The sequence below is a fragment of the Sapajus apella genome, unplaced genomic scaffold (assembly GCF_009761245.1).
Source record: "Sapajus apella isolate SASKATOON/1434 unplaced genomic scaffold, GSC_monkey_1.0 scaffold21, whole genome shotgun sequence".
NCBI lineage: Eukaryota > Metazoa > Chordata > Mammalia > Primates > Cebidae > Sapajus > Sapajus apella.
Window position 1 is genome coordinate 8,779,964 of NW_022436961.1, and position 72,089 is coordinate 8,852,052.

Consider the following 72,089-nt stretch of genomic DNA (forward strand, 5'->3'; position numbering starts at 1 on the left):
ATTTTTCAAAGCAAAGTCCACGCAGCCATTAAAATAAATAAGGAGACCATTACTGACTTCCAGTCTCTTCACAGAAAAGTAAGTTAAGAACACCCACACCCGCACGCACACACACATATACATATACACACACTCCAAGACCAGTGACAGTGAAGATTTCATCAGCTGTCTGACAAGAAAATATTTAATTAACTTTCCTGCCTGTCTCTCCCTGCATGAGACAAACAAATCAAGGAGCTTTGGAAGAATAATTAATTCAAGGTGTAAAAGCAGCATCAGATTAAAAAAACAACAACAACAAGAGACGGAAGCAGTAGGAGTCTGGAGTGTTTAATTTTCATGAAACAGCCCTTTGCTAAGAATTTCGCCATCAAGCATGCCTCTGAGGTCAGGACCCAGCAGGTCCTAATCCACCAAAATACATACAATAAACTCCAGGGTCCTAACAGAGGGCCACATCAGAAGGTGAAAATATGCCTTTGGAAATGAATGCATCCAGAGTGTTAAAGCAGCTCTCCAATCTCATCTTCGGAAGTATGTAGATTGGGAGTTATTTTCTCAATGGTGAGGATGGATTCAAAATATTAAAAATAGACTATATCCTGGCCTGGTACAGTGACTCACTCCTGTAATGCCAGTGCTTTGGAAGGCTGAGGTGGGAGCATTGCTTGAGGCCAGGAGTTCCAGGCTGCAGTGAGCTATGACTGTGCCCCTGTACTCCAGCCTGGGTGACAGAGCAAGACCCCATCCTTACATAAAATAAAATAAAGAAAGAAAGAAAAAGAAAACAATTATTTCTCCTCAGCCAATTTATGTGCACAGAGGTGCTCTAGCCCCTCCTCCTCTCTATAAATACCCCTACCCAATGGGAAGAGATGTAACTTTCTTAATTGATGAATTTGGAAGAAGTACTTGAGCATGCTTAATTCTGCTCCTGCTCTCTACTTTTGGCCTTATCTTGTAAGCAAGAAACTTCTATTTTCTGATAGACAGTTCCTCGCCAGAGAACGCTCGATTTTCCTGTTTTTCCTGTCATAGGGATGAAGCATTAACAAGACCAATGCATCACATTCCCCAGATTTGCACTGTTTTGTAGTAATAAAGCTACTATTTTGTTCTTTGTCTCTCTGGTGTCTACATCTTTCTCTCAGTGATTTTGGAATTTGAAAAAGGATGTATTTATTGGTATCACAATACCTCTTTCATCTGGTAGAAGGAATGTTTAGATACCAGCTATGGTTTAAATGTGTCCTCCAGAGTTCAGGTGCTGGAAACTTAATCACCAGTGTTGGGAGGTGGGGCCCAATGGAGGCATTTAGGCCATGAGGGATCCACCCCCATGTACAGATTAATGCTGATTATGAAAGAACAACGTCTGTGGTATTCTTTTACAGCAACACAAAATGAGTCGAGGCAATACCATAAAGATAATTTCAATGATTTTGTTTTCTTTTGCTACATTAATAGACTCTTAATAACTTTTTGACTTCAGGCAAACAAGGATAAAATTAAAAGGAACAGTCACACAATCAGAAATCGTTCTTTTTAATATGTGTCGATTTGAAGTCATAAAAATTAGAAAATTGTCTTAGGGAAGAATTCTCAAATGGAGGGATGTGGTTTAAGAAATCCTACACGCATTTACAAGAAATGTCAGACTGAGAACAAACTACCATTTACTTCCTGTATCCTCTGTCTATTATATTTTCATTAATAGCAGTTTGAAGAAATTTGCATATTTTAGAAAAGAAGCCATACTTGCCAAGCTTTCTGCGAGAAGAGTCGTTTGATTCCCTGGTGACATCTTTAATAATAGTTTGTTCTCCATGCACTGAAAACAATCCTGCTCCTGGTGGCCTCAGGGCTTCTCTTCTGACTCTGATTTTCCTCTCCCAAAACCTCTAGATTAGCTGGCTTTGCAGATCCCTTACGCCAGGTCAAGTCTAGTCAACCTCTTTCTTCCCGCTACATGTGGTGCTCTTAACCATCTCCTTATTTTCAAGCTTTATTAATCAGAGACAATTCTTTTTCTTCCTCTTTATATACCAGACATGTATAGACAATAACAACCTCCTCCTAACATTAATACCTCACACACTTCTGGGTATGAGTCTAGGCCGTCTACAAGTGACTACTTTTGCTATGTACCCAACACTTCAAAAATGTTATGATACTTATAACAATACAAAAGTACATAGGCACAAGGTTATTCACTGCAGCATTCTTTGTAAATGCAAACTATTAGAAACAGCCCAAGTGCCATACGTAGAAGAGGGTTTGGGTAAACTAAGGTGTAGCCACACAATAGAGAACTATGCAGCAATAAAAAAGAATAAGAAGATACCTTATTAATTAAGATGGACAAATTTCTTGGATGTATTTTTAAGTGAAAAAATTCAAAACACATATGAATATCTGTTATATGCTAAGAAAATATGTGTGTAGCTAATAACATATGCAAAATAAATACAAGAAAGATAAACCAGAGAGAGTGAGATAAGTTACTTAGGTGGGGAAGATGACATTAAGGTAAAAAGAATGAGTAAATGAAAATGGGATAAAAGGATTGAAGTTATAAAAATCAGAAAATTGTCTTAAGGCCGGGCGCGGTGGCTCAAGCCTGTAATCCCAGCACTGTGGGAGGCCGAGGCGGGTGGATCACGAGGTCAAGAGATGGAGACCATCCTGGTCAACATGGTGAAACCCCGTCTCTACTAAAAACTACAAAAAATTAGCTGGGCATGGTGGTGCGTGCCTGTAATCCCAGCTACTCAGGAGGCTGAGGCAGGAGAATTGCCTGAACCCGGGAGACGGAGGTTGCGGTGAGCCGAGATGGCGCCATTGCACTCCAGCCTGGGTAACAAGAGCGAAACTCCGTCTCAAAAAAAAAAAAAAAAAAAAAAAAAAGAAAATTGTCTTAGGGAAGAATTCTCAAATGGAGGGATGTGGGTCAGGAAATCCTATATGCATTTACAAGAAATGTCAGACTGGAGTCATACTTCTCTGAGTACAACTTTTGTTATGGTTCTGACCTGTAGAACATACATGTATATGTACACATATAGTTATGTGCATATGTGCATGTGCATATGTGTGTGTTTGTATTATATACACATTTTCTAACCATATTTATTGCAAGCGCCTAGAAGCAATAATATCTTTGTAGGCATAAGCACACCTACCATCTGGATCTTGATATCTAAATGCAATTTCCCAAATATAAAAACCAAGACTCTTTGGAGAAATAGCTGATTTCAGGGTTGAGTAGAAAAAGTACAAGTTGAGCAGAGAATTTTTGTCATTCCAGAAAGTAAACACTCAAAAAATGATGGGATCAGTTTCAAACAACTCAGAGTCTAATTTGACATAACTCTCAATGGCCAAATCTAGGAAAATTCAAGGAAAGAGGTTATAACCCATAAAATACAATAGATATACATGAGTCCATGCTGATATAAGTAAATAAGTGAATGAATAAATAAGGAAGAAGAGATAACTCTTCCTTGCAGTAAAATTCCAATTAACATGCAAGAATAATGAATAATAATTCATCTTTAGGTGGTCAGTACATAAGGGCTACAGACAGGCATTGTGGGTAGATAATAAAATTAGTGGACAGAAGTATGAGAAACGGGACATTTTTATGGTCTCGAAATATCTCACCATAAGACATTCATTACAAAGAAAAAAATGGTCACCGTACAGTGATAAAATCTGGCAGACCCATCTTTATCAAGTGATCAAAATTAATGTCAGTAATAACAAACCACAACATAATGTTCTCCCTGTTATGTTGCACTGAGGAAGACTCATCACGCACTCATCACAATGCTACACATTAGGTTGCATTCTTTCCAAAAATGTGTAATCTCATTCTAATCATTTATAAAAATCAGCCAAGTCCAAATGGAAGGAGAGTCTAAAAAGTAAATTGCCAGTACTACAAGATTCAAAAGTATCAAGGTCGTGAACAATGAAGAAAGACTGAGAAACTACCACAGACTGGAAGTCACTAAACAAACTTGAAAACTAAACGCCCTACCAAATTCTGAATTGGATCCCAGACCACAAAAAAAAAAAAAAAAAAGGACATTAATGGGAAATTTGATGAAATTTGAATAATACATATACATTAGTTTGCAATCTCTAAATTTGAATGATATTAATGTTAGTTTCCTGCTTTTGATAATTGTAGTATGGCTAGGAAGGTTGTTAACATCGAAAGAAGCTGGATGAAGAAACATCAAGGGAAGCTGGATGTGTTACTTTTACAACTCACTGAGTCTAACATTATTTCAAAATAAAATTCTATACTTTATTCTCTCATTAACACTATTCTGTAGTTATTACTACCCCTACTCCATAAATGAAGAAACTGTGACCCAAAGAGAATGCACCGATTAAGATTACTAAACAAATGAGATGCTAAATCTGAGTTTATTTGAGTACTATGAACAAGTACTTTTAATATACTACACTGCTAAATCTTTCTTTGATAAATAATTCTAAAATTAGATGAGATCACTGTCATCTCTTTTCCTTGTGATACAGACAATAGTAATAAAATATTCCTGCTTTAGATAGAAAACAGAGGCCAAGAATAATTGTGTGATATTACAACAAATTGAAGAGTGATTGGTGACTTCCAAACAGACCTGGAATTAAAACCAATTTACCAAATTTATCAAAGAAAACAGTAATATCTCTGGAATCTTTATGGTCTACATTAGATGATATACTCTTTTAGTGCAAGGGTAGTCATTTAATGTAGAGCATAAAGATGCTGTTGTCTACCTTATCTTAAACTGCTAACATTTTTCAGGGATCTACTATATGGCAGACCTTTATATACAGTGTTGAATTTCATCTTCACAATCTTCCATGAGTTAGGAGCCAACATAATCTCCATTATCTCAGGAAGATAGGTGATGGGCTAGGTAACTTGTCTGATGGGAAATTTAGATCCAGACTTTTCATCTGATTACAGAGCCCATGCTCTTCCCAACTGCACAAAATAGTCAGTGTAAATGGAGGATAAGTACATTTAACTGTAGTATGTTGTTCTCATCTCTTTTTCCTTTGGTATCTTTGAAAACTCAATGCGCTTCTAGGACACAATTGTGAATGCTGGTTTCTTGAAAAGGTCAGGCAGTGCCCCTGAAGGTGCATTTTTCCATCACACACCATGCAAGCATATCTCTTCCAGCTCTATCCTTTATTGTTATGGATTTCCTATAATTTCAATTATGTTCTTTTTTTTTTTTTTTTGCAGCAGGTTAAATCAGATTTGAGGACAATAAAGGGTTAATGAAATGATTTGGTGTAATTACTCATTATACAACACCTCCCTTTTGGTTGAGGCCTTCTTTGGAATAGAAAAATAATTCTCCTTGGGCAGCAGCAACAAAGGAAGCTGATAAAGGAAGGGAGAGCTGCCTATTCTTTAGTGATTTTTATCGCAAATGGAAAAAGCATGTTATTTGTCAAAAATGCTGTTAGGAAACTCACTGAAAGATGAAAAGTGGGACCCAAAAAAAAAGACTCCCCTCCCAAAAAAAACACAACAGCCTGCTTTGCTCTTTCTCATTGCTGGGGAATGTTTGTATTTGCTTGTTTAAAATGACAGTTTGAAATGTAAGACAGAAAATGCCTGGTTGACAGGAGTCTTTGTTTCCTACTCTGCCTATTGTATTTGCATGCACTGTATATGTATAAATCTTGCTAACCCTCCCTCCTCCCCTCTGCGAAGCGTCTTGATAATGATGCGATTGGAACGCTTAAAACTCAAAGTTGTATCTTAATTGAAAGAGAGAGAAAAGGAAAACATTTAAAAAGACAGCAATAATAAAAATCTGGGCTTGTCTTTTACCTAAAGCAAAATGGATTCACTCTATACTTAATCTTTATTACACAGTCATTTTTGGAAGGTGTTTTGGTTGATGCCTGTCTCCTTTTTCTACAGCAAAAAGCATTTCTATAACTCAAGCTGTTAAAATCATGGATAGAAATGCCAAGGTTTTGGGGTTTTTCTTGCTTCCAGTGTGGAAGCATGGTACATCGCCTCCCACAAACCCTAAGTCATCACATCCCCTTTTCCACTGATAAATTGGTGATCATTGAAGCTGCATAAGAAAGCGAAGATTAAAGCAGGAAATCTCAAAAGATCTGTGTGCTTCATATTTTAGACAGCTTTCTGCATGAAACTGCTAAGGCGTAGATGGCAAGAAAACACTGGGCTCTAGTTGTATTTCAGCCCTTATCTGGTTTGAACACTAGAAAAGCTTCTTGCTAACAACTTTACCATGAGTCCCATTGCATTTCAGTCTTTAATTTAATAGGTGCCTTCCAAAAAAGCAAAGCTAATCATGACATTTCCCCATACAAAAGCATCTTTTAATTACCTCAATACAAAGAATAAAATTAAAATTGTTCAGATAGACATTTAAGGCCCTTCACAACTGTAGCCTTTTCTAGAACCTTACCACCTGTTTGTTTGTCACCTTTGACAGCCTTTGAAAAGTAGAATAGGATGATCAGTATCCTCTGACATGACTTGGTAGATTACTAGGTGAGTCAATATGATTATTTTCCTGGAGTTTGTGTTAGGAAATCTGGAGGGAAATCATTAAATTGTTAACAGAAAAATAAGTGGACAGATATAGAGGTAGATCTGAATTAATACTAAGGAGTTAGAATAGAATTTGAGAAGCTTTGCTGCAGAGATTTCTAGGGTTACTTAGGATTCAAATGACTGACTTGTTCAAGCTCAGAGACCTTGGTTTTGCTGCTGTTTCTGCTCCTTCTCAGCCTGGATGCTTTGTTTTGCTTGGTTTCCCTTCAAATCTATGCATATGGCTGAAATCCTTGTTTACTTATTTCCATGTCTATCCTTAAAATAAACTCTACATAGTTCAAGGTAGCCACAGTTGATTATTGAAGAACATGGGAGACAGGGTTGCTGAACTCCCAATCCTGTGCAGGCAAAAATCTGCATACAACTTTTGACTCCCCAAACGCTTAACTGCCAATAGTCTACTGTTGACTAGAAACCTTATTGATTACATGGAGTCAATTGTCAGATGTTTTATGTGTTCTATATATGATATACTATATTCTTACAGTAAAGTAAGCTAGAGAAAAGAAAAATGTTAAGAAATTCAGAAAGTAGGTTGGACATGGTGGCTCATGCCTGTAATCCCAACTCTTTTGGAGGCCAAAGTGCATGGATCAAAGTTCGAGAACAGCCTGGCCAGCATGGTGAAACCCTGTCTCTACTAAAAATACAAAAATTAGCTGTGCCATGGTGGTGTGTGCCTGTAATTCCAGCTACTCAGGAGGCTGAGGCAGGAGAATCGCTTGAACCCGGGAAGCGGAGGTTGCAGTGAGCCAAGATTGCACCACTGCATTCCAGCCTGGGTGACAGAGAAAGACTCTATCTAAAAATAAATAAATAAATTAGAAAGTAGAGAGAATATATTTACTATTTATTAACTGGAAATGGATCATCATAAAGGTCTTCATCCTCTTGATGAAGGCTGAGTAGGCTGAGGAAGAGGAGGCAGAGGAGGAGATGGTCTTGCTCTTTCAGAAGTGGCAGAGGTAGAAGAAAATCTGTGTGAGTGAACACTTGTAGTTAGTTCAAATCCTTTTTGTTCAAATGTCAACTGCATAGTGAGCTTATCATTACCCAAACATCGCCAGCACTACCAACTTAAGCTCTGCCAACAGGAATGAAATGGTAGATTGACCCTAAACTAACTTCCCTGGAAAATACTTTTCTAAAAGTTCTGGGTCCTGTCCAGAGCTTTTAAATCCTGTCCATTGGAAAACCACATTGTCCCCCAGACAGAGCTTGGTTCTACTCTATTTCACCATGTATTTTGCTTCTCTCTGTTACAGCATGTAGGGAATTCTTTGGGCTGCTACAACTACAAACCACCACTTAGTGACTGGAGACAGAGGACATTTCTGCTCTCACACCTTTTAGGCCTGAATTCAAAAATCAGTGTTGGTAGGACCACACTCCCTCTGAAGGCTCTAAGGAAGAATACTTCATTATTCCTTTTGGCTTCCAGGGGTCCTGGCACTCCTTAGATTGGGAAGCATAGCCCCAGCCTCTGCCTCTGTCTTCATCTGGCCTTCTTCCCTGTGTCTTTATGTGTCCCGTCTTCTGTCTTTTTAAAGGACATTAATCATCGGATTAAGGGACCACCAAAATCAAGATGATCTCATATGGAGATCCTGAACTTAAGTACATTTGCAAACGTTCTGACTCCAAATAAAGTCACATTCTGCTGATATACATGATCATATCTTTGGGGGACCACAATCCAACCTAATACAGAGCAGTTACCACATTATTTTATAGTTCACTTGGCTTTTCTTTGAGACTACAGACCCTCAACTGCAAGACTCATACCTTATTTTTTTATATCCTGGTATTTAGCAGTATCTGGCACATAGTTGAAATTCAATGAATAACACATTGAATAGATACATGAATAAAAATATTAAGCACTTGTATCTATATTTCTAGGCTTTAATTTCCTAATACTTAAAATGAAATCCTTACTTGGTTTTTCTGTCCACTTTTGGCATTTGATTAGTAGAATAAACAGCCAGAACACTAAAATTTGGGCCTCTCAACCTTCCGGTAAATCTTTCTGAAAAGATCATCCCTTATAGTTTTTGATAATTTAAGAGAACTATCTCTAAAAATAAGTCTTTTTTTTTTTTCTTTAAGTTGTTCTACGCAATGCTTCCTTTGGAGGTAAACCTGCATACAGGATTAGCAATATACATTCAATGCCCTTATGGTGATACATGTATCTTATAAGTCAAAAAACTGGGACTATAATCAGATAGGTAAGAACATTTTTATGGCAATAAAGCAAAAGAATATTTTGAATCAAGTGTAGTTGATACTATGCTCTACAGCCCAGATTTCTCCTTCAGAACTGAGACAAATATTCTGCCCACAGATGGGAGTAGCTGTGCACATGGCAGATGAGTCACTGTTAATGCCCTCCATGAAGGAGAACATTCTTACCTAAATCATGATATTCACTGGGGGCAAAGCTCAACCAGTGACAGGCCACTTGTGGGGAATGGTACAGGGTCTAAAGGCCCAGCCTCCATTCCTTAGGACAGGACACTTCTGAAGGGCCACCTTGCCACCAGGGAATCTTATGGGATCAAAGTTTCAGTGAAAATTCTCCTTTGGCTTAATTGTATTTCCAGTCAAGCATCAGTCCTGACGGCATCCTCCAATATTTTTGGGTGCATGTCCCCGCCCTACAGTTGCTTTATTTTGGGCCTAAACCTAAGATACCAAGCCTGTTCCAGAAGATCATTTAGCATATATTCTGTTTAGCTTTAGACTTTTTTAACTTAGTTGTTAATTTTATTTAACTGAGACATTGTAAGTGTACATATCGAGGGGGTAAAATTTGATGTTTCATTGCATATCTATGTTTTACAATGATCTTTCAGGGTCATTAGTGTATCTATCACCTCATACATTTATCATTTCTTTGTGGTGAGAACAGTCAAAAACCTCTCTTAGCTATTTGGTAATACACACTAGTTTACGGTTAACCGTAGTCACCCCACTGTGCAACACAACACCGGGAATTTATTTGTTCTATCTACTTGTAACTTTGTACCCACTGACCAACTTCTTTCCATCCTCTCCTTAGCTTCTCCCCTTGCCAGTCTCTGGTAACCACTCTTGAACTCTCTGCTTCTACGAAATCAAGTTTCGTTTTGTTTAATTCTACATATGAGTGAGATCAAGAACTATTATCTTTCTGTGGCTAGCTTATTTAGCTTAATATAATGTCCTCCAAGTTCGTCATGTAGTCACAAATGACAAGACTTCATCCATTTTTATGGCTGAATAGTATTCCATTATATGTGTGTGTACATATATAGATACCACATTTTAGTTATCTATTCATCTGTTGTTGCACACTTAGGTTGATTCTATATCTTGGCTATTGTAAATTATGCTGCAATAAACGTGGGAGTGCAGATAATCTCTCAACTTCTAATTTTATACTCTTTGAAAATATATGCAGTAATGGAATTGCTGGATCATAGGTAGGTTTTTAATTTTCTTTTTAATTTTCTGAGCAACCTCCATACTATTTTCCATATGGTTGTACTATTTACAGTTCCCCCCAAGTGTGCAAGTAACCCCTTTTCTCCACATCCTTGACAACATCTATTTTCTTTTATGTTTTTGATAATAGCCATTCTACTTAAAGGGAGGTGGTACTTCATGGTGAATTTGATTTGCAGTTCCCTGATGATTGATTAGTGATGGTAAGCATTTTAAAAAGATTCCTGTGGGTGATTTGTATGTTCCTTTTTCTTTTTTCTTTCTCTTTTTTTAATTAATTTTTATTAAGGTCTTTTGCTCATTTTAAAATCAAGTTACTTGTCTTTTTGCTATCTAATTGAGTTTCTTATGTAGTCTGGATGTTAAAGCCTTGTTAGATGTGTAATTTGTAAACATTTTCTTTCATTTTGTATATTTTCTCTTCTCTCTGTTAATAGTTTCATTTGTTGTACTTTTTAGATTGATGTAATCTCATTTGTCTATTTTTGTGCTTTTGAGGTCTTGTTTAAAATATCCTTGCTCAGCCCAATGTCATGCAATCTTTCCCCTGTGTGTTTTCTTTCATAATTTTCATAATTTTCCATCTTACATTTAAGTCTTTATTCCACTTGAGTGGTTTTTTCTATATGGTGACAGGTAGAGGTCTCATTCTTCTATATGTAGATATCCAATTTTTCCAGCACTGTTTATTGAAAATATTGTCTTTTCTACAATCTGTGTTCTTAGCAACTTTGTTGAAAATCAATTTGCTGAAGATCTATGAATTTAATTCTGGGCTCTCTGCTCTGTTCCACTGATCCGTGTCTGTTTTTATGTCATGGTTACTATATGTCGGTAATATATTTTGAAGTCAGGTAGTTTGATGCTTCCAGCTTTTTTTTTTTTTTTTTTTTTTTTTTTTTTTTTTTTGCTGAGGATTGCTTTGGCTACTCAGAGTCTTTTGTGGTTTTATATTAATTTTAGATTTTTTTTCCTATTTTTTGAAGAGTGTTCTTAGAATTTTGATAGGGATTGCATTACATCTGTAGATCTGTTTGAGTAGTTTTAACTACCATCACTTTAGCTATTTTAACAATACTAATTGCTTCAATCCATTCCTGTGGGGCATCTTTCCATATTTTTCTGTCTTTTTAAATGTCTTGCGTCACTGTTTAATAGTTCTCAGTGTAGAGATCTTTAGCCTCTTTGGTTAAATTTATTCCTAGGAAGCTTAATTTTTGTGGCCATTGTAAGTGAAATTATTATTATTTATTTTTCAGATAGTTCACTACTGGCATATCATGAATTTTGTATGTGAATTTTATATCCTGCAATTTATCTGAATTTGTTTGTTAGTTCTAACAGGTTTGTTGTTGTTTTTTAAATCTTTAGGGTTTTCTCTATATCATGTCTTTTGCAAACAGGACAATTTGACTTCCTCTTCCCAATTTGGATGACTTTTTTTTCTCTCTTGGCTAATTTCTCTGGCCAGCACTTCCAGTACTATGTTGAATAGGAGTGGTAAAAGTGGGAGTTCTTATTTGTTCTTGATCTCAGAGGAAATGAGTTAAGCTTTTTTCTCTGTTCAGCATGATGTTAGCTGTGACCCTGGCATCTATAGCCTTTATTGTGTTGAAGTACATACTTTCTATGCCTAATTTGTTATAATTTTTATTATGATGGGAGATTGAGTTTTGTCAAAGGACTTTGTTGCATCTGTTGAAATGACCATATATTTTTTGTCTTTCTGTCTACTAATGTGGAGTATCACATTTATAGATTTCTGTAAATTGTCCTTGCATGCCTGGGATGACCTCCGTTGATCATAGTGAATGATCTTTGTAATGTACTGATGGCTTTGGTTTGCTAGTGTCTTGTTGGGAATTTTTGAATCTATGGTCATCAGACCTACTAAACTGTAGATTGTTGTTTTGTTTTGTATGTGTGTGTGTGTGCGTGTGTGTGTGTGTGTCCTTTTCTGATTCTGCAATCAGGGTAATGCCAGCCTCATAGAATGAGTTTGGAAGTATTCCTTCCTTCTCAGTTTTTGAAATAGTTTAGAAATATTTGGTATTATTATTATTTGAATGTTTAATGCAGCTCAACAGTGAAGTCATCAGATCTGAGTTTCGTGTGTAGTTTGAGCTTGTTTCTCTGGTACCTTGAGTTGAACCATTAGCTTATTTATTAGAAGTCTTTCTTTTTTTTGAGGTAGGCATTTATTATTATATATTTTCTACTTAGAATTGTTTTTGTTGTGTCTTCTATATTTGGTATGATGTGTTTTCATTCTCGTTTGTCTCAAAATTTTTAATTCTTAAAAATTTTATTAACTGCTTGATCTTTTAAAAGCATGTTGTTTAATTTTTATGTATTCAAAAAGTTTAGAAAGTTTTTCTTGTTGTCAATTTATATGGTTTAACATCATTGTGGTTGGAAAAGATACCTGATATTATCCCTGTCTTTGATGAATCTCATACAGGCAGCATATAGTTAGCTTTTCTGCTTTCTATTTGTTTTTGTTGTTGTTTATATCCATACAGCCCCTCTGTGTATTTTTATTTGAAAATTTAATCCACATACATTCAAAGTCATTATTGATAGATAAGAACTTAAGAATTTACTCCTTTTTTGTTAAATTTTTTTTCTGAATATTTTGTAGATTCTCTTTCTTCCTCTCTTTGTTGTTTACTCTGTGGTTTGGTGGTTTTCTGCAATGCTGAGCCTTGTTTTCTTTCCTCGTATTATTTGTATACCTGCTACAATTTCTTCCTCTGTGGTTACCATAAAGCTAACATAAAAAGGCTTGTGGTTATAATAACCTACTTTAAGCTGAGAGCAATTTAACTTTGGGGGCATAAAAATACTCTAGACATTTTCTCTCCTCTCCACAATTTATATTTTTGTTGTCTCAATTTACTTTGTTAAAAATCTATTATGCGTTCCTTAGCTGCTAATGATACCTTATCATTTTTAAACTATTTTGACTTTAAACTTCCATACTAAAGGATTGAGAGATTTACGTTACACTGTTACATTGCTGGTGTATTCTGAGTTCAATTTATGAATTTTCCTCTACTGGCAAGTTTCCTATTTTATTGTATTTTCATGATAGTAATTATTCTTGTTTTGTTTCAAGATGCAGCACGCCCTGAAGCATTTCTCATAAGGTTGATTTAGTGTCATAAATTTTCTTAGATTTTGTTTGTCCGGGGAAATATTTACTGCTATATTTCTGAAGTATAGCTTTGTTGAAAGCAGTATTCTAAGCTGACAGGTTTTTTATTCTTTCAAAACTTTGAATGTATCATTTTATTCTCTGCTGGCCTGAAAGGTTTCTGTTGAGAAGTCTGAAGGTAGTCTAATAGAGATTGCCTCATGTGTAACTTGATGCTATTCTCTTTTATCTTTTAGAATTATCTCTGTTTTGAATTTGATAATTTGAGTATAACATGCCTTGGAGCAGATCTTTTTGGATTAAATTTAATTGGAGATATCTGAGCTTTCTGAATCTGGAGATCATATCTCTCTCCCATACTTGGGAAGATGTAGGCTACTATTTTGTTAAATAGGTTTTCTGTGCCATTCCCCCTCTCTTATCCCACTGTAACTCCTATAATACAAATAGCTGTTTGTTTAATGGTGTCCCATGAGTCCTCTAGGCATCCTTTAGCTTTTATTTCTTTTATTTATTTTTAATATTATGACTGGGTTATTTCAAAAATACCTGTTTTCACATTTAAGCACTCTTTTCTTCTGTTTAATATATTCCATTGTTGAAGTACTCAGTTGTGTTTTTAAATTTTATTTATTGATTTATTTAGCCCCACGTTTTCTGTTTAATTCTTTTGCATAATAATGACTGTTGATTTTCACTCAGATCATGAATTATTTTTGTTTTATTGAATTATTTGTGTGTATTTCCTTGTATTTCAATGAGTTTTCTTGAGGTAATTATTTTAAATTTATTTTCAGGCATTTGTTACTGTTCTTTTCTTTGAGGTGTATTACTGGAGACTTATTGTATTCTTTGGAGGGTGGCGTGTTTTCTTGATTTTTTATTTCTTGTGTCCTTACATTGATATCTACATATCTGTTGGCATAAAAAGTGCCTTTTAAAAATTACTTATTTAATTTAGAAATGAGATTTTACTCTGTCTAGGCTGTAGTGCAATGGTATGATCTTTGTGAAGTAACTTTTATGAGAAGGCTCTTTCCTATAGATGAGTTCTTGGGTTTTATTTGGTTATGTTGCATTCAGTTTGGTTCTGAGTAGACTCAGTAGCACAGTGCAGTCTCTTTAGCTGTAATCCCTGTTAGCATCTTTTGTGACAGCAATGTCTGCAATTACCTCAGTGGCTTAGGCTGTGAGAATCTGTGATGACAGTGTTATAGTTTATATTATGCTAAGGACCAGTCTGGCATGTATGGGCACAGATAGTCAGGCATCTGACTCTCTGGGGAGATGAGGCTGCTTTTGGGCCACCTGTCATGCTGAATGGCTCTTCAGCGGCCTGTCAGTGGAGCATGGCCACTGCAGGACCAGCTGTTGGGGCAGATGTGAATATCTATGGGCATGATGGGGCCAGGCAGCTATACTGCATTCTTCCTTGGGGAACAAGTTGCAACAAGACTGTGTTTAGCCTTATGTTGTACAGCTGCACTGTCCAATATGATAAGCACTCACCAAATACAACTAGATGAATTTTAATTAAATACAATTGAATAAATTAACAGTTCAGTTCTTCATCTACATTACCCAAATGTGGTGAGTGACAATAATATTGAATATCAAAAATATGTAACATTTTCATCATCACTGCGAAAATTTCTACTGGGTGGTGTCTTAGTCTCCTTGGGTTACTGTAACAAAACACCATACACTGGCAACTTAAACAGCAGAAATTTATTTCTCACAGTTCCACAGGCAAAATCCCTCTTGTTGGCTTGAAGACTGCTGCCTTCTTGTGTCTTCACATAGAAGAGAAACAGAGAGAAAGTAAGCTCTCTGATATGCCTTTTCTTATAAAGGCACTACTCTCATCATGAGAGCCCCAATCTTATAGCCTCATCTAAAGCTAATTACCTCCCAAAAGACTAATCTCCAAGTACCTTCACTTTGGAGGTTAGGGCTTTAATATATCAATGTTATGGTAACACAATTTAGTTCATAGCAGTCAGTGATATGTTAGGGTACAGAGTCATTTCACTTACACTTCTCAGCCTTTCTTCCACTCCTAACTTAACAATGAACCATTTCTATAGTCTTTGATAGATGGGAGAACATAAACGTAGGAACCAGGGTACCTCATTTCCTTATATAATAGTGTTCTGTTGGTCCTCTGCAATTGGCTTTTGGAAAGGAAATCAGATGCCTAGCCTATGGCCTGATGGAACACATACAGCCACTGCCTTGAATGCTGGGCATCTTTCCCTACATGTGTGGACATTCCCCCACAGTTCTTCAGAATGTGGCATCTGTGAAAAGCCACTGGTGGTATTTTAGAAGTCTCTTAAAAAAAAAAACAGAAAGTGAAGGAGGTCATTGGCAGGGCTAAAATTATGAATACTATAGATATATGTATGGAAAATGAGATAAAGATAAGAAAGAAAGAAAGGAAGAATGCAGTAAGTTGCTTGTAGTGACGAATTTCTCCTCTATTTCAGGGGAATTGGAAAGTATAAGACATAAAACACTAGATTTGAATCTTGCCTCTGTCACGTATACTCTATACAATCCTGAGTGATTTTCTTTGCCTTGTTGAGCCTCAATGCTTGCCTGGACAATAGACCTAAATTATATTTTGAGAATTAAATAAGAAGATATGTAAATTCGATTTAACCTATTACCTAATACAGTGTAAGCTGGCACCAAATATTTGTTCTTTCTGCATCCTATTCCATAAGTCTCCACAGAAAATAATTTACTCAGCCATTTGTTTTAGATGTTGCATCATTTACTTTTGTTTACTTTTATTCAAAAGTATAAATAATGAATGACATATTATCATGGACTGAATTAGACTGATATAATGCAGTATGAGAACGTGGATTGAACTTGGGCTCTGAAATCAGGTAAATTCAGCTTTGAATCCCAGTTCCATAACTTATTTTATTTACAACCTTTGGCAGGTTTGACTCTCTGAGCCTCAGTTTCTTCATTTATAACATAAAGATAATAATAGTAGTAATTATCCTTTGACTATTGCTAGAATAAAATAAAATAATGTGTGTATAGTGTTTATCTCCATGTCTGACAAATAAATTGAAAGATAGAAAGGGAAAAAGAAGAGAGAAGATGAACATTTGGAAGTTGTAGAAAACTTTAGAGGAAAATCATTTTCATTGCTTCAAAATTCCTTTGTTCCCACTCTATTTCTAAAAAGTTGAGGCAGTGTGCCACAGGAGAAGGAACACTGGTTCAGGGTGTCTATTCGCTTTCCAGAGCTGCAATAACAAAGCGTCATAGGCTGAGTGGATGAAAACAATGGACATTTTAAAATCTCACTAATTGTTTTGTCCTCGTGTGCCTGTCTCTGTGTCCCTTGTTGTCTTCTTATAAAGATACCAGTCATATTGGATTAATGGCCAATCCCACTCCAGTATGACCTCATCTTAATTAATTAATCTGACTGATTTGCAACCAACCTGTTTCTATATAAGTTTACATTCTCAGGTACTGGGGATTAGAATATCAACACATAGTTTGGGGAAACACAATTTAACCCATAACAGGGGCCAAAATTCCTGGGTACAAATTGTGCATCATCTTCTAGTTAGCTGTGTTCATTGAGCCTAGTTATTTTTTATTTTTTTTCTTTAGAATAACAAAAAATATTTTTCTAAAACATAAGATTTACAGAAGTTTCCAGACAAGCCATACAGAACGATCACAAGCTTTCTCTGAAGGGGGGAATCTACGCTTGACAGCAAAGTCACAATGCTATTAGTGAGGGCTGTGATGTTTGTTTAATGTTCACATTTTGGTTCAAACAACCAAGCTTGTCCATCTACAGCATCTAAATAAAGTTAGACTTGGCTAGAGAGCATATTCTAAATAACTGCTTAGCTGCTTTTAACCAATGCAATTAGATCACCATAAAAGGGGGAAAGGAGCCCATAAAATTAAAATAAAACTACCTCCCCCCTCAAAAAAATAAAGGAAAACACCCACACCCCTGCAGCTAACCTGACAACCACCTTCATTCACAGTGCTTTATACTTTAACCTCATCTCCTTTTCTTCTTCTCTAAATTAGTAATTATAATGCCCATTTAACAGATTTATTGTAAAGAGTAAATGAAATGTTTGATATTTCATATCTGTTGTATAGCAGGCATCCCAAAACTTTGGTGAACACATACACACATAATCATTCAAACACAGAAATCTACATGTATATGTTTAGCAATATATTCTGATTACATAAAATATAATTGGAACTACCAGAATAAAAGAAATGTTTGTTCTGGTTCAGATAATTTTTTCATATTCTAGTTTTGTTCCAAGTGAATTGTTATAGAAACTATATAAACTCTGTTCTGATCATATTGTTTCATGATTCTCAGTAGAAAAAAAATCCAAAATAAAGCAAAATTAAAAATTCTACAAGCTCTATTTTGGAGTCATAATATTCATACTGCCTGTTATCATTTTTAGTTGACGATTTAGCCCTATTCAAGTCCCTAGTAATTATTACAGTCCTCCTGGCTTTTGTAAAGGATGAGTGGTTTTCCTGCTATAGAGTGATTATTTATTTGCTCTATTACTTAGAGAGACTTGTGGGTGTAGCAGTAAATTGAAATCAAAACGATAATTTAAAATGTCCTTTTTGTTGTTGATTCATCTTCGCCTTCCAATGAACTGTGACAAGCACAGCAAACCCGTTCAAACCTACTATATTTGTGTATGTGCTCACAAGACATGAATGACTGCATTCAATTGGATGCTTATAAATTGGATCTCCATGTCACCTTTAAGTGAGAAGGTAGGAACACAAAATAGCTTAACATAAGAGCAGACTTGTACTAGATGCCTGAGTGAAACTAAAATAGTGAAAGCTCTGCCCTGTTTTCAACAAGATGTGTGTGCATTGTACATACAGCATTTTATTTTTAACAAAAGATAATTGATAAACGTCATTGCATTGTAGAAAGTAAATAGCATAATCGAAGGAAAATAAACCTGCCTGAAGTACTACCGTCTATTTTGTCCCTTTGAGACACAACAAGAATGTTCATATGGCTGAGTCTTGGACCGATGAGAACTTGGAATCAATGCTAATTTTATAACAAGTCAAAATTTTAGGAATTGTGACTTTTTTCCAAGATTCAAAATTAACTTTTTTCTCATGCTCTTATTTTTATATCATGCAAGTCAATTCAAAATATTAAAAAATGTTTCATACTGGGCTTTCTCATTCATTTGCTTGCATTCCCTGTCTCTCTTATGTATATTTATATTATGTTTAGTAATTCCTCTTTGACTTTGTAGGTCCATTGGTACTTTAATTTTGGAATTTTATATTCATTACTTCCTTAGGTTTCTCCTGCTATAGATAACAATCTCTTTCCTTTGCTTTTTAAAATGTATTATTTCTAAATGGATTTGTTCTCATTTTTCATACTCATCATTACACTTATAATAGCTGGTTTTCCATCTGTCTCCTTTCTTTCTTGCCTCTTGGGGCTTCTTAAAATCTCATCAGAAGCTCATCAATGAACAACACTATTAGGAATCAAAGTGGGGCGCTCCTAGGTAACTATTTACAAACTATTTTATCAAATAAAGGAAATATGGGAGACTCTCAGGGTTTCTGGCTAATTCTGCTCTTCTCCAGGACAAAAACCCGTAAATCATCTGCTAAGAAAGATGGTCTCATAGCTTCTCAGATACTAGGGAGGGCTCTTAACAGAAAGGCAGGAAAGGGAGATTGAGAGGAAAAGTTCCCCACTTAAAGTAGTGCTTAGTGCATTGAGAATCACAAACTAGGGGGAGTAGTATGAGCTAAGGCTATGGGGGAAGAGTATCTCACAGGCCATTTCGGGCCCATTAGCACAATCCTGGAATCAAATTGAAGTATAATTGAAAGTTATAGAAATGATTCAGAAAGGACAATACTATTATCCAATTCATTATATGTTAGAAAGATTTTTCTGAGCCCTATGAGGATAATGGATGGAGAGGGATGGTAAGGATAGATGCTAGAAGACATATAATCAAAGAAAGTTAAGGGTTGCTTCAGCAAGATGTTAGAAGAAAGTGTTTGTATTTTGTAGGCAGTTGTAACACAGTTCAATAACTTCTACAAATCAGAAAGCAAAAGTATGAGTTTGGTGTTTCCAGATTTTTTTTTGGAAGGTCTGGTATTTTGAAGAGAGAAATCCCCCCAAATAAAAGAAAGTTACATTGGTTATGATATAATTATGACCTTTTAATATTAATATTCCCCAAGGCTTACTGTCCTGTAGTAATTTGGGTTGTAGGGATATACTATCCACCAGACTTCATCTGCATACACAGTTCCAGGACCTTGCCACTTTACTAACTGCTGCTTCTTATGTGTTTTAGATTTGGTCACATAGTCTTGCTGTCATAGTGTTTTGATCAAATTAAATTGTGGTATAATATTAAATCATAATTGTCAGGAAGAGTTGTATTGAGTGTGCTTTACTGCTGGGTAGCTCTCTCCCATGGATGGTTAAGCAGGTTGTGCACTGTACACGCCTACTTAATGATCTTGCATACACACTGATGACCTCTTGTTGTGCCAATGAGGTCTCCACCCCAACCTCCATCTCTCTGTGCTGCAACTCCTCATGCTCCATTGCAAGTGCTCCCCTGTCTTCCCCTGTCAGTACTATCCTTAGTTTAACTCATCCCATCTTGATTCTAACAATGTGTAATGAGCTTTCCCTCTGTACTACTGCAATTTTGTTCTCCTGGAAATATCGGTCCAAAGCATCCACTACAGGTTTTTGAAATGAACCAAAGAGAAAAATGAGAATGCCCATCACAAAGCAGCCAGCATCTGAGATATGGGATGCATGCACATAGCTGTATTGACATGGACTGCACCAGAAGGTAAATCCTTTTCATTGTTCATTCATACAAGCCATTAGTTCCTTTACGGTTGCTCACTCATTTTTTAATCACTTATGTTTAGTATGCCTCCTGCTATAATTTGCCTTTTTTTATTACTATCCTTTGGTTGGACACAAACCATAGTTCTTCATGAAAACCAAAGACTACCATTTATAAAGGCCTTTCAGGTGGAATTATTTCATTCTTTGAACATTCCTATAAGGTACCAGTTTTTATCCCGCTTGTGTCCTTGATTTTATTTCCATGTCTTTCCTATTGTTTGTTAGATCTTAATAACTTAATAAAACATTAGTGAAAAAGGTTTAGATATATCTGTTTTACTTGACTTCCTGACCTAGGATATTTCTGACTTATTTTCAAAGCCCTTTCTAAGGTGTTTCTAAAAGATTTCAAATTCAATATAATGCAATTAGCTATTTCTCTGGCTTTATTTTTTTTAAAAGAATGGCAGGTATCAATCTTGAGATCTATCACCATCAATGCTGCCATTTCTCTTCATTTGTCTAATTGTTATTGATCATGGAAAAGTAGTTTTTGATTGAGGTACAATGCAAAGTAATATGGATTATAGTAAATGAACTTTTCTACAGTTGCTGAATCAATTAGGGAAAAATATCTAGAGTTGCTCCTAATGCAATAAAGTCCAATTTTCATGTCACTGACTCGTAGCCCTAGTTTCTTGCTTGGTCTAGGCCTAGATGTTTAAAATAAATCCCTTCTTTTGTTTATATATCAAAATCCCATTGCCCTGAGCAGAAGGATAGTCAAAATAAGTCTGTACTCCTGCTGTTCAAAGAGAACAGAATGAAATTAGAACAAAACCAGATTTTACTTTTAATCCTTCAAATAAGAAGCTTTTCTGCATGCATTTATATCAAAGCAATATACATTGTATTCTAGGTTAACAATCAAGAAATCCATATCAAGAGGATATCAGCAGTCTGCAGCTGCTATCACAGAGGAAGGAGGCTCAGCTCTGATTTTTCTGAGATGACTGATAATGATAGCATTGTAGATAGATGAAGCACCTTTCACCCTGAAATGCTTTATAGAAATCACTCATGATAGCTGCGACTACTGATGCTTAGTCCTCTAGGGACTTATACGCAGCAACAGAAATGTCACATGGAGGAAAAATGGAGAGAGAAAAAAGAAACGGCTACAGGACAGGTATAACCTTATGGCTAAAGACCCATTCAAGAGCAGGGAGGAACTCTTAAGGTATACAGTACTCTCAAGATCTGAACATGGGGTCTGAAGGTTTACAATCTTCGGATCTGTTCTTTTAATCTAACTATTGAAATTCATGCTAGCCTTAGATCTCAGGGCCTCAGTGCTCCTTTGGTATAAAAGTTAGTAGGTTCATATGTAATGCTAGAATAGCTGTTAATCCATGTAATTTTTATTGAATTTGCATAACGATCTCTGCTGTAACATAAGTGAGGTGGATTATTTCTGTGCATTTGGGTGTTCAATGTCTATCAAATCTGTATATCATTATTAGTGAAAATTCATAGCTCACTTTCAATAAAGCATTGCAACTTACAATATTACATCATATGCTTTTTCATTTGAGCCCCCACCTTTCATATGTGATATGAAGGAATGCTTTTGCAGTTGTTTTGTCTCTGTGTTATAGAAGCAGATATTAAGCCTTTTAGAATTAATAGACTCATACAAATCTGTGAAGGCATCAATGGATTATCTAACACCAGATCCACTGATGTCTTCCTCTAGACAATATTACTAAATGATGCTTGAGGTTACATTTTTTTACATGTGTCACCAAAATATTCCCTAATAAACTCTTCTACTCATATGCCAATAATTCTGGAACTCCTAATTCATGTAATAGCCCTTCTTTATAAATACAAATTTTCTTGGTAATCTATATAGCTATGACTATAGTTATTTCATTTGTTTTAGAGTTTAGAGGTTGTTTTTAGAGTTAAAATTCATTTTGTATAATTTGAATGATTCACACTGGTGTTAATGACCTGCTTTTTCTTGTGCCAACATTAGCTATGTATGCTTTTAGAAAAAAATACTGAATATGTCTGTTTTATAGATTACTCAATGAATTTCAGGTCTCTGGTTCCCAGACTAAAAGGACTGAACATCTTCATTACAAAACTTGATTGCTACTAATTTATTATAAGACAATAATTAGTGTAATTATATTATCCTCCTGAATAAATCAACTACTCATCTTCCACCCTGCCTTTCTGCAAATATAATACTTGCTACGGTTCTAATATGAGAGTAATCAAGACTTTTGCCAAGGTAATAAATAATGTAATCTTCAGCATATGGGGAAAATGAATTAAAATGAAAATTTTCCACTCACCTTTTATATATGGCTCTATAACATTCTTAAGAATGTTAAATCATGATTATAAGGAAGGGTTTTATTTAGTGTGCTTTACTTCTGGGTGGCTGCTTCCTGTGAATGGTTGAACAGGTTCTGCGCTGTGCTGCCATATGTAATTACCTTGTATCCACACTGATGACAATAATTATTTCATTCAAACATTAAAAGCTAATTTTGTGTCTTTTTCTAAAAGATAGGGACATCATTAAACCAGATGGCCTAGGTGTCTGTTTCATAGAATAAGTATTTCAGCATATATATGTGTGTGTTGTGCACGTGGGCCAGAGGATTGTAAATAAACAAACAAGAAAATGTATCAATTATTTACGTGGTATGAATAAAATGAAATGATATGATTTGTAAGTGATTCAAGGGCTCTTTTAGACTAAGTGGTCAGAAATTATATTCCTGAAAATGCGACATTTAAGCTAAGACCTGAATGATAAGAAGGATCCAACCCAGCAATGATGTGGAAAGGAGTATTTTAGGCAGAAAAAACAGGAAGTCCCAAGGACGTGTAAAGAGAATACATGTAAGCAAAGAGAAAATGATACTAGATAAAGTCATAGCAGTAAAGGGATGAGGAGCAGATTGTGTAGTAACTAACTAACTAACAAGAGTAAAGACTTAGGGTTTCATTTTAAACTCTGTATAGGAGTGTTTTGAGCAGTGGAATGACATGATCTGACAGATGTTTTTAAAAGGTGCTCTGGTTATAGAGTGTCAAACAGAGGATACCCAGCAGTTACTAGTTGCTTCTGTTTTCCAAGTAAGAAATAAAGATGGCATGGTTGAGGATGCTCTTCATGGCTGTGGTCAGGAAAGATTTTGATGGTGGAGCCAATAGAATATGCTAATATCCTACATATAGGATAGATATTTTATATGTAAGAAAGTAAGGCATTAAAACCATCCCCTGTGTTTTGATCTCAAGCAACTAAAAAGCTTTGTTGTCACTTAATGACTGGAAAAGTCCAGTGTAAAAGCAGGTTTGTGGTGTTGAGTGGGTGGAAGAGTTATTTTCTAGATATATTAAGCTTAAGATGCTTTTTTAGATAAATATTCAAGTGAGTTGCTGAGTAAGTTGTTTGATAAACATATATTTGAGGTTCAAGAGGTGATTGAGGCTACAATTAATTTTTTTCAATATTTGATTTATATGTATTAAAAATAAAATTAAAACATTGAACATCTATTGAGGTCAGGTACTGTATTAGTAATTAAAACCCAGAGGCAGAAATAACTGTTATTAATCTGATTGTAGTAACAACTAATAGAAATCCGAACACAATATTTTGTGTTATGATATGGACATGTAAAGGATACTATGGGTATCATGAAGTTTGGTATCACAGAAGAAGTCTTAGAAGAGGCCATGAGTGAATTGAGTCTTCAGAAAAAAGTGAGAGTTAGCCAGTTGGGGCAAGCAGGATAAAGTTATTTTATGTGCAGTCACATGGAGGTTAATGCGATTACCTTACCATGTGTTAACTTTACCATGTGATTTTAGCACAGATGACATATGGTGAGGACTCGAACATTACACTGCTTAAATTTTCTTTTAAAGCTAATAGGAAACAAGGAAGGATTACGATCAGATTTTGTTTTTAGAAAGAATTGTCTAAAAGCAGCTTGGAGAACAGAATAGAGGATAGTACTGAAGACTGGTTGATCATTGCATTTGTTTTCTGTTAACACATGAGAAATAATAACGCACAAGGGACTTAAGCAAAACTCATGTATTAGCTCACAGTTCTGCACGTAAGAAATTGCAGTGGGGTGGCGGGTGTATTAGTCCATTTGCATGCTGCTGATAAAGACCTACCCAAAACTGGGCAATTTACAAAAGTTTAATTGAACTCACAGCTCCACATAGCTGGGGAGACCTCACAATGCTGGAGGAAGGCAAAGAGGAGCAAGTCACATCTTGGATGGATGGCAGCAGGCTAAAAAAAAGCTTGTGCAGGAAAACTCCCACTTATAAAACCATAAGGTCTCATGAGACTTATTCACTCTCATGAGAACGGAACAGGAAAGACCTGCCTCCATGATTCAATTACCTCCCACAACAAGTTTATCTGTGTCCCCACAAGATAAGACTTGAGTGGGGACACAGACGAACCATACCAGCTGGGTTCAATGTTTAATGCCCCACAAGGTTGACAGCAAGTCTTGGCTTGGATATACTTTTATCTTGAAGCTATGGTATCTATCCTAAGCTGCACCTCCCTCAGGAGAATCATCAGAAGCTTAACACTGTGGAATGAAAATCTATGTCACTAAAATAATCTAACCAGCCATGAAAGAAAGAAATAAGCAAACAACAATAATAAGCCTCAGGGGAGAAGGTGATACTCAGAGTTGTCAAAATATTATATTTTAAGCTGGATGCGGTGGCTCACTCCTATAATCTCAGCACTTTGGAAGTTCGAGGCAGGTGGATCATTTGAGGTCAGGAGTTTGAGAACAGCTTGGCCAACATGGTGAAACCCCATCTCTACTAAAAATACAAAAGTTAGCCAGCCACGGTGGCGGAAGCCTGTAATCTCAGCTACTAGGGAGGTGGAAGTGGGAGAATTGCTTGAACTCAGGTTGTGGCAGAGGTTGCAGTGAGCCAAGATCTGCCACTGCACACTAGCCTGGGCAACAGAGTGAGACTCTCTCTCAAGAAAAACAAAAAACAAAAACAAAACCTATATATACATATATATATAGTACCAATATATATAATAAACAGAAGCTGCCTGTGAGAGTGACGAGAAGTTGAATTTAAGAGAAAAAAGACATCAAAAGTAGCCATTATAAATATGTTTAAATAACTAAAATAAATCATTATTGAACAAGTCAAGGAAGATATAATAAGCGGGAGTAAAGTTCTATTAGGCTGAGAAAATGACTCCAGATGGCAACTTTACTCCACAAGAAGTAATGAAGATAATTAGAAATCTTAAATGAGGATGTTAACATATTAGAATCTCTAACTATGAGTAAGAGATTTTTATATGTTAACATACTTATTTAAGATTTGTTTTTACTTTCTTTTCTACTCTCAGCTTCTTTGAGACATAAAATTATACACAGTAATAATTATAAAAATATACTGTTGGATCTGTACCATTACTAGATATAATGTGTATAACAATCATACACCAGAAATAAGAAAAAATAAATAGAAAATATATAGGAGTAATGTTTATAGGTCTTAATGGAACTAAGGTAGTATAAACCTGAAGCTGATTCTGATAAGTTATGGTGCATATGGGAAACTGTAGAACAGCTACAAATAAGCTACATTAAAAAAAAAAAGAGGATAAATTTTTTAAGCTACTAAATAAATTTAGTGCCTTATTAGAAAATATTTACTTAAGGGAAAGGAAACCAATAGGGGGAAGAGGAACAAAATAGATATAAGACACATGCAAAACAATAACAAAAATGACAGATGTAAATCTAACTATGTAAAAAATAGTGTAAATGGATTAAACAAATCCAATTAAAAGTCAGAGTTCATCAGATTTAATTTAAAAAGTGTATGCTATTTACAGAAGACATGCTTTATATATAAAGATAAAAGTAGATTACATGTAAAAGGATAGAAAAAATTTTATCAGGCAAAAAGTAATTACAGATAGCTATAGTGACTATATTTGTATAAATCAAAATAGACTTTAAAACAAAAAAGTCACTAAAGAGGGAACTTTTATAGTGATGAAAGTATAAATTGATCAGGAAGGTATAACAATTGAAAATATGTATGTATCTAAGAACAAAGAATCAAAATACATAAAGCAAATACCTTACCAAAGTGAAGGGAAAAATGAGAAAATTTCCATAACATTTAGAGACTTCAACATATTACTTTTGTTAATGGATAGAACAACTAGGCTAAGTATCAACAGGGAAACTGAAGATTTCAACATCAATATAAATTTATTAGAATTAATGGTATCTGTTGAACACACTACCTAATAAAAATCAGAGTATACATTCAGCTCAAGTGTACATGAAAAACTCTGCAGTACAGACTGTATGCAAGGCAAGAAAGAAAGAAAAGAGAGAAAAAAAAAAGGAAAGACACAAAGAAAAAATTCAATAAATTCAGAAGAATGGTAATACTATAAAGCATGTTCTCTACAACATAATGAAATTAGAAATCAATAACAGAAAAAGATTTGGGAAACTCACAAATATGTGGACATTAAACAACAGACTCCTAAATTACCAGTGGGTCAAAGAAAAAAGTAAAAAGGAAAATCAAAATACTTTGAATGAAAATAAACATGCAACACACCAAAATGTGGAGAGTGCCGCTGAAGCAGTGCTTAGAGGCAAATTTACTGTCCTGCATGCCTTTCCTAAGAAAGAAGAAAGAAGAAAGATTTCAGATTAATAACCCAACCTTCAACTTCACGACACTGGAAAGAGAGGAGCAAACAAAACCTACAGCAAGCACAAAGAAGGAAATAATAAGAACTAATGTGGAAATGAAGTGGAGAATACTAAAAATAAAATAGATAAAATCAGTGAATCCATACTGTGGTTCTTTGAAAACAAGAGCAAAATGGACAAACCTTAAAAAGGGGGAGGTGAGGAGATAAAAACATGTAAAACTAATTGAATCACGAATTCATAAATAAAAGATGAAACATTACCACAAACTATACAGAAATAAAAGGAATAATAAAGCAATACTTTGAACAACTGTATGCCAACAAATTAGATAAATTAGATGAAATGGACAAGAACCACAAAATCAACTATTCAAAGTGAGTTTTGAAGAAGTAGACTTATGGAATATAGCTGATATAGAATGTAGGATAGACCAAGAACAAGTAATCAAAACTGTCAACAAAGAAAAGCCCTGCACTTAGATGGCCTCACTCGTGAACTCTAGCAAACATTTGAAGAATTAAAATGAATTCTTCACAAGCTTTTCCAAGAATGTAAGAGGAGAAACACTTCTCTACTCATTCTATGAAGTATTACTCTGATACCAAAACCAGAGAAAACCAAACATCTGAAGAAAAAACACCTACAGACCACCATTGCTTATAAATATGAACACAAAATTGCTAAAAAAAATACGATCAAACTAATTCCAGAAACATATAAAACAATTATTCACCCTGACAACGTGAGATTTAACCTGGAATGCAAAGTAGATTTAATATTCAAAAATCAATTAGTGTAATACACTATAACAACAGAATAAAGAACAGACACCATATGATCATTTTAATAGACATAATAATACATTTGATAATATGTCATACAACTTTATAATAAAAACACTCAACATACTATAAATTAAAGGGAATTTCCTCAACCTGATAAAAGTCATCTAAGAAAAACTCATAGACAACATCATACTTAATGGTGAAAGACTGAAGCCTTTTTTCCCGAAAATCAGATGACATAATCTTGTATGCAAAAAATCTTAAAGAATGCACTACAAATATATTAGGACTAATACACAAGTTGGCCAAGATGATAGTGTACAAAATCAGTGTGTGAAAATCAATTGGATATTTATACACATGCAATGAACAACCTGGAAATGAAGTTAAGAAAACAATAGGATAAAATGCTTAGGGATACATTTAATGAAAAAAGCACAAACCTACTCTGAAAACTACAAAAAATTTTTGAAGGAAATTAAAGAAGACCTAAGACAGAGAAAATATTCCGTGTTCATGGATGGAAAGACTTCATATTGTCAAAATTGAATACTTCATATTATCAAATTGACAGTACTTCTCATGTTGACCTACTTACTCAATAAGATCTCTGTCAAAAGAAGAGATACATGATTAAAATGTTCTAAATTTTATTGCAATAATGGTGACATAACTCTGTGAGGACACTAAAAAAAATGAATTATCTGCTTTACATAAGTAAACTATATGGCATGTCAATTATATCTGAATGAAACTGTCAAAAATGAAAAGAAAACTTAGAAAGGAGAAAAAGGGTTAACACTGATTTCCATAAATATTTAGTTCTAATATTTAAAATTATATAGAAATTTACATTTAAAAAAATAATAGCCTGTAAAAAATAGCAAAATAGCAACATTTTGATTAAGCTATTCCTTCTCTTACAATGTTTCTTTGAGCATGTTCACTATTTTGATATTCTATTTTGAATGACCTTCCAGATTATCACACTAAAGAGATGGTGTCCCAAAGTGAATTTATGGCCCAGGATGGAGTGTGTCTCTTTCTTTCCTTGTCCTAGATAATCTTCTTCTACAGATACAGTCAAATAGCTCAGGAAATCCTGCTTCCCTCTCTAAATGCTCACACTCTCATTGGTGAGTTCTAAACTGTGGACTGGAATGAGTATCAAACTCACTTTTAATAATTTCAACAACTTACCTTTTTCTACTCCTTGAAATTGCGTTATCTCAATTTCATTCTCTCCTAATCATAAAGATGCATTTTCAAAGTTTCCTGCTCATATTTTAGGGATTTCAGCACTTCAAACTCAATTTCTTACTTCTCTTAAACTCCAGTTTCCTCTTAACAATGTTTCTTCCCTATCTTTCTTCTTTCCTTCTTTTTCTTTCTCTTTCTCTTTCTTTCCTTTTCTTTCTTCATTTTCTTTTTCTTTCTCTCTCTTTTCTTTTTTTCTTTCTTTTTTTCTTTTTCTTTCTCTCTTTTCTTCCCTCCCCTCCCCTCCCCTCCCCCCTCCTCCCCTTCCCTTCCCTTCTTCCCTTCCTTCCCTTCCCTTCCCTTCCCTTCCTTTCCTTTTTTTCTTTCTCTATGTGTCTTGCAGTTTATCCTGTTTTAAAGCCAAAGAGAAGTTGACCAATTGCAACTTTCATCCGTTATCACCGTGTTATCGATACCAAGCTAAAGGTCTATCTTTTATCTTTCCCTTTAGAAAACGAATTTGAGGCCGGGCGCGGTGGCTCACGCCTGTAATCCCAGCACTTTGGGAGGCTGAGGCGGGTGTATCACGAGGTCAAGAGATCGAGACCATCCTGGTCAACATGGTGAAACCCCGTCTCTACTAAAACTACAAAAAATTAGCTGGGCATGGTGGCGCATGCCTGTAATCCCAGCTACTCAGGAGACTGAGGCGGGAGAATTGCCTAAACACGGGAGGCGGAGGCTGCGGTGAGCCGAGATCGCGCCATTGCACTCCAGCCAGGGTAACAAGAGCGAAACTCCGTCTCAAAAAACAAACAAACAAACAAACAAACAAAAACAAAAAAAAAAGAATTTGAAAACCTCCTTTTTTTTCGAAGTTGAATTTATCTTCATTTTTAATTTATTTTATTTCATTTTTTGGGATAGGATCTTGTACTGTTGTCCAGACTGGAATGTAGTCGCTTGATCCTAGCTCACAGCAGCCTCAAACTCCTGGGCTGAAGCTATCCTCCTGTCTCAGCCTCCTGAGTAGCTGGGACAACAGGTGTGTGTCTCTAGTCCTGGCTAACATTTTCAAAAATTTTTAAATTTCTAATTTTGGTGGGTACACAGTAGGTGTGTATATTTACCAGGTACATGAGATGTTTTGATACAGGCATGCGAGGTGAAATAATCAGATTATGGAGAATGAGGCAACCATCACCTCAAGCATTTATCCTTTTGTTACAAACTGGCTAATTATTTTCTTTTTTGTAGAGACAAGGTCTCACTTTGTCACCTAGGCTGGTCTTGAACTCCTTCGCTCGAGCAATCCCCCTGCCTTGGTCTTCCAAAGTGCTGGGATTACAGGCATGAGCCACTGCAACTGGTGTTAGCTTTTTTATTTTTAATATTAATTCATGGGGTGTCTTTTCCATCATATACAATTTCACAATAATATATTACTTCCAGCATATTATTTTGAAAACTCTATTTCTCCAAAAAGTTTCCGTGTGATTTTCTCCTTTTATTGTCATCTAAGATCTGAGTTTTATCAGACTTGTTTGTTCCACAGCAAGTCATCCTTTTACTCATCTTTGGCTATGTAATGAGGAGTGAAAATACTAGCTGATACTTATTTAAAGTTGACTAAGTGTCAACTTCTTTCCATCAGTTTGATATGGATTGCCATATTTAATCATTACAACAACCGTATGCAGGAGGTGTCCTTTTTAGATGAAGAAACCAAAGCAAAGAGGGTTGCATAACCCGCCTCATCTTATCTGGCAGGAGAGTGGTGGAGTTAGAATTGAATTCTGAAAGTTTGACCATAGAGATTGTTATCTTGATCATTATCATAGGTGCTGTTTCCCTTCAGTCCCCTGATCTCTGTCCTTGGTTCCCAGGTGTCCCAGGGGTTTTGCGATTTTTTTTTTTCGTCTGCATAATTTTTGTATATGCTCATAGGATCAAGTACATTCTTTTCTTAGTATTCATCGTGCCAGATGACCTTTTGCATCTGCTCTATCCGCATCACACACGCTTACTCTAGGATATGTTAAAACAAATATGGATGAGGTTTACAGGTAGAAAGATTTGGTGTGTATATGTTTTATACCACCTGTTATGTTATGTAGGCATCAGTTAAGTTTAGAAAGGTAAGCTGAATACCATGGGAAATGATATTTCTACTAAAAGGAGCAGCCCATGTAAAGGTATTGTTAGTGGTTCGGTATGTAAGAGTACAGGACACCTGGTGGGTGGGCAGAAGTGAGGCTAAAGAGGAGGAAGCAGAGAGGAGAAAGACCATAAGGTGATAAGTTATGTGAAAGAGTTTGTGATGTTATCTTTAAGTTTTTGGCAGGCGAATAATCAAATCATATTAACATTAGAATTCAAATTTTAACATCAAATAATAAAAACTATGCTACTTTGATTTTTGTGTAAAAATGATATGCAGCCAATGTGGCTATATGTTAGTATTTTCATATTTGTTTTCTAGCAAAAATAATCATTTGTAATTAAATATATGAATTAATATTACGTATAAAATGTTAATAGTTTATAATGAAAATAGTAGTAATAATAATAAGCATCGCTATGGTGGAACTGAAGGGGAAAATTGTGAGTCTGAAGCAGAGAAGAGACTAGAAGAGAGAGGGGTTTTCATAATAAGAGGGAAAGGAAGAAAGGAAGGAGAAAAAGAGAGAGGAAGAAAGAGAGAGAGGGCAAGAGGAAGAAAGGAAAGAGAAAGGAAGACATTGAAGAAGAAAGGGAGGGAGGGAGGGAGGGAGGGAAAAGAAGGAAGGGAAAAGGGAAGAAAGAAGGGAGGAAGAAGGGAGGGAGGAAGGGAGGGAAGGAGGGAGGGAGGGAGGGAGGGAAGGAGGGAGGGAGGGAGGGAGGAAGGAGTTCAAAGAGAAAAAAATAAAATGAGATGTCAAATATGCAGATCAGTATGTATGGGTTAAAGGCCAAAGTTGGCATCTTTCTCATTTAGAATCTAAATTTTGGGTAGTAGCTAAAGACTTGGGTTTGTGATAGGGCCAAGGAAGACAATGTAGACTAAAAGGAGGAAAGGGAAAACAAAGTTTCTATCTGTGGGAAATATCACATTTAAGGGGCAAGAAGAAGCAGATATGCTTAGCTTAGATTATCTGAGAAGGCTTTTTTTGTTTGTTTGTTTGTTTACCATGACTCTATTGTCGACCTAATGCTGGGGGTGAAGACCTCATACCTGTACCTTAAACCATTTAGCCTCTTGGTGGTGAGTATACCTGGGTTAGGTGCTGTCTCCTTCCCACTTGGAGGCTAACCCAGATTGTGTCTAAATGTGACCCTGCACTTGTTTATGTCTGTTCTACGTTACTCATCCCTGATCTTTAGGATGTAATATTCTTGCTAAGTTTGGTTGAAATAAGGTACAATTCCTGGGTTTTTAAAACTCATTATTCCAATATATTTGTCCATTTCCATGCCCCTATTTTAGTTATATTAAATAAATGCTGAAGGTATTTTTAGTAGATTACTGGGAAGAATTCACCTAATTGATTCTATTTGCTTAGTGTTAGAACTTCTTGATTGCAATATGAAGATTGATAAAGTGACAAGCAACTTTGCTGACTATACTATATTGTTGTTGACTTCAACAATATAAAAATTGAAATTAAAAACCATGCTCTTCAGCTTTATTTCAGTCCTTATAGTTATTCCAGATATAAATTAGGCAAGTGAACTTGGAATGTCCTTGGGATTCTTTACTGGTGACCTTAGTACTAAGCATAAAACTCGGTACTGCAGGAGGACTGCAGCCGCATTGATCTCTCTGTGGTTTAACTCACTATGTGTTTATCGTCAGCACTGTACAACTGCCAGGCTATTGCATTCTTTAATTCTTCTATAATGTTATTGTCTCCTATCGCTTTCTATAAACTTATTAATTGTTGAATGTATATAGACCATCTTTCAACAGTTAGTATAAGGTCTTCTTTAGGGGAGAATCCATGTTTCATACTTCCCTTGAATGCTGCAGTTTTTGGCATAATGCCGCAAAAGTACTCAATAAAACCTTTTGATTTATCAATTAATGTACCGATTACTTACAATCATTCTTATAAAACCATGGTAGGTAAAACAGAAATGTTAATGATGTCTTTGTCTTTCATATGATTGTTGTGAGGATCAAATCAGGCATGAGATGGGAAATTACTCCACTGCTGTTAGGAAGCCCTACTAGGCCATTAAGAGGAATTCGGTTGAAATTGTTCTTTATTTTATAGGATACGCTTTTTTGCTGCCTGCTTTGGAATTTCAGTAAAACAAAGAAACCAAACAACTCCTGAATATACACTGAATGGTTTGGTTCTAGTGAGATATTTTTAAAGTTTTGCTCCAGAGCTGGGCTGACTCCAATCCCAAAGACAATTGTGCAGGCTAGTTAGGAAATTCTTATACAACATATCAAATAGAGACCACAAAGGGATTTTTGGCAGAACAGAATATAATAGAATAGAAAAATAGTTTGATGTGTTTTGAAGATTTAATCCCTTCCACTTGGTTACCATTAATGAAGACAAATGCTCCTCTAAGATCAAAGCGAAGATTTTGACCTGTTTCCCAAATGGTGCGGCAAGGTGCTCCATACCACGTCATGGGTCCTCCCTTTCAATGACATCTTTGTGAAGTTAAGCTTGTAGCAGGTTTGATAAAAAGCAAATATGGGGTAAAAACTGAGGTGGAACAGAAAATGAAGATGGCTATATGCAATCTGATTCTAAGGTCTGGGAAGTCGTGGAGTGCCTAACAGTGCACACATCCCAACTCCAAAAGCAGTAGGCACCCCACTGCCGATTCATAGGAAATATATTTCAAGACCCCTGATGGATGCCTGAAACAGGAGACAGTATAAAACCATACGCACACTGTATTTTTTCCTATACATACATATCCCTAATAAAGTTTAATTTATAAGTTAGGCACAGTAAGAGACTAGAAACAGTAATGATAAGATAGAACAATTATAACAGCGTACTGTAATGCAAATTACCTGAATGTTTTCTCCCCCTTCTTCTTTCTCTCAAAATACTGTAACATTTTCAGATCAGAGTAGATGGAAATTAACTGAAACTATAGAAAGTTGTAACTGTGAATAAGGGAGATTACAGTTTTGGAGATAAGAATGAAATAAAAATACATTTTTATTTTATGTGTATTATATTTTCAGAGTGCTAATAAGTTAAGACATAAATACTTTCTAAGGTGTTTGGATCTACTTTCTTAATAAACTGAACTCTTAGGTCTTTGTTTTTGCCCAAGTGTGCTCTAAAAAATTCCTGAGACATTGTGAGCACTGAGGACAAAGAAAGATTGAGAGCTACTAGCTCAGTGCAATGAAATACACATTCGGTTTTGGTGAAATACAAATATTTGACACGTGCTTAGTTTTTTTATATCAATTCCTTTACCCACCTATGACTGTTTTAAGAGATTTTTTTTGTGTGTGTGTGCAATTTATCTAAATAAAATACATTTTTCTCATAGGGCACCCAGGGGAGGTTCTGATACATGAGTGTCACCTTTTGGATTAAGAAAGTCACTTCACCACTGTTGGCCTTGATCTCTTCACATCTATGAAATAAGTGTAGATTATGTGACATTCCTAGTCTCTTTCTAATCTAGAATTCCAAAATACTATAAATTTAGAAAATTCTTAAAATACATGAGATGACCATCAGATGGCAGAATCAAGAGAGTTCTCCGCCCATTGTTAATTGAAGAGAGAATTAGCATTCTCTCTGGAAGCAATGGCCTAAAATTTTGACGTCTGATATGTTGCACTGATGTGGGCATTGTCCAATGTAAAGGGTACCAGAGAAAGACCCTGGATAAATAGGTGTCAACACTTGTGGTAAATTGGAAAGGGATGTCTGAGCATTGTGGAGCAGGCAGTTCTTCAGACTTTATCATTTTGCTTGGGTTTTGCTGTCGGAAAAAGGATGATGTTGAAGAGAACGTGCTATCACGTTTTTGATAGCAATGTACTTAGAACGCAGTCTTGTTCTTTCAAGTGTCCTAAAACTCATGTCATACGTGTAAAAAAAAAAGTTCACAATCATTTTCTTTTGCTCCTCCTCAGGGTGGTTGATAATGTAGCTAAACTGTGAATGCAGGTAGAGTCATCTCTCTGGATATTTATGGTGATATAAGGGTTCCTAACATAACTTTTTTGATATTTCAATAGCTGCTTTTATGTAAGAATAAACTCTTAATTGCACTTTAAAAATACCTCTATCACCCTGTTGATACTCTTTAAAGCAATATCGAATGCTTTTCCAGTAGATTTAAAAACAAAAACAAAACTCAGCCTATTTGCAGTTTACCTTTTCCTTACACCTGTTACCCACTTTTGCTCTTCTATGTTGTGAGTAGTTCTCTCATGCCTTCTGTGTAGTCTTAATACCTGTCACTTCCTCAATACTTTTATCCTTTTCATCTTCATCTTCGTGGTTCCTCTGTGGCTGAACTTTATTTTTTTTATAATTCACTATACAGTTTCTCTCTGATGTTTTTCTCGCAGTACTTTTATAATCTGTATGCATTTATTGTTCTTTGCAGAACCTTCTCCTTGCCATGTTCATTTATTTTCTGATAATCTTTATTAGATCTTTTACTTTGTATTTTTCAAGTCTTTTAAGTACCCTCTTATGCAAATTCTATTTTTTATTTAACTCTCTTAGCTTGCCTTGTCTCTGATCTTCCTTTGACAATTTTATTACAATTTCTTTCATCATCTTTACTTTCTTTTTTTAAAATGTCTTTGAAATACAATCTTCCCACTTTCCTTTTACTGTTTCTATGATTCCACTCCTCTGTTCCCTCTCATATTCTTGGCCTTATAATTTAGAACAATTCTATCTCAGCTCATCTTTTTGCCTCTCCCCCTTCCTTTGTTTGAAACTGGTCCTTTGCAAAAGGCTTGGCTACCCAGAATGGCTTTCTTAGTTGTTTAAAGGAGGACCAAACTGATATTTCCAAATACCTAAAGCTTTACAAAAATCAAGCTCAAAGAGATGACAAATTGAGGGTCAGGGCTGAAGGGCAACAATATGGCTTGAAAGAAGATGTTCAAGTCAGGTGACGTTATTTCATTTTGTAGGTTATATGTGCCATATACATTCCACAGTTTTCTAAATAAGCCAGTTTTCTAAAAAGCACAGTGGTTGGTAGGTTCTTGGCAATTTTAAAATTTTTATCTTTTGGAGAAAGGGTCTTGCTCTGCCTCTGACTGAAATACAGTGGTGCAATGATAGCTCACTGTAGCCTCTAACTCCTGGGCTCAAACTTCGAGTAGCTGGATTACAGGCCTCACTATGTTTTCTGCTTTGTAGATAAGAGATTACCATATTGCCCAAGCTGGTAACTCTTGGTCTCAAGCCATCCTACCACCTCTGCCTCCCACCCTCCCACCTCAACCTCCCAAATAGCTGGGATTACAAACACATGCCACAGACGCAGTAGGTTCCTGGCATCTTTTATTTTCTTTTTCACCATTAGAAACTAAAGCCCAAATTTCTAAGTTAACATAAGGCCTATAATTAGAGAGTAGACAGTCTTCTTCAACCTCTGAGCTGACTTGGGATGGGGAAAAATATAGTAGACAACTTGTTACATTTCTTCTTTCCTTTTTCAAAATCTTTGCTTTTAAAGCTAGCCTGCTTCTTCAGAATGGGGTAAAATAAAACTAAAGCTGGGCGGGTGTGGTGGCTCCCACCTATAATCCCAGCAATTTGGGAGGCCAAGGTGGGGGATCACCTGAGGTAGGAGTTTGAGATTAGCCTGGCCAGCATGGCAAAACCCCGTCTCTACTAAAAGTACAAATATCAGCTGAGCATGGTGGCATGTGCCTGTAGTCCCAGCCACTCAGGAGGCTGAGGCAGGAGAATCACTTGAACCAGGCAGACAATGAGCTGAGATCATGCCACTGCACCCCAGCCTGGGAGACAGAGCAAGATTCCATTTCAAAAATAAAATAAAACCAAGCCCATTCATCCATTCCTGCAATAGGATGGTCCCAGAAGAAGGCATAATTGTCTGATAGTAGTTAATTAGTGAGTATTCTCCTACTAAGGCATTGCAGGGTCTTTGCTATTTCTAGGTGCTAAATATCTATTTAGTATACTGCTCTCTAGGATGAAAGGCTCAGCAGAGTGCTGGGCTCAGGAACTGATCTAGCTGCTATTGGATATGAGCATTGGATAGAAAGGACAGGCAATCTTCGCTGCTGGTAGTAAGGTAGCTACTGCTGAGTCTTCCCTCAAAGCAAATGGCACGTTAGGCAGCACATCTTGTTATGAGTCTGATAACCTGAATCCCTGCCTGAGTTACTGACCTGGGGCTGTTGTGTGACACCTGTCATTTCTCTCTCTCCTTCTACTTTTGCTCCTGCAGAAGATGAATTGGTTGCACTCAGTGAAATCTAAAAATTCCTTTCAGCTCCTTCTCCTTTGTCATAATATTTCAAGTTCCATCATTAAACATTGATTTCTTTTGGTTTCTAGGGCTTTTAGGTTTTCAAGGATTGCCATTAAAATGCGTAGCTGAAGGGAGGAATAACATTTTAGAGTGTTTTTAGCCCATATATTTGAGGAGGTTTTGACTGACCCCTTAAGGAGCAGGCCATTTGGGAGTAAGGCATGGATGATCTGCTAGGACAAAGGGGACTAGAGGATCAGGGAGGGACACACATGGGGAGACAGAGGAGACAACAGACACGAAGAATAACTAAATGCTAGTTTCTTTGACACATATTTTATCGATTCCTGCAGAAAACCTGGGATGTAGTCATTACCACACCCATATTTAATATGAAAAACTGAACATCAGAGACCAAACACAACACAGCTACGCTTACTTAGAGAAGCAGAGATAGCATGGGAACCAAGGTTGTAGGATGCCAGGGTCTCTGCCCATAGCCTTCACACTGCAGCCCGTTTTTTGTTTTTTTTTTTTTTTTTTTTTTGAGATGGAGTTTCGCTCTTGTTACCCAGGCTGGAGTGCAATGGCGTGATCTCGGCTCACCGCAACCTCCGCCTCCCGGGTTCAGGCAATTCTCCTGACCCAGCCTCCTGAGTAGCTGGGGTTACAGGCACGCGCCACCATGCCCAGCTAATTTTTTGTATTTTTAGTAGAGACGGGTTTTCACCATGTTGGCCAGGATGGTCTTGATCTCTTGACCTCGTGATCCACCCGCCTCAGCCTCCTACAGTGCTGGGATTACAGGCTTGAGCCACCGCGCCCGGTGCCAGTTATTTTTTGCTTATTATTATTGTTTACAGTGTTACTTAGAGTTAGTTCTGCAGAAATAATGTACTTCACCTTGATTATCACATTCAGTCCTCACCAGTGGATATCATTATTTTTTTCCAGGTTTCCAGAGGAAGACCTGAAGTTTAAAAGTCTAATAATCTGAAAACAACACATAGCTCACATCTCAGGGACTGATATAACAGGTATACACATATATGGGAAAAAATCTGGAACTTTTGACAAAGGCCTTAGCTCACACTGCATTGAATCACAACTGCCAACAAACAAACAGAAACAAGCACCTTTTCTTTCCCTCTATCTCTTTGGCTTGTCCATCATATTGCTCATTTCTTATAATTCAAAGTTGTAAGAAATTGATCCCCTTCCCTATCCTTCTTTTTTTTTTTTTAATCAGAAAACTGTTTCCTGTGAGCCTCTTTCAATGCAAAGTGCCTCACTCTTTGATCTAAAAGTCAGGTTACACAACCTGGTTTATTCTTTTTATCAATTCAAAATTTTAGGAGACACTTTTTCAAGTGTCAGATATCATAATTAAATGCCATAAATACTTGTTGTTGAATAGCTAAGCCATTTCTGGAGTCAAATTTCATAAAGTTTGTCTTCTTTCAATATTACTAGATGGCATTGCACAAATTATGTTATCTCTCTAAGATCAGTTTTCTCTCACTATAAAAGAAAGGAGTTGTACTAGATCGTCTGTAAGAGGCCATGCAGCTCCCAAATGGTGTGCTTCTTACCATGCCAAAGCCTTCACTAATTTATTTGAAAAACATGGAGAGCATAGAGTGTGCCAAGTACCGTATAAGGCACTGTAAATACAATCATTAGGTAGCCCTGTGTCAGGGAAGTGAGAATCCTCTGGAGAGCTCACTCTAGTAGAATTACAACATTGATTTATGTTTGCATGCTGCTTACATATATTTAACCCACCTTTTCTATGTAACTTCCCTGTGTCTCACACTACCCATCCCATAACAACATGCATTTCATTTTTTTGTTTGTTTGTTTGAGACAGAGTCTCACACTGTCGCCTGGGCTGGAGTGCAGTGGTGCAGTCTCAGCTCACTGCAACCCCTGCCTCCTGGGCTCAAGTGATTCTCCTGCCTCAGCCTTCTGAGTAGCTGGAATTACAGGCACCCACCACCAAGCCCAGCTAATTTTCATATTTTTTAGTAGAGACAGGGTTTCACTATAACAACATGCATTTCTTCTCTTCTTCCCTACCACCATCAATGAGTCCATTTTCAATCTGCCCAGATTTCAGGCCTCCTCAGCTTTCTCTTCCATGCGTAAAAACATAGATAGAGGTAGAGTTAATAAGAAATTGAGTAAATACCTGATTTCCTCATAGGGCTTAAGGGAATCTTCTGCTTGAATGTATATGTATACATATTTATATGTATACGTATATATATATGAATTTATAAATATAGATATAGATACATATTTTCTTTCTTCTGAGACAGGGTCTCACTCTGCTGCCCAGGCTGGAGTGCAGTGGTGTGATCATAGCTTACTACAGGCTTGATTTCCTGGGCTTAAGTGATCCTCCCACCTCAATCACCTGAGTAGCTAGGACTGCATGTGCACATCACCACACCTGGCTAATTTTTAAATTTTTTTGTAGAAATGAGGGTCTTGCTGTGTTGCCCAAACTAATCTCAAACTCCTGGGTTTAAGCAATCCTCCAGTGGCCTTTCAAAGTGCTAGGATTACAGGCATGAGCCACAGCAACTAGTTGAATTTTATTTCTTTTTATTTTTATAGTGTTTAAAGAAGTATGGAGATAACAGATGTATTAGGCTGGGAGAAGACAAGCTAGGGAAAAGTAACGGACAATGGACATACTGATGAAGGGGATGTTTTGGTGTGATGGATATGCCCATTCAAGGTCTTCAGCCTACCCCAATTTTTTTTCAGCCTATCACAGTTTTGAGCTGTTTTTGTCTGAGTGATCAATTGGGATAGAGTTGTCAGCTGGTTTAGAGCTCTATTAATGCCTTGGTATTTGTATAGTTTGTTATTCCTTCATGGACCATTCCTCCACTTAGCTTCCTGGACACATACTCTCCTGGCTCTTCTCCCTCCTTCTCCCTCCTTCTCCGTTCTTTAGCAGTCTCCTTTGCTAGGTTCTCCTCTCCTCTCGGAGGGTCTCACGTCTTAGAATTTACTGATAATCCTGAATTCACCTCCCACCACCCTTCCTAAACTTCATATTTGTATATCAAACTACATACTTAACCTCACTAGCTGGGTGCTTAAAAGGCATCTCAAATTAGTATATCGAAAGCTCAGCCTCTGATGTCCCACATACTCATCCTTCACTAGTCTTTCCCATATTGGTTATTATCTGTCTCTTCATTCTAATTATTTGTGCCCCAAATCTGCACATCATTCTTGCTTCTTTATTTTTTCCCTTTACCTAGCACACCAAATCTATCAGTAAATCTTGTTGTCTCTACCTTCAAATTATACCCTGGACATAATATACTCCTTCCTCCACCTCTACCACCCTAACCCAAACCACCCATATTTGAACCATAGACCAGAGCAATAGTCTTCTAAGTAGTTTGTCTGTCTAGAAGCTATTTTTCTTATTACAGCCACAGTAACCTTTTAGAAATCTACCTCTTTTTCTTGTCTTATTTATTAATTTATTTTCTTCTGAAATGAAGTCTTACTCTGTTGCCCAGGCTGGAGTGCAGTGATACAATCTTGACTAACTGCAGCCTCCACCTTCCAGGTTCATGCAATTCTCCTGCCTCAGCCTCCTGAGTAGCCGGGATTGCAGGCACACACCACCACACCCGGCTAATTTTTGTACTTCTAGTAGAGACGGGATTTCTCCATGTTGGCCAAGCTGGTCTCAAACTCCTGACCTCAGGTGATCAGCTCACCTCAGCCTCCCAAAGTGCTAGGATTATAGGTGTGAGCTGCTCTTGGCCTAAATATTTAACATTTAATAGACTGTGAAACCTCTTATTTGAAATCCAACACTTTTCCAAAATATGAACTCCCTACCATAGCCTTCAAGGCAATTCATAATCTTGCCCCTGTGCACCTTTTCTATGACATCATGTGATTCTTGCTGGCTTGCTTCATTGACATTACTGGTCCTTTTACTATTCTTCATGGTATACATCATTCCATTGTGATTTTGCATGACAACTTGCAGGCTATAGTCCACACTCATTTACTCAAACACCAGTTTAGGTGTTGTGAAGGTATTTTGTAGATGTGATTAACACTACAATCAATTGGCTTTAAGTAAGGGGTATTAGCCCTGATAATCTGTGTGGGCCTGATTCAATCAGATGAAAGGGTTTAAGGGCAGAGCTGAGGCTTCTTTCTGTAAGAAGAGGAAATTCCACTTGTAAACTGCAGTCAGCTCCTGCCAGAGAGTTTCCTGATGGTTTTCCTTGCAGATTCTAGAATTGCCTAGCCAGGACCTACAATCAATGGAGCAAACCAATTCTTGGAATAAATCAACTTATTTCTCTCTATATCCATATATAGACATACATATATATATATATATATATATATACACATATACATATGTATGTATATATATGTGTTTGTGTGTAATATATACATATATGTGTGTGTGTCTGTGTATGAAATGTGAATAAGAGAGGGAGATTGATTTCTTGCAAGGAATTGGCTCACCATTGTACACACATAGAAAGAGAAAACAATATGTAAATAGAACATTGTACATATGTTTTATACATATATAATTATACATAAAACATATGTATCATATTGCTGTGTTTCTCATAGAACTCTGATTGATGCACCCGTACACATCACTTTTCTCTTGGGGTTTTGCTTTTGCTGTTTCCTGTGTCTGGAATGCTTTCTTCCAAATATTTGCATGGCTCATGCCCTTATATGATTCAGGTCTTTGATCAATCGGCACCTCCTCAGAAGGGTCTTCCTTAATCTCCTTGTTAAAAGTGACCCAAGTGACTCTGCATAAATCATATTTTCTTCCCCTCACTGCTTTATTTTTTAACATTTGCCACTATCTGAAACGACATACTTCTTTATGTACTTGGTTATTGTCTCTCCTATTCCCTATGTCTAAGCTCCATGGCAGAGGCTTTTCATTTGTCTTATTCACTGCTGTATCCCCAACGTGTAGAGCAGTGCCAAGTCCAGGAATGCACAGCATACATTTGTTGAATAGTGAGAAAATGGGGCACTGTATTTATTTATTGGAGTTTAGAGGGTGGTCCTCAAAGGGAGAAAATAGCTGAAAAAAGAGAATAAAAACCAAAAAGCTTTCTACTTCTGGCAGTTTTTCAATCTTAGCATTTCTTCTTTCTAAAAATAATTAAAAAAAAAAAACCTGGACTTATTCTCAGCACTTCTCTTTCCCATGTTATTCTATATCTGCCAATTTTCTTTTATTTATCAAAACTTTACTTAGAGCCTAGTATGTGCTCGGAATAACTAGACAAGCCAAAAACAATCAATCATAAGGGAGAATTTCTCAAATGAAGGACTTGTAAAGCTAAGATGTGATAAAGTCAACTAAGCAAAGAGTAGTGGAAAATGAACAGGGTAGAGAAAAATGCGTGCAGAGTGGCCTGGAAACCAGAAAGAACATACTGTTTGAGGAAGTAAAAGAAGATCAGCTTGGCTGTGCACAATGGCTCGTGCCTGAAACCCCAGCATTTCGGGAGGCCAAGGCAGATGGATCATATGGTTAGGAGTTCAAGACCAGCCAGTTCGAGATCAGCCTGGCCAACACGGTGAAAACAGCTCTCTACTAAACATACAAAAAACAGCCAGGTGTGGTGGCGCGTGCCTGTAATCCCAGCCTGGGCAATGGAGAAAGACTCCCATCATGGGAGAAGAAAAAAGGAAATCAGGTTGACTAAACTATTAATTTCGAGAGAATGTATGTGGGTGCATTAAGAGGGTAGGTGAATCTGGAGAGGTGTTAGAGCATGAAGCTCCTTTCAGCTTAGTTATGTTGTACTGGACAGAGTATAGAAAGTTAGCACCAAGACAAAAGTATGCCAGATTGCAGAGTCATTTATTATGCCGGCGACCACAGAGGACTCACGTCTCTCCAACCTGTGGTGTCGAAAGGAGGGTGCCAAGACTTTTTATACCCGAAAAACCACCTTGGGAGTGGGGGTGAGGAGCGGGGATGGGGATGAAAAGGTTTCAGACATTCCAAGGGCCAGGGGATTCTGTAATTCACCTCCTGGGCGGAGACGAGGGTGGGGGTCTCCAGACATTCCAAGGGCCAGGGGACTTTTGTCATTCTGTTTGTTACTTCAGTGGTTTACAGAAGTCAATATAAGCATTTGTTTACCCATTATTTGGGTAGTGATAGAAGCCACAGATCTTAGTTACTTATTACAAGTCACAGGAGCCAGGATGGAATTAGCCTGGGCTGCTTATTTTGGTTATTACTGGTAAGCAAAGGCTAGCAATTCTGGCACAATATCACAGTTATGAGTTTTTAGTTTTGTCTGTGGAAGATAAGAAGATAACGGAAGTGCTAGGTAAGAAACTAATGTCACTTTTGTGATTCAGTAAAACACTTTCAATACAAGAGCAGAAAGACCAGTGTCACATGGAGTTTTTGCATTTACTGCTGCTTCTCCTTAAACCTCTAAAACTTACTAGTTTCATTGAAAACTTTGTTCCATGCATTTTAACCTCAGATAAATAAAAACAAACAAACTAACCCTCCATAACCACCAATAACCAACAGAAATAAAGACAGCAAGCAGACTGATTTCATCCAGCTAGATTCAACATGTACAAAATTTATTCTGGTTGGAGATGTGAATAGGGTTTGAAATTAGAATACTTCAGACCCTAGCTCTGCCTTGTGTTGGCAGAATTGCTTAACTTTCTGAAGTCTCCTACAGCTCATGTGTTAAATGAAGCTACCAAGAATACCTTATTCACAGGATAATTGTGTGAATTAATGTATGGTGAGTTACCGGGTGAAATATAAAACTCTGGTTATAGTCATCTTTGCCTCATGAGTTCACAGGTATTTGACGTCAAATAACCACCTTATCATTAGAAGCTACTGCTGTGGGATGGGTGGAGTGGATTTAATGTGATCACATATGGAATCCTACAGAACTCTGAAGATGGAGGGTCCGAGCAGGAAGAGTGCTACTGCCGAAAGAGGATAAAATCCCACCCATCACCACAGGAGGCACGGATTATGCTGATTCTATAGACGGAATGTTACTGTCATGAGAAACACAGAAAAGACACTGTTAATTCATGTTATGGGGGAGAGAGATATAACACTCCATGGCCATTTCTAGTATTGAAGATTATATTAAAGAAAGTAACTATTTTCTTTTTTTTAAATTTTCAATTTTATTTATTAATTTTTTTAAGAGCATCTTTTTTTTTAATTTATTTTACTTTAGGCTCTGGGGTACATGTGCAGGTCATGCAGGGTTGCTGCATAGGTGCATACTATATCTGGCATTTCTCCCCATGTTATCCCTCCCCACCCTTCCCCCCCCCCCCTCCCCGCAGTCCCTTCCCTAGCCCCCTACAACTGCCTCCAGTGTGTGATGCTCCTCTCCCTGAGTCCACGTGTTCTCATTGTTCAGCACTCGCCTATGAGTGAGAACATGCAGTGTTTGGTTTTCTGTTCTTGTGTCAGTAACTATTTTCATTCAAATCAACTGAAAAAGAAAGCTTGGAACTTGAGAAATTCATGGGAGCCAATGCATAAAACTCACTGGGAGAGATTTTGATACAAGAAACTGACTCACTGGTACAGAGGTAATAAGAAAGGCCTGCAGATGAGAATTCCCTTTGTAACCCTGATTGAGTGGCTATGGGCGTGCTGGTAACAAGGATCTGCAGAGTGACGTAAAACAAACATTTTTTCTTTTCTCTCTCTTTTTCTTTTGTTTATTTTTAAAATTTTTTTATTATTATACTTTGAGTTCTGGGGTACATGTACAGAATGTGCAGGTTTGTTACTTAGGTATACACGTGCCGTGGTGGTTTGCTGCATCCATCACCCCATCATCTACACTAGGTATTTCTGTTAATGCTATCCCTTCCCTGGCTCCTCAACCCCCGACAGGCCCTGGTGTGTGATGTTCCCCTCCCTGTGTCCATGTGCTCTCGTTGTTCAACTCCCACTTATGAGTGAGAACATGCGGTGTTTGGTTTCCTGTTATGGTGTTAGTTTGCTGAGAATGAAGATCAGCATTATTTTTACTTTTTATTTTTCTTTCTATATACCATTTTTTCAGTGAGATTATTATTTATTATTCCAAAAAATGATCAACTTTATGCAACTATACAGTAAAGAATCCCTCCAGAAGGAGGAGCTAGAGATAATTTGGGGCTTAAGAAAATGTACATTTTTAAGAAGGTAGCAGTTACACGGGCGTATACATATAGAAAAATTAACCAAGCCACACATTTAAGATTTGTATCTTTGACATTAACTGAGAATAATGTAAAAACAAGATCACTCTCTCTAGGAATTAAATATGCAGGTGGTTAGTTTGTCTTGTTACAACATACCTATTATAGTCAAAATTCTGGCGCTCAGGTAAGTTAAACCAAGTAAAATAGTTCTCCCCGCCAACACCCGTGTTAGCATTACAGGGTTCTTCCTGTAGAAGCCTATTTCTGCTTGCATATGCAACAGATTGCTCCATAAACATGAGAAAAAGCCCTGAGAAAGCCACAAGAGTCATTTCTTTCCATTGGCCCCTCCCCAGGCTTTCAGCATTTATAAAGAGTTGAAAGCAGTCTGTTTTAGCATCTCATAAAGCCCCCTACTTTTACCAAGGACCAGCTTTCGACTTTTTCGATGATCATGGCTCTTATTAGAGTATGCACACTTGTGCTTGCAGCTAAGTTGTTACTATACACACCTTCAAATGCCAGACAGTACAGGCAGCCTCTAGGATCCTTGAGTCTTAGTGCAAAGTCCTTCACACTCTATTGGTAGGTGGCCCTCCTTCCTAGAAATTCTTTCTCTTCAGCTCTGCTGAGCCTTGCTCAAGGCCAGGGCATTAAGTGGTGTGTGCTAATGATATATTGGATGTAGGGTGTAAATGAGAAGGAAGAATGGCAAAGAAAATGAACTAAGTTCCAAAATAGTGACTTTAATTGCTTTTGCCTGTCAAAATAGAGTCATGTAAAAGGACAGCTAGGGCAGAAATGTACAAAGCACTAATGTGTTACTGAGACCAACCCAGAAGCTGCTGATAGTGGAATCTTTCATAATTTGAATGATTTTAGATTCTTCTATAAACTCTTCAAATTATAACTTTACATTGCCTAAGTGTTTCTTGGTGTTTTATCATGATGACTGCTAGCATTTACATTGTACTTATAACACCAATAGGTGTCTGTAGGTAGTTACAGAATGATACATAAATTCTAATATATAAACTAATTAGAGAAAACCCCTCTGTTTCAACCAGATATAGAGAAGGAATAAAAATATACAGTAAATGTGTCAAATTTAATATACTTGGCAAGAGAAGGCATAAATATGATATAATACCAATGCTAATAATGGAGTGCTTGAAAAAAAAATGTAATGCCCCTTCCTGTGGCTGTTAATGAGCTTTTCAGGAATTATCTGGTGGCAGATGTAGAAGTCACTGCAGAGGAAACGTATGCGGTGTAGTTGAATTCAGATGTAAGGTTCTGAGTCTCTTTCTGCCAAGCAGCCTCCAAGTGGTCTTGAAGCAGTGAATTTTGACTGACATCAGGGCTTTTCTTAGCCTTGCTGTTGGCTAGGCAACTGAATTTTAAAATGTCACCAGTTCCTTAACTCTCAGTGTCCTCATCTCTGAAATGGATTCAATACTTGCTGTTGTTAAGGGTTGTATGAAAATGTATTTGTCTTTATATTTTGAACTCCTTGAGGATGAGTATTTTGTTCTATGCATGTTTGCATCCTTGTAGGCCAGTGCAGTGACTGTCACATGGTAAGTAATTTTAAAATGGTGAACCAAGAAAATTATTTAATGCTTAAATTTTATTAAATGAGTTACTCATTCAGTTAATTAGCCATTTTTTCAGAGGCAAAGGAATTAGGATAATAGGATACTTAAGCCACTGCGATTTAGCAAAATAATTGATGGGGATATAAGGTTGATTAGAAAGCTGTCCCCATGGAAGCTATACTAGTCAGTCTTGAGGGAGAGCTGGAGCACTCTGAAGAGCACGGTCATTCTGTCAGTCTCTCAGGAGATCCTGCTCTTCCTGACTCTGGACAGAGCAGGAACTTGGCCAGTCCTGATACAGCTTGGATATTCATACTCACTCAAATCTCATGTTGAAATGTAATCCCCAGTGTTGGAGGTGGGGCCTGGTGGGAGCTGTTTGGGTCACAGAGGTGATTACCTCATGCCTTGGCAATGTCCTTGTGGTAGTGAGTATGTTTTGTTTCTGCTGAAATGGTCATATAGTTATTGCCCTTGATTCTGTTAATGTGATGTATCATGTTCATTGATTTGTGGATGTTGAACCATCCTTTTATCTCTGAGATGAATTATAATTGATCATGATAATTTTTAAATTTGTTGCTGAGTTCAGTTTGCTAGCATTTTGCTGAGAATTTCTACATCTATGATCATCAGAGCTATTGGCCTAGAGTTTTCCTTTAGTGTAGTGTTATTATGGGGTTTTGGAATCAGGTTAATTCCAGACACACGGAATAGTTTGGAAGTATTCCTTAAAACTTTTACGAGTCTGAGAGCAATTGGTGTTAGTTCTTTAACTGTTAGGAGAATTCAGCAGTGAAGATATTAGGTGCTGGGCTTTTTGCTGGATGAGAGAGCTTTTATTACTTCAATCTCATTACTTATTATTGGTCTGGTCAGGGTTTCCATTCTTCATGACTGAATCTTGGTAGACTGTATGTATCCAGGAATTTATCCATTTTCACTAGATTTTGAAGTTTGTTAGCAAACAGTTGATCCTAATAGTCTCATACGAATCTCGGATGATCCTTTGAATTTCTATAGTATCAGTTGTATTGTCTGTTTTTTCATCTCACATTTTATTTATTTGAATGTTTTCTTTTGCTCTTAGTCTAGCTAAAGATGTATCAATTTCGTTTATCTTTTCAATACATCGACTCTTCGTTTTGTTGTTTTTGTAGTTTTTAAAATATCTATTTTGTTTATTTTTGTTCTGACCTTTGTTATTTTTTTCTTCTGTTAATTTGAAGTTTACCTTGTTCTTGCTTATTAATTCCTTGAAGTATAACGTTAGGTTTTTTATTTGAGATCTTTCTCTGTTTGAGATGTAGGCGGTTATTGCTATAAAATTCTCTCTTATGACTGCTTTTGCTGTATCCCATAGGATTTGGTATGTTGTGTTTCCATTTTCATTTGTCTCAAGATATTGTTAAAATTTTTTAAAAGTCTTCATTGTCCATTTGTTGTTCAGGAGCATGTTATTTAATTTTCATGTGTTTGTGTTATTTCTAATTTTCCTTCTGTTATTGATTTCTAGTTTTATTTATTGTGGTCAGAAAAGATATTTGATATGATTTTAATGTTTTAAAATGTGTTAAGATTTGTTTTGTGACCTAATTTATGGTCTATCCTGGAGAATGTCCCATGTGCTGATGAAAAGAATGTATATTCTACAGTTTTTGAGCCTTAACAAGAAGTTTATGTCAAGTTTTGTCATTTCGCTACTTTTTCAAAGAGCCAACTGAATTCTCTCTACTACTGTTTAAAGAAAAGGAGCATTTTTCAGTATTTGATGAATATCCTCCCACTTCCCTAAGGTTAGAAAATAAAAATGTCAGAGCTTTTCATTCTATCCACAAAACGAAATGTCTTTCATTCGATATAATTATACCCTTTTCTGCCTGGCTTTGACCTTTGCCTCTCTGTCATTCTCATCTTGGACCCTGAAAAATAAAATATACAGGAAAACAAAAATGGCATAGATAGCACTTAATGTGGCATAACTTAGTGTGTGGGAAAACAATTCTACATAGTCCTAAGCCTGTTTTATTTATTTTTTAGGGAGGTAGCAGAGTAATTACATTTAGAAATCTATGAAGAGATAAAGAAAAGGGAAATGATAGAGGAAGAATATTCCTAGAAGGATAATAAATTAATTGTCATATATTTCTCAAAAGTTTCTTAAGATTTTCCAAAAACTGCAATCTCTAACCAAACTCACAAGATGATAAAAAGAAGTAAAAATTCCAAAAAGACCCTTCATTTATTGATTTATTATTCATATGTATCAGGTTCCTACACTGGATTGCTGTGTCCTGGGCATTGTCAATAGGATGCTGAAGAAGAAAAAAATCTCTAAAGTCTTCAAACTTCATACTAATAGGGGAGGATTTGAGGAATAACAACAATGAAAACAAAGAGAAGAATTTCTTGTCCTAGGTATTAATCACCGGGCCAAACGATTGATTTTATACATACATATATCTGCCTATATCTGAAATGTAGCATATTACACTACCTTGTTTCATCTTCACACAAAACTGTTTAATCAGCATTCTTATTACTCATATTTTGAAGATAAAGAAACATACTACTGATTTAAGTTGACTGACATAATCACCCAATAAATTAAAGAAACAGCTTAATATACTTTAGCCTCACTTTTCTTATTCAAAATCTTTTCCCCTATAGTGTGATAAAAATTCTGAGAAAAAGAGAATGCAACAAAAATTTAAAGTCATTTTAAAAAATAAAAGGGAACAAAAAGCCAAAAAAGACAGATAATAGCAAATGAAAACACAATTTCATTTTTATTTTTTTTCACAAAAACGACATGGTCTTACTCATGCTTTTTCTTTTTTCCTAATTATGTCCCCCATTTGTATACCCAGAAAGTGACTTTTGAAAATTATATCTAACATTTCATTTAAGCTAAACAAATAGGAGAACACATACAAGAAAGTCAACTGTTGGAATGGCTGCAGAACACATTTATGAGACGGAGGAACAAAAGAGCACATTTCTAAACATGTGCCTTCTTACCATCCTTGGCAACCCATTTGTCTTCACTGAAAGCACTTAGAGGAGTTTCCTAGGTATGGATTTAATAATGTAAGGAGGTAAAACAGAAATATCCTTTGCAAAATAAGCAGAAAATATATTTCCCTTGAAAAAACGGTTCATTCTGGATCAGGCCGGTGAGAGAGCTTCCTATCTCCAATGCTTCTGACAAGCCAATTTCCTCTGAAGTCAACACAGCTTGTTCAAGTCTCATCTGTACTCATTTTCAAAAGACCTAGGCTGGAGACAAACTTCTAGACGAAGAATCATGTTTGCTGAATCATCTCTCTTCTTTGGTCACTAGTTGGCTAGCAGGTCTAAATACGGTAGCACTATAAATTCTAAATAATATCTCCCAGTGTCTAAACCTCACAGAAGTCATAAGCAAGAGAGAATTCCAGAAGAGTTTAAAAATCACTCTGTGAGTGATGCTGACAAGGACATGGGGAGCTGAGAGAGTATATCAGCTATCAGTGGCGTGCAAGATGGTTTGAGCAACGTTTGCATTTGGCCAACCAAAACATGAAAAAACTTGCTTTCTTATTAATTTCCTGGAAGCAGACAGGCTTCACAGCCAAGATAGTATGCCTGGGTGACCACAGAATCAATTTTATTTATTGACTGGTAGGATAACAGTATTTTAGAGGAGCTAGAAGAACTCCTGGTGACCATATGGTTTCTTCGTTTTTCTTAAGTTATCAAATTCCTTCTTGATTTTTTTTAACTTTTCGTAAATACTAATTGAGCACCTATCTTGTTGGAAGCACTGTTAGATATTTAAGATGTAAAAACAAGGAAAAGTAGGCAGAGAAGCCCTCCATCATGAAGCTTATATTCCAGCAAATATACATGGTTAATAAGTAAGAGCCAAAAAGTAAAATGTAGAAAATTAAAATGAGTAATGGGTAAAGAAAAAAAAAAGGGGGGTATAGGTTAAGAGGAATAGGACCAGGTGGAGCAGGCGATGCATTGAATTTTAAATAAAGTGGTCAAGGCAGGCTGTGTTGATAAAAATGAAATGTTAGCAAAGACTTTAAAGAGGTAGGGAAGTTAGTCCTTTTATACGTGAGCATAGGAGAGTATCCAAGGCCATAGCAAGACCCCGAGGCTGGAGCAAGTCCAGCTTCCTGAAAGAACAGCCAGGAGGCGACCGTGGCGGGGGCTGGATGATGGAGACAGGAAGTGGAAGAAGAAGCCAATGGGGCGGTACCCCAGCCCACCTGCAACACAGATCGCTGGGATGTTTTATGTCACGGTATTGATTTTAGCTTTGATTCTGAGTTAGATGAGGGAACGACTGGAGAGCTGTGAGCAAGGAAATGACATAATTTGACTTAAGTTTTACGAGTACGTGTCTGGCTGCTGTGTGGATAATAGACTGATGGGATTAAAGATAAAAGCAGAGACCAGAGGTTCTTCATATAATCCATGTCAGGGATTATAGAGGCAGCCTCCAAGGAGAGGGTGAGATGTAATATAATTCCAAATGGATTTTGAAGGTATAGCCAACGTAATATACAGAAAAAAATTGATGTGGGTTGTGAGAAAAAGCAGAATCAGAAGGACTGGTCAGATTTCATGTCTGAGCGATTAGATGCATGGTGTTACATCAGCAGAGACACAGTAGGCTATGAATGCAGCAGATATGGGATAAAGATCAAAGTTCTGAATTGGGGTTGATGAGCTGTTAGGCATCTATGTGGAGATGTCAACAACAGTTTTGTTTTCTTTTTTTTTCCCAAAAAAATCTATGGAAACTCAGTAAGTAAAAATATAAATGAGACACTATGAAGAGAGGTCAGTGGAGAAACTCTCTCCGCTCATGGTCACCTCTCTCCTTCTGTGAGTCTAGCAGTAGCTATGTGCCACCCAGAAACTTCATAACAGATCTACAAAACCAATGGTTTGCCTCACTAATCTCATTTATAAATATGGAAGCTTGGGTTCCCATTGTTCTAAAGTAGTTTTCAGGCACTCACATATTCAAGCAGTGACAAATTAGGACTTAAACTCTGGCCTCTGTCCTCTCAATCTATGGTTCTCCCAGTACCTATCAACAGTTTTACTTTGTGTTCTTGGAACTTTCTTGTTTCCAGACTGGTTTTTTTGGATCAGCTGAATTTCAAAAACCCTTTTTAAGTTCTACTAGAGCACTGCTAAACTTTAATTTGTTCAAGTAAAAGCCTAAAAAATAGAAATCTAAACTAACAATAAAAAAGAAATCAAAGAACAAAGACATATCAAAGAATAAACATACAGCCATTGTTGTCATCATTTCTTCTAAACCAGGAAAAATCAATAGGAAGAAATCGGAAAGGATTTAATCTCACAATGAAAGGTAGTCGTTAGTAAAGCACAGTTGGCAATTTGACACTGGTTCTCATACACACCTATCTATACTTGTGTGTTTGTATGCGCTTTGTTTTTTGTTAATTTTGTTTATTTTTTGCAGGTCATAAAAATTTCAGCACAGATAATTTTACCTGTAGGGTTTTCTAAGTCATGGACTTTTACTGAGTGGCATGTGAAAAAAATAACATTGCCAGAAAACATCTCGCTCTAGTCATAGATCTTCTTCTCATTGTAGCCATCCAGTTTCTTCTGGTGGATCCAGTTTATTTCCACTTTGCAGAGGAAGCCACTCTTCTGAAGTGAGAATACCTGCTCTGGAGAAAAGACATATTCTCCATTCCTCCACAAACTCAAAAGGGCACATTGCCATCATGCTTCAGACTCTAAAAGGTCTCCCAATCTTTAATACTCAGTAGTCATGGCTATCTCTTACTATTAGTTTCAATTCAATTCAGTTGGGTTCAGAATGACTCAATTACCTTGCTTGTGTGACACTATATACAATACCATGAGTTCAAACATATATGCCTTCTAGAAAGACACTTTCAATTACAGTAAGCCACATCAAATGCTAAAAGCTGTCAGAGAAGTGTATATAGAGTGTTTTGGAAGAACAGAAAAAAACACAACTCATTCTGTGCTGTATGGGGGCAATGGGATATATAATATCAGGGAAGGTTATGGAGAGGAAGGTGTGGTTGAGTTGGAGCTTGAAAGATCAATCAGAGTTTCCAAGACAGAAACATGAATCAGGATAAACCAAATGCATGAGCAAAGGTGAAGAGATATAAAATGGCACATGAGAGAGAAAGGAGTGATCTGGTTTGTTGGGAAGTGACTGGAAAGGAGGCTGTCCTGATTGTGAAGTTTTGTCCATGTCTTGAAAAACAATTTGAACTTAATCCTCAAGGACCGATTCTTAAGCAAGAGAGGGATACAAGTATTTCATCAACAACATTTACCGGGTTAGAAAATGGCCTGCTGGATTTGACAAGGAGAAAAACTAAAGGCTAGAAGAATAGTTAGAAGACTGTTAAAATTGCATGGGCAGAGGATAGTATGGTTGTGAGCTAAGCAGTATGAATCAAAGAAAGGTAAAAATCAACACGTGATCTTCTCACCAACTCGAAGCCACTGTAAAGGTCCAATAATCCCATCCTTCTGGCACAATCTCCATTCATTTGAAAATAGCAGTATTAATTTTGGTAAAGCAAAGCATCCTAGTAAAATGTAAAATATAGATAACTACCTCAGGCTGCATCCTAGAATCGCTGTGACGGGTAGTAAAATCCATCCTCAGCCAGCTGCTAAGTCAGACTCCATAGACATTCTTAACAGCAATAATAAAAATAATATAGCCCCCTAGAAAGTTAGAAATGTATTGGAACACAGATTTTTATTAGCACCACAAACTTTTCATCAGGTTTCCCATATTTGATTTGTCTGAGTAGTGATGTGCTATGTCAATAAGCAGAGAGCATCACAGGTGAGCAAGTGAGTCTGGGCTTTGCGTTTCACCCTGAGGTTTCCTGGCAGAGATCTTCATATTTATCCAGAATAGAATGGCTTTTGTCTTGAAATCTGCTTTGACTTACTTGGTTTTTTTTCTAGATATTTGAGCTATAAATGCCAGAAATCTAATCTTAATATCAGATTCATTTATATTTTCTCATTTTGTCTACAAGCATGTGATGTTATACACTACCAGAGTTACATGTCAAATCAAAGGCAGATCTAGGAATGGCAGCAGCTGTCCTGCCTCCGAATCTAGTGCTTTTCTTTTTTGTTACCCTTTGCTGTCTTTTCAAGGAATTCCTCTGAAGAATTTCCTTCATTTGAATACTTCAACTATCATGGCATGAACCATTCAATGAATTCATGTGAATTCAATTCACAATTAGTTCCTGATGTGCTAATTCCATTTTCTATTTTCCCATTCTTCACCCAATACTGTCTCCTGCAATTTCTTGCTTTAACTTAGTTAAGCTTTCTTCACTTAGCATCATGTTTTTCTTGACTTTTTCCTCCAACTTCTTAGTATTTTATTTTGTTTGATTTTGCATCAAGGAGACCTGCTTTCTTTTTAAGCCCAGAAGCAAATTCATTGTATTATGTTTACTACTTTATAAGCAAATAACCAAAGAAAGCCTTTCTGTATTCTGTGAATTCAACAAGTTAAGCCCTTATGGGGCAATCCTCCTCCAGCCCTGTTATTACACAAAGGTTTTATGTCACAACATCCATGCTCCGCTCCTCTCTTCTGCAGATTTCTGGTAATCAGAGGTTTCAGACCTAATAAGAAAATCTGAACAATTCCACTTTCACTTTCCCTGTAACTTGAGAATAGGTCCTATTAATTTATTCAGCAAATAAGCTGAGTGCCTATGTGTTAGACACTCTTCTAAATTAACAGGATTAATAGCTGGCTGAAATAGATATAAAGTTTATTTGCTAGTGAGTGAAATAAGAATGAAACAACGAATGCCACAAATAAGTATAAATTGAGAAAAGCGATGTGGAAAAAATCAACGTGCATAGTAGAATAATTAAGTTAGTATGCCATACAGGATATGGGACAGAGAGGAGAGGTGGAGAAAAAGGTTTGTGAGATAGTAATGTAGAAACAGAGATCAAAGGCACGATGCTGGTGGATCATGGGGAAGTAAGTGGGAGCACTGCAGGCCAACGGAACGCTGTGTCCCTGACCAGGGCATAATCTGGTTGTATTTGAAAACTTTAAGGCCGATGTGGCTAGAATCTGTCAAGCCAGGGAAAATGGAACAAGATGAGACTGAAGAAACAGGCAGGATTTAGATCATACAAGGCCTTGGACAACAGAGTGAGACCTTGGGATTTTATCCCAAGTGCAATAGAAAGTCTGCTAAGGGCTTTAAGCAAAAGAATAACTAGAGTATTCTTTTGTTTTAGAAAAATTCTAAATTCCTCTTGGAGAACAGATGAAGGAATGAGAGAGTTAGGTGGAATGGCGAGTTGACCACATAGGAAGCGATTCTCTGAGTTCTTTTCAGAGTTATTGGTGGCTCTGAAAAGGGAGACTCTGGTCCAGGGCTGCTTCTTTGCAAAATGCTAGAGACACAGTTTGAATTGTTGTTGGTACAAATAGTACTCACTGGAATTTGTAATAAGAGGCTCACTTCTTTTCCTCTTTCATTTTCTTTTCTTCTCTTTCTCCTTTTTTTCTTTCTTTCTTCCTATACCCTAAACTATTTTTTTAATTTGAGTCTTTTCTAATTATATAAATTAAAGCAATATGTATGATATTTAACAATACTGTCGATGCTATATGGCTTTCAACAATAATATATTAGTAGCAACAGCCTTTAGCATGTAAGTGTTCATTCAGTGTCTTATGTTCCTCCAATTCCCCTTATTCTATCCACAATTTGGATTTCTTTTTCAAACTTGTGTTTAAATTTACCGTTAGGAATGCATGACTTTCTACACACAGAAAAACAAATCATAAGATAAACAAAGACATAATGACAAAACAAACAGACAAATCAGTAAAACGTCGTGGAGGTTTTCCAGAAGGAATTTCAGATGGTAATGTTTATGTGAAAGTTATTTTGGATCTATTAATAAGGGTAAAGTAGTTTTGACCTGCTGGAAGAAATTTTAGAGATCATGTAGCATAATTTTAAATTTTTTAAAGATGAGAAGGGAATCCCAACCAGAGGTAGCAAAATCTGGGGAAAATATAGGTGTCTTCACTCTTGGGCTAGTATTTATGTAATTATCATTTGTTGACTTTTTCTTGCTTCCTTCCTTTTGTTTTCTTTCGGAGCTCTATCTTCTCTGCAAAATGCCACAGCCTTTAACTATTGTGATTTCTACTGAAAAAATCTTATAAGATAAGCAATGCAATCTTCAACTAGTTGGCTAATGTTCCACACTAATAGCTTTTCCCATTATCAATTGAATTGGAACAATAATTTTACCAATCCAAGCCCAGAGTTGTATTAGTACAGCCATATTTGACCATAAAGTAGGTTCATTCAGCTGATCAAGAATGGCTTATAAATTCTCCTGTCATCTACTCTTATTTACACCAAAGGAAAAACATCCCTGCTTTCTCATTCACTCCTTATTGCACAAGCTGATAGAAATATCATGCTTGTAGTCAATAAGAATTCAATTACACCAATTTAAAGACTTGTATTAAGAACTTAATGGACTGTTTTCTCTCTCTTATTCTGGAACTCAGCTCATTTCCCACAGTAATTTAATGTGCATTCTTGATATTTGACAAGTGGCCTTTGATCTAACCTTCAAACTTTACCATTTTACCATGCATACCCAATCTACACATTTCTATTTAATCATAGAAATGCCTTCAAGGCAAATATATATATATTTCATAGAACATATTGCCAGATGGAGTTTCTTGGGGGGATTAGCAATGTAATAAAAATATAAACTACAAAAATTAGTATATTTTGGTCTGGGGTCCTTGTGGCTTAGAAAGAAGAGTGCAAAATGCTAGCAGCTTCAGTTAGGACTGTGTGCATATTGATGTAGTGTATGTTAACCAACAGCTACAGGTGGAGGTGACAACACTTATATTTTGGCTCTGAACATAAACTGGAAAGAGGAAGCTAAAAGCTTACCTGCTGCTCAGTCTTAGCAGTATCATGAGTCCACTGTGACAGCTATAGAGTGGAAAACATTCACACAGGTAATTTTTTGTTGGCTACTCCAGGCAGCCAAGGCTGCAGTTGAACTGCTAGCCTCTGTCTCCTAGAAACCAATCCTAACTACGTACTCACTCCACAGCTGGCTTAGGTTTTGATTAAAAAGCATTCAATACATTTATTCTAAGAGTTCAAAGTTCTTTTCCTAAAATACATATAATTTCTAGGCAGTTAAAATAGTGTTCAAATTTGGGACTTAGGCATATGGGTGTCAGGCCTACTTTCTTTACATGAAAATAATGGAATGAATTATCAATAGCCCACACCCCTCATATTCAGCCTGGGTTCCCACTTGATGTCTGCTGCCACGCTAAAGATGGAATCCAATCAAAAGTCATGTTGATTATCAGTGCTGGATCCTCAGTGTCTCCGATTCTCTTCCTACCTGACTCATGCCCTGGGCCAGTTCCCTGTTGTTAATTATAAAGGAGAGAAGGCAGGCTTTTGTGGAGCAAAAAATGCATCTATTGGCAGGATGCAGTGGCTGACGCCTGTAATCCCAGAACTTTGGGAGGCTGAGGTGGGTGGATCGCCCGAGGTCAGGAGTTTGAGACCAACCTGGCCAATATGGCGAAAACTCGTGTCTACTAAAAATGCAAAAAGTTAGCCCAGTGAAGTGGCATGTGCCTGTAATCCCAGCTAGTAGGGGGGCTGAGGCAAGAGAATCTCTTGAAATCGGGATGTCGTGGTTGCAGTGAGCCGAGATTGTGCCATTGCACTACAGCCTGGGAAACAAGAGTGAAACTCCATCTCAAATAAATAAATAAATGAATAAATAATGCATCTATATGTTGTATATGGAAGTGCACATGTGGGAATATTTTGAGGTGAAAGAGAATAATTGTTGTCTTTTTTTTTCTTCTTCTTTTTTCAGATGGAGTCTAGCTCCGTCACCCAGGCTGTAGTGCAGTAGGGCAATCTTGGCTCACCGCAACCTACACCTTGTGGGGTTCTAAGCAATTCTCCTGGCTCAGCCTCCAAAGTAGCTGAGATTACAGGCACCCATCACCATGCCTGCCTAATTTTGTATTTTTAGTAGAGACGGGGTTTCACCATGTTGACCAGGCTGGTTTTGTGCTGTCTTAAGTCAATAGACACATTTACTGACTACGGTTATTTTCTTGTTAACGTAATTGAGTAAATAATTTCCTCATTAGATATTCTTCAAGCTGTTTAAGCTCACAAAATGTCCACATTTCCAGAATTATTATAACAATTACCAAATCACATCCTGGCGATATCTATTCGGTGACATGGACCCTTCTCTTCTGATTCTTTTTTCTTTTACATTTTCTTAGATTCAGGGTCTGCACACAAAGCCTTTGGTTATTTTTTTTTTTAATTTTTATTTCAATAGTTTTTGGGATACAAGTGGTGTTTGGTTCCACTGGTAGATTTTTTTTGTGGTGATGTCTGAAATTTTGGTGCCCCTGTCACCTGAGCAGTGTGCACCGTTCCCAGTATGTAGTCTCTTATCCTTCACCCCACCCCAACTTTCCCCACCAAGTCCCATTTTTAAAAGAAATGTATCAACCAAATATTAAAAAACTAAATAATATTAACCTTGCCTTCTTTTTTTAAAGTGTGAAGTAATTGAAGTTAGAAAATAAAATGCTAAAACTTCAAAAAGTGGAACATAAGCAGGAGATTTAAATTGCCAACTTTCTTCTTTCCAACGCCAAGTTTAAAGAATGACATTATGATGGAGTAAAACTCCTAAATCAGGTGTCATTCCTTGAAATCAAATATAAAATCAAATATTTCCTTTTTTCTAAATTCATACAGATTATTTACAATTTGTTCAAGTCGTAGAAGGTTTTTAACATCTCCTGAAATCAATGGGGCCTCTTTCCCTAAGGGACAAATCTTTACTTAACATGATCCTGCTTCCCATTGCAGTTGATTTTTGTGTTTCTGAGACTAGCATCAATCTAGAGCATCTGATAATAGAAAAGCAAAATATTTTTTCCCATCCTTGCCCTATCATAAAATACCACCCACCGAGTGGATAAATAGATGAACCAGATCTAAAAATCACAGATTTGTGTAAGCAGCAGGGTTTTAGGAGTTGCTTATTTCTTTCCCTTTTCTGCCTTGTGAAAAATGTTTCACTGCTAGTAATTCCTCAGGTACCCTGCACTGGGGCCTAAGGAATTAGAAAACAAAACAAAACAAAACAAAAACTGTGTACCTACAACAATGCTCAAAGTTTCTAATCTATAAATGCTGTTGACTTTCCATGAGTAATTAAAGGGTCCCTGAGACAAAGTCTATACAACAACTCAATATCACTTTGAAAGTTCCAAAGATTAAATAATGGAATTTATCACAAAGATGCCTCTCACATTTAGTCTGTTTGTTTTCATGGAAACTCAGAAGACTTTCACACCAAACACTTAGTTATATTGTTGTTTCTCTTATGCTATTACTGAACCTGTACAACAAGTATAAGATTGCTTCTCAATCATTTAAGATTACCTCCCGAAGATGCTGTCACCAATTTCAGAGCCGTTCATTTAGAGCATCCTGCTAGGCTGTAGACGAAGTTAAAAGTGAAGTAACATTTAATTAGTTCCTACTATGTATCCACTTTTGTGTTATTTGAGGTTTATCATCTCAAATTTAACCTTCACATATTTCAAAATATGGTTTTCTTTCTGCACGGTATAGATGAGTAAATTAATAGTGAGGAAATGTATGATCTTCCCTAATCGCCCAATAATTAAGTGAAAGATCACAGATTTGAAGTTAGATCTTCTAGGTGTGAGATTACAGAGATTTTGTTATTATTTCTTGTTTTCTTATTTTTCATAATTTAAAGTCTTCCAAAATAAATATATACTAAGTTAGAAGATAGGGTGAGTGCGGTGGCTCACACCTGTAATCGCAGCACTTTGGGAGGCTAAGGCGGATGGATCACTAGGTCAGGAGTTCAAGACCAGTCTGGCCAACATAGTGAAAGCCCGTTTCAACTAAAAATACAAAAAATTAACCTGGTGTGGTGGTGTGTACCTGTAATCCTAGCTACTCGGGAGGCTGAGGCAGGAGAATCGCGTGAACACAGGAGTCAGAGGTTGCAGTGAGCCAAGATTGTGCCATTGTACTCCAGCCTGGGTGACAGTGCAAGTCTCCATCTCAAAATAAATCAGGCACACAGGTGTTATTTTTTTAAATGACCCCTGCTTTACTCATTTTTCTCAGTGGTGATGATAATAAGAAACTAGAGATCCATTATGTTTAAGTGTCCAATGAGGATGCAAGGAGCTTCCAGTCTGGAATGTATCAATGACAGTAACTATTAAAGTGAGCAAGTCTTTCTTCCCTCCTTCCATGATCCTTCCTTCTCTCTTTTTTTTTTGGTAGCACCAAAAATAAGACCATTGTCAAGACAAAATATGATTGGGATTGGGTGATTCCAGCATGAGAATAACAGATGGCAATGTCTGGCCTATTTAACTGAGACTTTCCAAAAAGCTCTCAACTCAGAATATTACTACGATAAAGTATACAAATCACATTAATGGGCCTGTTCATGCACACAAGTTTAGAATGGAAAGGCAGTAGTTTTGACATGTAGTGCTACGGAAATGGAATGCTTAATTACCCAGAGGTCAGGATTAGAGTGACTATAATTGAAATAAATAACAATTTGAAATCATTGTTTTAAATTTTTTATTAACTATTTAATAAGGTATGGTAAGTAAGAATAGGCAATTTTGCTGAATAATTACCAAATAATACTGAAGAGCAAAGGTTAAAAAAAAGCTTTCAACACTCTAAGGGGCTTCATATTTGTATAGGGGAAATAACTTTATTATTCATTCTATAATTTTCTTTTATTTTTCTTTAATTATTCTGCAGATTGTGTTGTCCAATAGTAGTAAGAAGGATAATTTTAAGATATAAATCTTTTAATTAAGATTGCTAACACAGCTTTAACTACAATTAATAGGACTCCATATATTTTAACTGTCCCATATTATCTTTTTTATATTTTAAAAGGTATCTATAATGTTCAACCAATTAAGCATCCCATTATCTTTGTTTAATGCAGTAGTACAAATCATGGCAATAAATCTGACTATTTATTCATTTATTTATCATAATCTGCGTCTTCCAACAGTTGGATGAGTTCACCAGAGTCACTGGGAAACTTCACCCAAATCATAATTCAGAGTGGGACCCTTGAAAGTATAGTCATGCTGTAGTAAAACAGCTAACACAATTTTACTTGTGGTCACGTTGAGTAAAATGTCCGTTGAAGGTCAGACTTGTGGCAGGATTGGAGGCTATAAATGTGCTTCCCTTTGTCTGTGCTGACCTGGCTCTGTATCCCTAATGTGCCGCCAGTGAAACAAAGCGTGTGCCTTTATGTGGTACCGGAACTTCCAGGTAACAGGAAACAGTTTGGTCTGTAGTGGAAGAGTAGTTAAATGGACTTATTTCACCACAGAGAGGGCACCATGAATTGTCCTCACAAATAGACGTTAATTCTAGAATTTGGGTTTGATTTTTCTTTCATTTATCTTCTAGTGCTATTATATGAGAGAAAATTTCTGGATGCCAATGGAATCTCAAATTACATGGAGTCCTATCAAGTGACTTAATTTATAGTAAAGGAAGCTAGAGAATGAATGGATACCTATGAGATTCACTGATCTTAACCTTTTATCTCTCAGAAGCAGCTTGTCTTATAGAATGATGGAATAGTTTATCAAAGACATGGTTATAGCATCACCACAAGACAAGACCCAGGAGTTTGTGGTGCTGCCTTTAGAACGTGGCACAATATCTGATCATGCTATCAATATACACTGCTATTTTTCCCATACTGTTTCAGGCAGAAAAACACAGAAATGGAGTGAAATTCCTCACAAAACATACCTATAACAGCACAACATTTGCTTCCCTTCTCATTGACCTTAGGTTTTAGAGTCCAATGGAGGAATGCTATCATTGGTGAACAGAGCCATGCTCCAATGAAATAGGATTCTGCCCTTCAATTAAGTTTGTTTGTGCTAGTCAATGAAAGGGCAAGAAAAGCGTTCCATTATGGGTTGTATAGATTCAACCAGACTAAGAAGACAAAATAGTGTTGTTATCATCCAATGAAGGTGGAAAAAAAAAAACAAAACGTGAATTGAACTAGGTGATCACCATCAACACTTATGGTTACATGCAGAGGCAGACGTCCTTGGGATCTGAATGCAACTTCATGCAAGAACCCTGGCTATAAATCCAAGGTTCTGATACCTTCAGTAACAAAAGTTTGGGCCTCTCCACTGGGTAGAGAAACCAGGTTAAGTGAAATGATAACTGAAGTTAAACAGAGGCATAGTAAAGAAGAAATATCACAGATGTCATCCGCTTCAACTGCCTTGGGCACAGCTGCAGAATTGAGGATTGAACCATACCATGGACTGAAAACCACAGGAGAAGACATGGCATGTGGCAGGTGTGGGCAGGCTCTGGAGGCCAGCTGTGTGGATTGCACACTGGTTTGCTAACTCTGTGGCCTTTCAACTTCTCTGTGCCTCAGTTCTGTTCCTCTAAAAATGTGTACGGCGATGGCATCTACATCCTAAAATTGCTATTAGTACAGCATGATATAACATAGAAACAAGAATAAAATCAAGTGTGTAAGAAATGCTACTTACTAACTAGAAAATCTATTGTTCACATTATTTATTGCTATTGTTTCTCCTCCATGCAATACCATATATTTTTATATATATACCATATATACCATATAGTTTTATAAAGCTCTCTCTCCTTTTTTCCTCTTCATTTTTCTTACTACTGAAAAGAGGACTTGATGGTCATATTTAACTTTCCTATGCAGTCAAGACTTCTGAATATTGATAAGGTAATAGAAAAATTAGTAGAGAATTGAATGAACATTCAGAGATGCTGGACATGAAGCTGCATACAGAGAGTGGTGAGATTTTTGGATCATCTCCCTTTAAGGAAGAGGCATTATTAGTAATAGAAAAGTAACTGCATTTGAGAACTGTTTATTTTTATGTACTAAAACATTTTCAGAAGTATAAGTGCAAAAAATGCAGTATATTTTTATTTGTGGCAGCCAATGCATTGGATTTTAGTGGATGTTTGCTGTCTTACCTTAACCTCACTATTGTATTCTAGTTGTCTGGGGGAACTTTCCTTCTGACAAAGAAGTCTTAGAGGGGCCCATGGGCACTTAAGTGGTCTAAGAGTCCCGCCTGTCTTCTGGGAGGCATGTGCCTATAATCTAGTCTTAGATAATTGATTATTCTGACATGGAACTTGGACTTTTTAGAAAGTGATGCAAACATAAAGTTTCTAATCTCACATTTGGTGTAGCATCTGCCTTTCCTCCTATAGCTTGCTTTTGCTCATTGCACTTTTCCTTCAGGACGTGGGGATGAACATGGAAAGACTGAAGCCAGTGGAAGTCATCAGCCTCCAGTGAGTAAAAGGTCAAAGTGTAAGTGTTCCCAGGGACTCCATGAGTCAAAAAGTCAATTAATACACTGGCAGAAGTGATCAATGATTGATAATCGAGCGGGAGAGGGTGTGAGGGAAGAGCAAAGAGAGAGTAACATTTTTCCAATCAAACAGCAGCAACAACAAAAACAAACCAGTCAACCTTTCACAGTAATTCCCCAAAGTGACTAAGATCTAAGGAAATAAAAAATGAAAAGATAGGAATTTTGAAATAAACATTTAAAAGCCACAAGGGGAGAAGAAAGCTAACTTCAAGAAAACTGCCAAGAAGAGATGAAAGTTTCCAGCATGAAAAGCACTTTATCTCTCTCTGGAGTGACTTCAGAAAATACACCTGCCCATTTGGGAGGAAGGCAGTGAAAATATTCTCCTTTCCTGGAAAGGACTGGCCCTAGAGCAGATGCTGGTAGAGGTAGAAGGGGACAGGGGGAAATGTGAGCAAAACCAAAGGAGGTCACGTGTATTTGGTCAAACGTAAATCAACAAGTAAATATTTCCATGTTTCGTAGCTAATGCAGAGTTAGCTTCTGACAAGGCAGGAGGTATACAGTAAATCTAAGTTCTGGCCAGGGTGTTAGAAGGTACCCGTGCAACCAGATTCTGGCTCTGCCACTGGGTTATTTGTAAGTTTTCTTTAGCTTTCCATTTTCTTCTTTTCTTTCTTTCCTTTTTTCTTGCTTGCTTGCTTTCTTGCTTGCTTTCTCTCTCCCTCCCTCCCTCCCTCCTTCCCTTCCTTCCTTCTTTCCTTCCTTCCTTCCTCCCTCCCTCCCTCCCTCCCTCCCTCCCTTCCTTCCTTCCTTCCTTCCTTCCTTCCTTCCTCCTCTCTCTCTCTCTCTCTTTCCAGGCTGGAGTGCAGTGACACAACCTCCACTCACTACAACCTCTGCCTCCCAAGTTCAAGAGATTCTCCTGCCTCAGCCTCCTGTAGCTAGGACTATACGCATGTGCCACCACACCAACCCAACTTTCTGTTTTAGTAGAGACAGGGTTTCACTGTGTTAGGAGAGTTTCAATCACCTGACCTCGTGATTCACCCACCTCAGCCTCCTAAAGTGCTGCAATTACGGGTGTAAGCTACCTCTTTCTTTCTTTCTCTTTCTTTCCTTTCTTTCTTTCCTTCTTTCTTTCTTTCTCTTTCTTTCTTTCTTCTTGAGGCAAGGTCTTACTCTGTCACTCAGGCTGGAATGCAGTGGCATAATCTCTGCTCATTGCAAACTCTGCTTCCCAGGTTCAAGGGATCCTCCCACCTCAGCCTCTCGGGTAGCTAAGGCCACAGGCCCACACAACTATGCCCAGCTAATTTTCTTTTTCTTTTTGGTAGAGACAGGATTTTACCACATGGCCCAGGCTAGTCTCGAACTCCTGAGCTCAGGTGACTCACTCACCTTGGCCTTCAAAAGTGCTGGGATCACAGGCACGAGCCAAAGCTCTGGCCTAGTCCTTCGTTTTCTAATATATAAAATGAGTAGAAAATCTGTGGTGTTATCTATATCGTGGAGTTGAGTCTAATATTACCTGAAGTAATGTAGGTGAAGGAAGTGCGTATATGTAAGGCATACAAAACAAAATGGCAATTCTACTTACAAAGCCCAAGTATAGAGTTGCTCAAAGCGTTAGCAGAAGTGCACATTTGGATATCCATAACAGTCACGGCACAGCCTCTGAGAAACACGCACCCTGTGTAGGCACCGCAATGCTCACAACCAAATCTCAGCAACAAGGAGATACGCACGTTGAAAATTTGAGAAAATGATCTCCCTTATTCATATCCTCACTCGTTTGCAAGGACTTAGAAGACACTCTCCTAAACTGAGTTGTTATAGCTGTTTCTCCTGCCCAAGTGCTACGTCTATGCTCTTCTCTAGTTTGGAAATGAAGCATAAAGAGAGGTCAGGTATTGACCTGGCAATACCAACCTGGCTGCAGAATTTAGCAATTCATTACTGCACCCCACCTCCTCAAAGTATTGACAAACCTAGCAATTTAACTAACAACCTCATGGGGAAGAATAGAGAGAAGTGAAACATCTTGCATTCCCTTTAAGCATTTCTAATATTTTCTAAAGTCCCTCTTCAGCCATCAGTTCTTAAATTTCCCCTCAATGCTATTTATATTTCTCTTCCTCTCTCTCTCTCTGTTCCCAACCCCACCAACCCCATTGCCCTGAGCACCAATGGCCCCATATGCTTTGGAGCCCCAGTTCCAGACGGCTTATCTAAGTACTAATCTCACACAATCAAGTATCATCCTAAGGGGACTTCTGCTGTTAGGAAAAATAAATTTCTCCCCACAGAGTTAGTTTAAAATCTCTGTAATTATAAAACTGCTCCATCCCAGCCCTTGGACACTTCATCAACCAGTTCTCCTTGACCTACTCTAAATCTTGTTGACCATCAGACACTTAAAAGGTTTCAATTTCTGTATCCTATGAGGTTGGGTAAAGCCATAAGCCTAGTTCTGGCTGACGAGCGTTGAATGTATGAGTGACATATCTATGAATTAAGCATTTACTTGCTGCTGCTATTGTTCTCTAGAATCCCATTTCTTTTCTCTTTTGCCACAACAATAGTCCTGACATAGACTGAGATGGGGCGCTCTTTAGTCTAGGTCTCACTGTGTAGAAATGCGGAGCCTGGCCCCCAGCTGATCATTGTTGAACAGGTAACATAAGAGATTAAAAAAAAAAAAAAAAAAAAAAATTAGCTGGGCGTGGTGGCAGACACCTGTAATCCCAGCTACTTGGGAAGCTGAGGTAGGAGAATCACTTGAAACCAGGAGGCAGAGGCTGCAGGGAGCCAAGTTGCATGATTGCACTCCAGCCTGGGAAACAGAGCAAGACTCCATCTCAAAAAAAAAAGAAGAAGACAAAACAAAACAAAAGTAACTTAAAACCTTTTGTCTTAGAAGCTACCAATAACCTGAGGGTTGTTTGTTACAAAGCATAGTCTATTCTATCCTGACTGATACAATCCTTCAATCCTAGAAAATCTAAGTCACACTATAACAGCTTTATGGTTGTCCTTAATTTGTCACTGAGTCTGGTAGCACTTTCCCTTCCAGACCCCCACTTCCTCCCTCAAACTCTGTGACTCTCTGAAAATAGCTGATTTCTAACAAATATATGCAGAAAGGCAAAGCCTACAATATAAATCTAAGTTTCTAGTTTCTTAAATTTTCGTCTAAAGAAAATTCTCCCCTCTGTGTATTCCTTTTTCTGACAAAAAGAGAAATGCTCTAAAGAATAGAGCAAACTTTCTGTAAACAATCTATTTTTTCCTGAAGTGACTATCACTTTAAGCTGTTGTTTATGGGTAGCCTATGAGGTTTGGCTCTTTAAGTAGTATAGAGGGTTAGAGATTGAATTTTGTAATTAGTAAAAAATGGGTTCAAATCCCTGGATTTAGACTCATTTGGAAGGGAATGAGCTTGAGCAAGTTATAAAAAAAAAAATCTTCATACTTTGATATCTTCCCCTATAAAATGGTCACAATTCTAAAACCTCTCTGAAGGGCATTGTGAGGATTTAATTAGGTAAAGTACTTTAGGTTTTAATTAGTAATAGTAAATGCTCAATAAATATTAGCTACTGTTATTACCTTGTAGTCAGTAGATAGCCTGAAATAGTCATATGTTTACTGCCAAAGAAGCATTTGTGGCAGAACAACTTTATATTTACTTGGGAATGGTATGCGTATGTATGCGTGCATATCTATATATAGATATTTATATACATTTAAAAATATATGCATGCGCATATATACCTTTAAGAAACATTGTTCCTATCACAATTCTCTGAACAAATGATACCCTTATAAGATTGTACTTTTCAAATTTAGTATCTATGCAAATATGGTAGTCATATTCTAAGAGTACCTATGGTTAAAAAGGAAACAAACAGCCATTGCAAGCTGTAAAAGTAATCTTGCTGTACATGTGTTATATAAATGGAAAACAACATACATGGATTTTTAGAAAACCTACTTTTTATTGCTTGAAGAAAACATCCAAATGGGATTAAAAAGATAGTTTTGTTGACAGGGATGCACGTTGTTTGTTGTCGAGAGATGGCTAAAGAGTCTTTTTAACGTTTTTTTTTTTCCCTAAATAGCTCCTTCTTACTCTTTCAAGGTTTTTTCTCATTTCTTCTCTGTCCCTCACAACCACCAAATCACATGAAGATACTAACAGGCAAATAAGAACAGAGAGACAGAGAGAGAGATAGAGAGAGAAAGCATCAATTGAGAAGTAATATATCACGATTGTGCTAAGTGCTTCATTTGTAAACTTACTTCATCTTTATAAATATCCTCTTGTTGTGGTTTGGATGTTTGTTGCCTCTAAACCTCATGTTAAAATCTGATCCCCAGTGTTGGAGGTGGGGCCTAATAGCATGTGCTTGGGCATGGAGGTGGATTCCTTGTGAATAGATTAATGCTCTCCCTGGGTGGTGAATGGATTCTTGCTCCATTAGTTCCCGTGAGAGATGGTTGTTGAAAAGAGTCTGGCACCACCCCTCTCTTTTGCTTCCTCTCTCATCATGTGATCTTTGCACACAAAGGCTCTCCTTCACCTCCCTTATGAGTGGAAGCAGCCTAAGGCCCTCACCAGAGGCAGGTCTTGGCACCATGCTTCTTGTACAGTATGCAGAAGCCTATAAATTACCCAGCCTCAGGCATTCCTTTATAATAACACAAGACAACTAAGATACCTCTGAAATATATGTATTCTTTCTTTTGATGAGATGAGAAAAAGAAGAATAAGAGCTCCTGAGATCATATATCTATTCCGAGTTGCTAAATTCGCACAGAAACGCAGATTGATACTGAAAGTCATGTTATTTTATACTGTTCAGTGTTCACTATGTGAGATTACTGATGAAGACGCTGACGGCAGACTAAACCATGCTCCTCTCAACTATGCCTGCCGTCTTTTCCTTGGGATGAAGACTCTAGAAAGCACTTCTCTTTTAAGAAAGAAATAGTGGGATTTAGCAGACATTTGTATTTCATGATACAACCCATCAGATTGTTTAGACCAGATGAATGCTTCTTTGGCTCTCACACAAAAAGGTATATTCCTGTGTCCCATGTTTAAATGGAATTTGCAAAAGCCTATACATGTTTTGCCTTCTCATTTAACTGAGTAATTGCTGATTGGACTTTTAATACACAGCTGTAACAGCTAACCCTTTGTATACTGTCTCTACAATGAGTTCCTCTTACTGTTCATAAAAATATATATTCAAAATTCTACTGTTCCCTTAATCACCAAAAGTAAAAGATCCTGTTTTTTTTCTTTTATGCAGCACCAAATTAATCATAAAAGCAGTATGTTAATATTAATATTGCTTCACGGTAGATCAATAGCTTTTATTACCTTTGAAACAAACATTTCCATTTTATGACAATACTTCACAGTACAATTCGGAAAATCTAAGCTGATAAATTTAGGTAAAGATTTCAATTGAATTGTTTTGTCTTTTAATCACTGAACCAAGCTCCAGTTCAGAAGCATAATCTGCTTAAACTGCACAAGTCCTCACATCCACTGGAATAAAATGAAAGCAAGGTTTATGACGTCTCTCTCTCATTTTCTCCGGTAATTCTCCTTGATGGATTGCTGGAATTCACAGAGCTGGGGAGAATCACTGCCTACCAGCCATCCAGGCAAATCTAGAATGCTTGAGTGCCATTCCCTTATTACCCACTTCCTTCATGGCTGCATGACAGAAAGTGCAGGGGTTTTCCATGAATCCATAATACTGTTCTTTCAGTAGCAGAAGGGGAAAAAAAAAAGACTACATAATGAAAGCTGATCTACAACTTTACCTAATTTCAAGGAGAGTAATATTTGATTTAATAGCCTAAGATGGATCTCTGTGTATGGTTCTTCGCTTAAGGAGTGTTAGTGACAGCGTGTCTATGCTCAGGCCACTTCCTTACCTGGAGCAAAACCCTCAGAACAACAGGGATGGTCTCGGCCCCTGGATTTCTAGGGTTTCTCTCCCTGCACAACAGTACTTCGGAGGAGAGCGTCAGTACAGGAATGGAAAGTACTCCCTTTGATGGAACCACTTCTTTTTCTGTCTGCTGCGTCTTGTAGTTGGGTCTGCGTGGAGTGAGTGGGTAAAGGATCACACAAGTGAGTCCTCATCATGAACCTCTTACGGCCCCAGTAGTTTAAACAGCTAAGCAAGTTGCCAATGAATTGCTTCCTGAGAATCAGTTTGACATTGGTTGGGACTTTAAAGGTCATTGACTTCAAGTCAATGACCAGAAGGAGTGGAAGGTCTGTGGTTTATAAAAACATAAAGCAGGTTCCGCTCGCTGTCTTATTTATCCTTGTGCTTTCCTGTCCTCGCATTTTTCCTTTGTTCTTGTTATTTTGTTACTCAGTTTAGTTTCCCTTTTATTTTCACTTTCTTCATCTTTTTTAGCTACCACATGCAGTCTTATTAAATGCTCTTTTACATTTAATGCTGTTGATATATTTTTGTTTCTTTTGATGTTGGCAAGGAGAGCAGGTGGTCAAAAGAGCCTTTGTCTCACTGAACATCACATGGCCAGAAATTAAAGCAATTTTAAAAAGAAACTAATTCGAGAACTTCTGCTCTTGTCTTAGTATGTACGTTTGTTCCTAAAAGCTTAGAGTTTTAAAAACTGGGAAGCTTAGTTTCAGGGTTTAAATTGTGAATCTGTCACTTTAGATAAAAACGAAAATGGATGTGCAGATGGCAGTATATAAAGATGATATTAGCTGCAAGGGTGCTCTTACCTGACATTGAGCATGTTGAGTAAGAGTGCAGTTAGATTTCACACGCAAACGGTACTTCACATGTTTCCCTACTGACAACATAGCTCCTTTCTTGAGTTGCAGTTCTTTCACGTGAAATGATATGTGTGGGCTATTCTATGAAAAGAAAGAAGTTATACTCTGGGACATAGACATTTCACTATTCTAAGAAAAACAATAACAGAAAAAAGCAGAAAGAAGTATATCCTTTTTTTTTTTTTTTTTTTTTTTTTATGGAGTCTCACTTCTTCACCCAGGTTGAAGTGCAATGGTGCAATCTCCGCTCACTGCAACCTTCACCTCCCAGGTTCAAGCAATTCTGCCTCAGCCTCCCAAGCAGCTGGGATTACAGGTATCCTCCACCATGCCCAGCTAATTTTTGTACTTTTAGTACAGACAGGGTTTTACCATGTTGGCCAGGCTGGTCTCAAACTCCTGACCTCAAGTGATCTGCCTGCCTTGGCCTCCCAAAGTGCTGGGATTACAGGTGTGAGCCACTGCACCCGGCCAGAAGCATATTCTTAATATGTCAGACAGTACATCTATAAAACTATAAAACCATTTTTGTTGGTTTAACTGACAGATTTGCTATTAACTAGTTTGGGGAAAGACAACTCAACTTTCTGGGCCTCACTTCCCTCATTCATGAAAAGCAATGATAAGATTAAGTCATCATTTATTTTCCTTCCAGATCTAACATCTCACTTTGACGGCAAATGTTTGTGTACCCCAAAGACACTTTAGCCTCATAGCACTCCTAAGGCAATAGCTGCCATAGACTTTGATTAATCAAATCCTTTTTAGCAATATTGTTGCTATTCATCAACACCACTATTAATGATGATTGTAACTTGGTTGATTTTCGTCTTAGCTTGGGCCATATTGCTGGTTTGGGTTTAGAGGGGTAAGGGACTTATTAAAGGAAGACCGAAAGTAAGAATGTTTGAGTATTTACCCGGAGCCTCACTCTGGCTAGAAAGAGATGCATACATTTCGTAACAACCTGTGAGTAAAGCACTATCAAACTAAGAATGTCCATGACAAAAACTGAAAGACAAAGGTCACCCAACCCATTCACGGTGTAACTGCGTAGAACAGCCAAGATCTGAGACACACTGCTTCACTCCAAAACCAAGGCTTTACTGCCTGCTGCTTCCAGGTCATTAGATGGCTCTACTGCTGCCTGTGGGGTCCTGCTGGGCTCACTTCCAGGTTTAGGGTGGCTCTACATGTTTTTGAGGACACAGAATGAAGAGCTAATCACAATGTAGGGCATGGCCTTTCTTCTCTCAGAAGGTGGAATAGCAGGTACAGAATCAGAAACATGCTGTGCTTCTTCCATTCCAGGCTGATACATGTCACTTCCAACCATGTTCTATTGGTCTAAGTAATCCACATGGGCAAGCCCAAAGTCAACAGCACCTGAGCATTGTATAAAGTGTACTTTTTGTGTTGGAAGTCATGGCA

At 37.0% G+C, this 72,089-nt stretch overlaps 1 long non-coding RNA gene across 1 annotated transcript; it reads right to left on the reverse strand.

Moving 5' to 3' along the window:
* Positions 1-6,482: 6,482 nt before the first annotated feature.
* Positions 6,483-46,324, reverse strand: LOC116558219. Its single transcript, XR_004271905.1, has 3 exons — positions 46,153-46,324; positions 37,317-37,524; positions 6,483-6,611 (listed from the first exon to the last, which is right to left on the reverse strand). It is a non-coding gene; the product is annotated as an uncharacterized LOC116558219 (long non-coding RNA).
* Between the last annotated feature and the right edge of the window lie 25,765 nt (positions 46,325-72,089).